At 41.3% G+C, this 67,125-nt stretch overlaps 5 protein-coding genes across 6 annotated transcripts in view; 2 read left to right on the top strand and 3 right to left on the bottom strand.

The window, feature by feature from the left end:
* cfap157 (cilia and flagella associated protein 157) overlaps nucleotides 1–3,106 on the bottom strand; it is a gene marked incomplete at its 3' end in the record, with an annotated part of 9,870 nt that extends 6,764 nt beyond the window's left edge. Inside the window, exons 1-3 of the mRNA XM_080738520.1 lie at nucleotides 2,977–3,106; nucleotides 1,851–2,113; nucleotides 644–797 (exon numbers count right to left, since the gene is read on the bottom strand). Coding sequence (XP_080594646.1) covers nucleotides 644–797; nucleotides 1,851–2,113; nucleotides 2,977–3,068 — 509 coding nt within the window. The 5' untranslated portion in view covers nucleotides 3,069–3,106. The remainder of the gene's footprint in view (nucleotides 1–643; nucleotides 798–1,850; nucleotides 2,114–2,976) is intronic.
* Nucleotides 3,107–10,768: 7,662 nt separating this feature from the next.
* Nucleotides 10,769–42,187, top strand: sh2d3cb (SH2 domain containing 3Cb). 2 transcript variants are annotated; one of them, XM_080738067.1, is made up of 11 exons: nucleotides 10,769–10,862; nucleotides 16,473–16,512; nucleotides 18,061–18,189; nucleotides 20,628–21,040; nucleotides 22,064–22,176; nucleotides 35,365–35,831; nucleotides 36,344–36,459; nucleotides 37,238–37,409; nucleotides 37,777–37,888; nucleotides 40,341–40,547; nucleotides 41,948–42,187. In XM_080738067.1, the coding sequence occupies exons 1-11, from the start codon at nucleotides 10,795–10,797 to the stop codon at nucleotides 42,124–42,126; spliced, it is 2,016 nt and encodes a 671-aa protein (XP_080594193.1). In that variant the 5' UTR covers nucleotides 10,769–10,794; the 3' UTR covers nucleotides 42,127–42,187. The 2 variants fall into 2 exon arrangements, with proteins under 2 accessions (XP_080594193.1, XP_080594194.1); XM_080738068.1 differs by lacking the exon at nucleotides 10,769–10,862 and adding an exon at nucleotides 11,743–11,868.
* On the bottom strand, nucleotides 22,460–26,514 carry LOC308295102 (UDP-glucuronosyltransferase 2C1-like). Its single transcript, XM_080738069.1, has 2 exons — nucleotides 26,464–26,514; nucleotides 22,460–24,080 (listed from the first exon to the last, which is right to left on the bottom strand). The coding sequence occupies exon 2, from the start codon at nucleotides 24,076–24,078 to the stop codon at nucleotides 22,498–22,500; it is 1,581 nt and encodes a 526-aa protein (XP_080594195.1). The 5' UTR covers nucleotides 24,079–24,080; nucleotides 26,464–26,514; the 3' UTR covers nucleotides 22,460–22,497.
* Nucleotides 30,048–31,613, bottom strand: LOC308294937 (UDP-glucuronosyltransferase 2C1-like; the record flags this gene model as incomplete). The annotated part of the gene is made up of 1 exon (XM_080737876.1): nucleotides 30,048–31,613. The coding sequence occupies one exon, from the start codon at nucleotides 31,611–31,613 to the stop codon at nucleotides 30,048–30,050; it is 1,566 nt and encodes a 521-aa protein (XP_080594002.1).
* Nucleotides 42,188–47,577: 5,390 nt separating the features above from the next.
* On the top strand, nucleotides 47,578–56,988 carry tor2a (torsin family 2, member A). Its single transcript, XM_080738359.1, has 5 exons — nucleotides 47,578–47,711; nucleotides 48,305–48,570; nucleotides 49,128–49,303; nucleotides 50,485–50,612; nucleotides 55,151–56,988. The coding sequence occupies exons 1-5, from the start codon at nucleotides 47,591–47,593 to the stop codon at nucleotides 55,390–55,392; spliced, it is 933 nt and encodes a 310-aa protein (XP_080594485.1). The 5' UTR covers nucleotides 47,578–47,590; the 3' UTR covers nucleotides 55,393–56,988.
* Nucleotides 56,989–67,125: the final 10,137 nt, after the last annotated feature.

The following is a 67,125-nucleotide window of genomic DNA, read 5'->3' as shown; positions in this document are numbered from 1 at the left end:
GCACTGTCAATGAATGGTCTATTTTCTAACTGTTTTCATATATAAGGCGCACCGGACTATAAGGCGCACATAATAGACGCTACCGTTGCGTTATGCATCCAACAGATAGAGCTGTGCTAAAGGGAATGTCAATGTCAATGAATGATCCATATATAAGGTGCACTGGACTATAAGGCGCACTGAAGTTTTTTGAGAAAATTAAAGGCTTTTAAGTGCACCTTATCGTCCGGAAAGTACGGTATGTCTATATTGCAGTATTGTGACTTTTACTTAAGTAAAATATGTGAATACTTTTTCCACCACTGCTCTTGACATTGGCTTTGAAATGTTCTTACTGACTGAGCGGGTTTGTATGTGCCGTGTACATTTGGTCTGCATTTCAACATTCTAGTGTCTCCCTAATGAAGCGCACTTTGTGATTCGGGACTGAGTCAGCAGTAAAGTGAAGCAGGTGTTGCTAATTATTTTACTACTCCAGCCTTAGTTTAAGCCAAAGGTGTGTATGTTCAGGGAACTCAATGCATTTTTGCTGGCCAAACAAAACGCTGGCAATTTTAGCATACTGAGCAGCATTATTATGTCCGCAGAGGTTTTCCAGTGTGTTCTAAAACTACGATATCATGGGTAACAGTAGCCTACCAACCTGTCCTTATACAGCAGCGCTTTTCTCTCTAGATTATAGATGGCAGTGTTGTCCTCCTCCTTCTGAATGGCCAGCTGCTTCTTAAGTGAATCATTCTCAGCCATCAGCCTCTCCTTCTGCCCACAGAACTCCTCCAGGGATGCCAACTTCCCTGCTGGGGTTGGAGGAGAGGAGGGGAGGGGAGGAGAGGAGAGGAGAGGAGAGGAGAGGAGAGGAGAGGAGAGGAGAAACAGAGTCAGACCATTGTGGTTTGTGGAAGGTCAGACACAGACTGTCACTGACTTACAATAAAAATGACATAAACTTGATTGAGCAAGCACAATTTACCACAGGGATTTGCACAAGAATCTTAAGACTGTGATGTGTTCATCTCTCTTTGTTTTTCAAATGAGTTGCTGAAAACCGCTTGACATGCATTTCACAATGAACGTCATTTGTCCCTAAACCAACTTTTACTTCAAATACAAGAACATTATTGTGGCTGCCTGACATTTGTATGAGTCATGAAACTATTTGTGTCCAGGCTTTTCCCATTAATCAATGTGAATTCAACCCCTATAGGATAATACTTGATCCCCAAACAAAACATATCACTATTATGTCTTTTTAATCACTAATTATAGCAGTTTTCTCAACAAATGTACATAAGAATGTGACCCAGCTATCAACACCTTGTCCTATGAGAAGAGGGCAGAATAGAATAGAAAAGTTAAAGGTTTTACACCCAGGGTCTTCAACAGGGGTCCATAGGGGGTCCTCAGAGTTACAACAGGGGGTCCTCCAAATCTTTGTATGAACGTTTTTCTCCTTTTTTACATTAACCACTTGAATCCTAGCGTCCATATCCTGAGAACTTTAGCAAAAATAGCAGATCTACAAGCTCACAACGCCTTGCGCTGCGAGGCGTTGTGAGCTTGTAGATCGGCTATTTTCAAAGGTTTGGTGAGGGCAAAAATAGCAGACTAAGTACAGAGTGAAAGGTCAATATTGACGGTTCAAGTGGTTAAACATGTATCTGAGAACATGAATCCAAAATACAATGATGATTGTGCTGTCAAACAATGAAACTATGGAATCTCTGAAAAGGTTGTGGGGGTCCCTGCTTCATCTATTTCACAACTAAGGGGTCCTTTGGCCTGAAAACGTATGAAGACCCCTGTTTTACACGAAACGACAAGAATGTTTTCTGATTGGGAGTTTCTCTCACCAAGCTCTGCGTTCTCTGAAGTGAGTCTATCCTTGCTCTCTTGAAACTCCTGGCGCAGCTGTCTGTCCTGCAACTCCATCTCCAGGTTCTTGGCCTGCTCCAGACTCACCAGGCGCTCTGACAAATCACTCAGTTCATCCTCCTTCTGCGCCAGGGAACGCTTCAGGTACGACACAATGTCTTTCTTCTCTTTCTGCAAAGTATTGTACTGAGCGGTGAGGTCGATCATCTGCAACTCCAGTTCATCACATTTGCGCTGGTACCTGGAGGAAGAATGAGTTGTAATTGTTTCGGGGCTCAAAGAATTGTGACATTTATCACTTCCTAACCCTACACTTTTAAAGGTGGGCTTGGTGCATCCGTAAAAATACACGGATAGGTGTGTTGTAACTTGCACATGGTTAAAGAAGGCTATGCCTGCCTACTGGTTAACAGCTGGAAGAGTGGGCAAATGATAACTCTGGGCGTATTTTTTAAAATATTTAATAATTAATTTTACATTTATCTCCTAAATGGACAGCCAATACAACATTTGCATAACCAGTCATTTTGGGCAAATAGGCTTAACAAAAGTTGAATGTTAAATTTAGGACTGAAATCATGTAGCCTATAGGCCTACTTTACATTATTTCCCAATATTTTCCAAAGCATACATCATTGATTGATTGATTGATTGATTTAAATAAATGACAATTTAACATTGAGGTGGCCACAATGAGTTGCCCTGCCCACTAGATCTGTATGTGCAAGTTAAGTGCACTGGCTACTGTGACTAGCCTGATAATTCAGTCCGCACATTACCACCCCCTGTTGGTGGGTGGTGTGTAACGAAGTGAAACGTAGTGTGTGAAGAGTCTGACGCTTGCAGTCAGGCAAGCTACAGACAGTACGCAACATTGGCTACAGTAGCCTACGCAAAAGCAGCTGGCTTAGTAGTAACATGTGATTTAGTTTTGTGTTGATTTGGAGGGCGACATGTTTTACTTACTAACTGAACTGCAGGGTCTAATCAAGTTGTTCTACACAGGCTAAAATAAGCCTACTGAAAGTTTTTATAACAGCTAAAAGTATAGACTTTGATTAGCCTACTTTCTCTCTTTATTTGAGCAACTGAGAAAAGTCTCACCTTTCCGACCGTTCCTCCAAAAGCCGTATTTGCGCTGTATCTTTTTCTTTATCAAGCAATGTGCCATCTGTTTTATTTGTCACGGTCGTCATGCCATCTTTTTTGTTCAGCTTTGTTTCGCTTTTTTTGTCATTCTTTCTCGGCATTTTCCCAGTCAAACTTTTTTGTCAGAGAGAAACACACACAACAGACCACACGTTGTTGCTATGGGATGACGTCATCATCATCTGTTCATTCATAAGATTGAAAACAAGTTTGCAAAAAAAAGAAAGAAAGAAAAGAAAACAAGTTATTAAAGCCACGCCCACATCCATGATGGCAAGCACTAGCCTACATTAGAAGACACCAGTTATCCAATTATCCAATATAGGCTATAGGCCTATATATTCAGACTTATAATCAAGGTATGCAATGCAGGAACAAATGTTTTATTATGCAATGCAGGGACAAATGTTTTATTTCGTAGGCTACTATTAGACTATTAAATTAATTTAAATTTCTATCAGTTGATGCCTCTATAGGCTATATAGCCTAGGCCTATAGCTAATTTCATTGCATTTTTTTATTTAATGTATGGACATGGAACTGAGCTTGCACTTACTGTCAATAGAGATCCTGAAAGATTATAAATTAATTATGAAGAGGCTTGTGGTATTTTTTAATACATTTTTTGTCTTAAGAATGCGACAAATACAAAAAAAATATTATTGAAGTCAAGTCTCCATGGCATGACTAATCAATAGAAAAAGTATTTTTGGGGGTGAACTACTTCTTTAAAGGAGAGTGGCTTCCAAAACGATTCAATGATGAGATTTATTTTCTTTTTGCTTTACAAACACAGGAGAAAAATAGTCGGAGGCCTTAGGCGCCGTACAGACATCTGCGTCACGCATCATCATCTTATCGTATGAGAATGGCCACTGGGTGCGCCGTTCTAATGCATTCTCAATGCAAGGTTGTTTGGTGTTTTGTCGTTGCCGTGTCTCTTCAAGAGCGTACAGGCTGCGGTTGAGCTAGAGACACGGCAACGACAAAAAACCAAACAACCTTCCATTAACAATGCATTAGTACGGCGCCCCCAGTGGCCATTCTCAGACGATAAGATGATGATGCGTGACGCACATGTGTGAGCGCGGCCTTAGGGTTTTGTTTAGCTCTGGTCCATGGCGTTAGTGGAGTTCTCCCTAACGCTATGTTCCTCTACCTCCGTATTCCTTGGCAAAACCGGAACACCCCGCCGTCTGGTCCAAAAATAACAAAAACTGTTTCGCCCCTCATCAAACCAAAGGTATCAGTGGACAGTTGAAAGCTTACTCTACTTGGACGAGGTCTGAGCCCCCCACCACACGATTAAAATACATTTCTAGGGCAAAATGAAAAATATTCCACCGGATGGAGACGCTCTTCCAGGTTTTTACGAAACAGCGCTTCCAACGTCGCAGAGTTGAATAACACCTAGTGAGACTAATGCTCTGTGTAATTCGGTCCTCTGACCTGCGCGGCAGTAGTGAGTTGGCACCTTGATGGCGACGACAAATAGTGAAAAACGAGAAGAAATGGAGTCTCCATCCGGTAGAATATTTTTCATTTTGCCCTAGAAATGTATTTTAATCGTGTGGTGGGGGGCTCAGACCTCGTCCACTAAGTAGAGTAAGCTTTCAACTGTCCACTGATGCCTTTGGTTTGATGAGGGGCGAACAGTTTTTGTTATTTTCGGACCAGACGGCGGGGTTTTCCGGTTTTGCCAAGGAATACGGAGGTAGAGGAACATAGCGTTAGGGAGAACTCCACTAACGCTATGGACCAGAGCTAGGTTTTGTTGTGCTAATCAGTCAATAAGCGCCAAATTTTGCACAGATGTAGCCCAGGGCATGCTCTAATGATTTAGCTATAGGGCGCCCGAGTCGGCGACCTTTTAGTCTAGTAATTCTAGGAAAAAAATCCACTCCGGTTGGAAAAAATTGTGTTATTTAGTTTCTCAACTGATTCTGACAGGAAATTAGGTCTACTAGCCAGGATAAAAAATCTACCATAATCTGCTCACTGCAAATACCCACAGTGGCCAAATCAAGTTGGGCTCCCATCGACTTTCTATACAGGAGGAAAATACCCAGAAAAAAAATCTGCTTTAAGTAGGATGTGAGAGGTCTAACTAGGGGTTTGTCATGATGCTGAATCCATTGCAAGCATTTGTTTTGCACAAAAAACATGCCTTGGGCTAAAAATGGCCCCAGAAAATGATGGTTTAGTGATGAAAAGTGATGAGTCATCACTTTTCATCAGTTTTGTGGGCGTTTTCTGGGGCCAATGAATGTTTTTTGTGCAAAAAAAATGTTTGCAATGGATTCAGCATCATGACAAACCCCTAGTTAGACCCCTCACATCCTACTTAAAGCAGATTTTTTTCTGGGTATTTTCCTCCTGTATAGAAAGTCGATGGGAGCCCAACTTGATTTGGCCACTGTGGGTATTTGCAGTGAGCAGATTATGGTAGATTTTTTATCCTGGCTAGTAGACCTAATTTCCTGTCAGAATCAGTTGAAAAACTAAATAACACAATTTTTTCCAACCTCAGCTTTATTTTTACTTGACTATTTGGGGTCGCCACAGCTCCAGAAAACACCCACAAAACTCTGAAAAGTGATGACTCATCACTTTTCATCACTAAACCATCGTTTTCTGGGGCCATTTCTAGCCCCATGCAGGAATGTTTTTTTGTGAAAAACAAATGCTTGCAATGTATTCAACATCATGACAAACCCCTAGTTAGACCCCTCACATCCTACTTAAATATCCAGAAAATTTTTCCTCCTGCATAGAAAGTCGATGGGAGCCCAACTTGATTCGGCCGCTGTGGCGACCCCGAAGGTCTCTGACTAAAAGGAAATCTACAAACTCAAAAGGGTTGCCCACCCACACTGCTGCTGCTCCTATTATTATTTATATTATTTACAAATGAAAAAAAAAAAAAAAAAAAAAAAAAAACTGAGCAATAACCAAAAGGTTAGTATTATAGGTATTTCTTGTGATGTGTAGGACCCAGAATTCCAAGTGGCTTCTCTGAGTGCAATTGTAATGAACTTTGTGTCTGTGCTTAGATTTTGTTGTTGTTGTTGTTGTTGTTATAGGTTTTTTGTATTTTGTGTGATTGTTGTAAACTCCCATATGATGTCTTGGCCATGTCATCCTATTGAGATTTTTAGTGTGATTATGTGCGTTTTGGTTATACATCGGTTGGTCTTTACTATGCTTTTGCCAGGAAATCTTAACAGGAAATGTTGCAAGTCGACGATGACACATGATATTCACACCTTCTTGGCGCCCCTGAATACCGATAAGATCTCATCTTCACTGCTTAAATATGTTTTTAGATTTCATATACAATTTAACACAACTATACAGAATGTTAAATGTGTATACACATTTTTAAATATATACAGTATGTACAATATATAAAGTTAACCTCCTAGAATAGACTGTCTGGCTCTGGCACTACCTCCTTGCAATAATGAAGTCCTGTAGTGCCATGTGATTAAAGGCATTATCAGCTCTAAAATATTACATCCTAGCAGGTTGATGTTGATTCTATAAGGTTTGGTATCTTTGCTTGTTTTCTGGGGAACGTTTACAAAACGATGATATGATTGCTGACAACCAAAAGGCCAGGCCCTGTTGTTTAAGAAGAGCTCTTGAGGTTTCGCAAAACCTCAAAAACAGCTCAATCCTGTGAAATGTACCCCATACTTCCTCTTGTTCAGAAGGCAGGAAGTACACTGAATCTTCCGTCATAACACACTGGTTATCACATTACTCCACAGCAGTATCAGGATGTAGAGAAGGTTGATACACTTGCCTCAGTTTATGAATATTAAAAGATTGTTGGAACAATCTCCTCTCTGAAGCCTACCTCTGGACAATGAATAAACGCAAGCTGAGTGAGTTTCTTTTTTTTTTTATTATGCATGCTATAGTCCTAATGTTCTTTCAGCTTGGGTATTGGAAATCGTACTTGTCCGCACTGTACAGATAATGAGTCATGCTTCTCTTTTTTATGTTTGGTTATTTCACTTTCACACAGTAGTTTACAAAAATGAAATATGTGAATATTTACAATATCCACAAGATAAACATTATCCGCAATATGCACATAAATAGCCTAAAGAATAATCCATGCTCTTGTTCATGAGCAGTTGTGCTACTAAGGAGTCTGAGCATTGTCTGTTTCTATTTAAAAGTAGCATGTAAAAACATAAATCCACCAAAAGCCAATCCTCTTGATCAGTACCTGAATTACGTTCTACTGAATCAGCCTCATATTAATGAATAATGATAATGAATTTATTTGTGTAGCGCTTTCCAATCAGAGTTACAAAGTGCTTCACAGAACAAGGTAAAAGAGCAGCATTATAAATCTTAAGAGAAAACTACAGCATAACACCAGTGAATAAAATACCATAGAAAAAAACAGAGAACTATAAAATAAAAACGCTAAAACTGTCAAGAAGAGGTGAGTTTTCAGAAGTGATTTAAAATAAGTGAAATAATAATATATATTTGTATATAGCACCTTTCTAGACATGAGCCACAAAGTGCTGAACAAACACGAGACAGGGTAATAAAAACAAAGAAAGAACAAAGAACAAACAAGTGAAAATAAGATGATCTACCATATTTACAACAAGAAATAACCATACATACAAGCAAAAGAAATAAAATAACCATAAGCAAAAGGCAAGGAAGAACAAAAAAGTTATTTAAAGGAATGCTTTCTGGAACATATAATATATTTTTTATGACTTTCTTTTATGACGCTTTTAATAGTGATTTAAACAGTGTAAACTGTAAGGGAATGACTGAGGCGAGTTTTCTCGGGTAGGGCATTCCAGAGCTTTAATAGGGACTCGGACAGCTAAGGCCCGATCACCCTTAGTAACATAGGTCACAGCACAGACAGACTTATGACGAGTCAGAGCTAGAAGTGCATATGAGTGCTTCTTCGTGTGTGTGTGTGTGTGTGTGTGTGTGTGTGTGTGTGTGTGTGTGTGTGTGTGTGTGTGTGTGCGCGCACCATGCATTCGTGCATGCATGGTGTGAGTGTGCGTGAGTGAGTGTGTGTGAGTGAGTGTGTGTGAGTGCTCAAGCTCATACTGTACATGTATATGTGTGTTTGTGTGCGTGCCGCTGTGCGTGCACAAGCAGCCTTCTGTGAATGTGATGACTCTGTCCACTGTTCTACTTATAAATAGGTTTTTGGTCTATTGTAGATAAAGCATAAATGGCTCATTGTTTGGTATCAATAGAAGCAGCCCAGCTGAGCTCAGACCAAAACACAATGTTGAAGAAAGAACAGCAAATGTAGAAGGAGAACAGATTACTATTTGTCTATTCTTCTATTAAACTATCTTCTAAAGTGACATTCCACCCATAAGAGGGACTCGTTCTTGCCCTGCACTGTTTTGTATTCACAAACAAAAATATATTTGCATCTTCTTGAACCTTTACCTGGGACAGAGACGTAAAAGAAATGCTGGATTTCCTCATAATTTCTTTCTTTTTACCTTACCGTTGAGACACCCAAATGCTAATTTGGATTCGTAATAATGTCTTTGGTTCATTAGTGCACAATTGATCCTTACGTGAGATGAACTTACATGCTGTGTTTTACACTTCTCATAATCAAAAAGAATCATGTGCATTCACACATTTCCAAAGCTGGAGTTATAACAGCACAGCAGCAGTATTCACTGGCGGTTACATAATACATTTAAATAAGATGTCTTCCCTTTCCTTTGGTTTTAGTTTGGGGCTCTTCCAAATTCCAAAGTGCCATCATAAAAATATGAATAATTGACCAGGAATAAGAAAGTACTTGCATCTACTGTTGCAATCTGTTGCTATACCATCTGCCCCTGCATTCAAAACCATTAGCTTATATTTAGCGGAGGAAATAAATAACTGTCACAATTTCAACCTCTAATAGCTCCCCAGGGCAGAAACATAATCAAACAACTCGGAAAGCTCAGCTCACAGCTCTGAATACAAACTGTGGAGTTCCACCATGCTTGGGTGCAATAACATTCCATGCATGACATGAAAATACACTTGAAAATACACTTTTTTCACAAGACTAAGTCAAATACAAACTTTGTTCCTTTTCCTGTGAATTCAGAGTAATCACATTAGATACCATAAGACACTGTTCTGACTAATATAAAAGGCTGTGGAATTTAGTTTGTTCCCGTGGTTCAAATCCAATGATTGTCAATATAACCTGCATGATAGGATGGATAGGACACTTGTGAAAATCTTAACCGTAGATGAAAAAAGAAAAGAAAAAAATAATCTACACATTTTGAGTGCAAAAAAAAACATACATTCTAAAACAGCTAGTTCGATTCCTTGATTCTGATTGGCTGGTTTCCATTTTCGCTGTGGTATATGAGACTATAATCCACACCTTGAATCAGTTTATATCAAACCCAGGTGTGTTATGTCTTTCCACAGTGTTCCACAGTGCACCAATTATCTGCACCTGTGTTGTTAGCAAAAAATCTGGAAACTACTTTCTTGTAGCTGGGAACTACTTTCTTGCTGACCTTGTAGTGAATTATTAGTGAAATAGAACAGTTTTAATTGGTACATGTCTATGATTTTTCATGTTGCCATATTGTAACAGTTTTAGAAAAGCAATAAGCCACACGAGGCATGTGGTTACCTGTATTTTATAACGGCTGAGATGGTTGGAGACACTCGGCTTCGCCTCGTGTCTCACCACCAGTGGTGCAATGGTGATTCAATGTTTGGGGGGTCGCGAACGTTGCTCAACACCTACTATACAGGTCTATTGATATGCATATAGGCTTGTTTCTTTGTTAAAACAGTTGTCGAGGTGTGAACTTGGGGGAGTGAAAGACCCCGGCTCAGAAAAGATTTGGGTCGCCGGGGGCGCGTGACCCAAGACTACGGTAACACTGCTCACCACGCCTCTCAGTCGTTATAAAATACCAGGTCACCACATGCCTTTTGTGGCTTATTGCTTCAATATACCCCTCCAATGTATAGTAGTGAATATGTCATTGTGTGTATGCCACATAATATAACACTAACAACCTCCCATCAGGTTTCAAATGGCTTGGGAGCCTTTCCAACTCCAAAACACGGCACTCATCAGACAAGACAGACTCAAGCCATAATGGGAAGCGTAATAGTGTCACACCAGTGGGCAGCCAGTCAGCGGATGACATGGAGTCCCGTCTGCACAGCCCTGGCTATGTTCGCTCCACTGACATGTACTCCCATGTGGGCACGACGCCCCGCAGAGAGAGCACTAGAAAGAAGAAGGGTGCCAGCAAAGCCGAGATAGGGCAGAGCCAATGCCTGGCGGGCGACTACGTTCGAGAGTCTCCTCTTCTGACTGCCCTGTCTGCCACCAGCCTGCCCTGTCTGGACAGGCTTCAGCCCACTCCTGTCCAAGCGAGGCCACTGCCACTGCCCCCGACGCCCACCCACTCTCCATTTAAAGACTCCAAATTCTCCAATAGAAGCGCTACGGAAGACGCTAGAACCGCTTCAGTGGACACCCTGGAGAGTCAAGAGGCCACATTGAGACATGCGGATCCCGGCAGTGCCGTAGATATCAAGCCCTCAGAGATGGCTGCAGTTAATGCTGTGCTCCCCCGTACATCTTCCCTGGCCCCTCAGTCAGCACTGGTGTCGGCCAGCAGCCGCACACAGGATTTGTATATGGTGATGGATCCTATAGCGACTCAAGTAGCCCGGGGCTCTGCGGAAGACCAAACAGAGAAGCATCAACAGTCGATGAGGACACAGGAAACCAGCAAGCCCCTTGAGGATTCACAGGAAGTGGAGCTGGAGACACTTGATGGGTGAGAATAATTTGTGTGTTAAAAAAAAAGTGTTATAAAAATATATATATATCTAAAATGATGGACAATTGCTAATCCACAACTTAAAGTAGCTCTACTCGCAGGTACATTTTTATGGGTCCCTTAATTTTATTTTTAATTATTATTATTTCAAAAATAATTTCAAAAGTAATTTAATGAATAAATAAAAGAAATTCCATAAATTAGAAGAATAAAAATAAAAAGTAGGCTAGTTAAATGATCTACAAGTTCAACTTGTAGATCTGCTATTTTCATTAGTTTGGGTCCCTGGCAAATGTCTAATTTCTCTTTTGGGTCACAGGCTAAAAAGTTTGGGAACCACTGGTCTACAGTGTTGGTGAGATTGATTGATTGATTGATTGATTGATTGATTGATTGATTGATTGAAGACTTTATTTAACGTTTGCATAGAAAAAGGTACAGTTTCATGACGGTACAGTTCACTGGTACAAGGTCTACTAAAAGGAGATCCTAGAAAAGACTAAGCTTATTTCCACAGGAAACAAAGACAAAATCAAAGACAAAATGCAACATAGGTAGCACACGGGAAATGTAGGCTAAAAAGTCTTTAAAGTGAAATAATATCTCGTTTATCTTAATTTATTGGAATTGACTCGTTTCAACAATAATTTTGAAAGCAGCAGTGCTACTTTCTTCATCATTAATTAGGCCTACATCGCCAAAGTTTACCATGATTAATGATTATCGATTACTGACCATAACTGTCTGTCAACAAGCATGCGCACTGGGTCCCTCTCGTCCCGCACGTCCAGTGCCTGACAGCCTGCTGTGCTGTGTCTGTAGACCAGACCAGAACGCAGCTCAAGGCTAACGTTACGCCCCCGCATGCATGTTCAAGCTCAACAGCTGGGCTGGTTCCGTAGCGGTACAGTAGAACTGTGTGAGATTCGGGAGTCGGGACCTATGCTGCCAATCAGTAGGCCTACAGTCTGGGTCCTGGGATGATGAAGACAATGAGCAAAAGGTGAGAATGCAATTATTTTAATTGGTTTAACCTGGTTGTGATAGAGTATTGGGATTTATCTTGAAGTGTGCGCTGATGGTGAAGTTGCAGAATATATGAGACGGTTGCCTAATTCCTCAGATAAACTTTATTATCCCTCACGGGGACATTAATTTAGCCCATCAATATTCCAGACAAAATAACATGAAATCTAAAATAAGACTAGGCCTACAGCTTGGTCTCTCAAGTCTTAAATCACATAGCCTAGACTGAGTGTAACAAAAAAAGAAAAAGCTATATGTGATCAATAACAAATAATGGGGGGAAATTCTGATTTAAACCTGAATGTTATACAGGCTGATATAGTTTAATCAAGGAATAGACCTACAATGTTTGTCTAGGCTATGATTGATTGATTGATTAATTGAATACTTTAGAAGTTCGCATAGAAAGCACAGCACAGGACAGAACAGTTCAGATAAGGTCTATGATTTAAACCCAAGAAATCACAACAGCTTGTTTACATTGGGGTCATTTTGTTCTCAATTCATTACTGAGAATACAGACATTAAATGACAGACAAATGATGTACACCTGTCATCATGTAAAAGTAAAAATACAAAATAACCTACTTGTTTGACTTTAATATGCAAACAATCAAATATAAAAAAGCCATACAGTGAAGCTGCACTCACAGATGCCATCATTTTAAAATAATTTTGAGAGCAATCAAATTGTATTTTGAAAAGTTTACAAACCATTAAAAAAAGTCTATGCCCACAGTAAGTTATATGACAAGTAGGCCTAGTTTTAGATTGTGTGTCAGAATGCAGCCTTAGTAAACCATTGACAGAAATAGCCTACTTTTAAATCAGTTGGCTATCATTCTGGAATGCCCAGAATGCTTCTCATCTCCCAGTTCAGCACCGTCTCAGTGTGTTTGTTATATGGGGGAGTAGGGGTTCATGACTGCTATTACATAAGGGCAGAAATTTGGTCCTGACTCTCTTTTCAGCCAAAAGCATGATAAGACTGCTTGCTATGAATAAGTGGGGCTCATGAGCCAATTATGTTCACCCCACTGACCCAGTTCAAACTTGACCCTGGTATTAGTACTGTCCTACATATCTTTGTTTGGACTCTGATGGTCTTTGATCAGAGATGAGGAAATTATGATTATTCAGTCTACTGATGCTTGTACATCTCAAAATCCAACAGTCAAGCATACATACAACGTTTTTGGTCTTTTGGAGAAGGCAATCTCAATATTCTACATCTGTCGGCATTTGGTTTGGTTGGTGATAGTCTTCACACACATTATGTTTCTTAGTACTCAAGAGGAAGCATGCGTGTATACTGTGCAGAAATTCCTGTAATTATAGATATATAGCCTATACCATATGGCCCTTCAACAGGGGGTCCAGGTTCAACGCCTCACAGTGCGAGGCGTTGTGAGCTTGTAGATCGGCTATTTTCTGCAAAGAGGTTTGGTGTAGAGGGGAAAAATAACTGAACTGAAGTACAGAGCGAAAGGTCAAGTTTATTCAGTATTGACGGTTCAAGTGGTTAAATATCTGAAAACACAAATTGACATGAATCCAAAATACATTGGTAATTGTGCTGTCAAACATTGAAACTATATGGAATCTATGAAAAGGTTAAGGGGGTCCCTGCTTCATCTCTCTCTCAACTAAGGGGTCCTTGGCCTGAAAATGTTGAAGACCCCTGGCCTATACAGTATGTACTGTAGGCTATATAATTCTTTGGTGTGTGGAGCATGTTTACACAAAAGTGTTTGAATGTTTATGTATGCATTGTGTGTCATACAGACATGTAGCCCCAGGTAACTGTGTGTACCTGTACCTGTGTGTGCAGTGTACAGTGTACAGTGTACAGTTTACTTTGCAGACGCTCTTAATCCAGAGCGATTTACAATAAGCAGGGTAGTACATCAATATAATAAGCAATGTAATACATCAATACATCAACGTCATCAATACATCAATTGCATAGAAATCTCAATCTAGAAAAACGTAGGTGATGTCGTAGGTAGACCAAGCACCACCTATCAGTAAATAACTTTATATAAAACCTAAGAATGCTATCTAGCTTTCATGTGCGGTCATTGAGGGTAGGCGAGTGCTATGGTAAGTGCTATGGGCTTAGGTGGAGTCTGAAGAGGTGAGTCTTCAGGTCATGGCGGAAGCTAGGGAGTAGGGAGTGAGCCTGTTGTTCTAAGTGCGACAGGGAGTTTATTCCACAGTTACTTTGGGGGCCAGGAGGGCGAATTGTCTAGGACAAGTGGATTTTTGTCCTGGAGTTTTTAGCGAGGGTTCTGTCAGCATCCCTGTGTTAGCTGATCTGAGAACGTGTGGGGTTGTAGGGGTTGATCAGGCTTTGGAGGTACGTTTCTGGTCTTACATGTGTGTGTTAAAGGAGTAGTTCACCCCCAAAATGACTTTTTTACTATGTATTACTCACGCCATGGAGACTTGAGTTCAATATTTCTTTGTATTTGTCGCATTTCTAAGACAAAAATGTGATTATAGTAAATTTACCCCCATTGATTCCAGATGGGGACCCAGATGCATTTGGGTCTCCATCCGGAATCAATGGGGGAACATTTATTGTAATCAAATTATTGTTTTAGGAATGCGACAAAAATCTAAAAATATTATTGAACTCAAGTCTCCCTGGCGTGAGTAATCAATAGAAAAAGTCATTTTGGGGGTGAACTACTCCTTTAAGTGTGTGTGAGTGTGTTTGATATAACTTACAGCTGTGAAAGAGAGCGCTGCTGGCTAACTCAACAGGAAGTGTTGTAAAATAATTGACATCCATCCTGGGAACCCCAGCCAGCCAAGGACAGGGAGGTTCCCCTGGATTACGCTTAAAACTGGGCACAGCGGAGCTTTATGTATTATAGGACAGCTATGTTACAAAACCACACAGCGTTTGTATTAGACAAGCTAGCTTTTGTTATGGTTTGCCACTTTTCCTAATCTTCCTGATCAGAATCACTGTATCTAAAATAAATGCAATGTACTGTACAGGGATTTGTTTGCGGTGGCAGTGGGGGTATGATTCATTAGTGTCAGTAGTACAGTATGTACGAAACAGTACATACTGTACTACTGACACTCATGGTACTAGGACAACAGGACCTACATGCATGTATAATTGGGTACGCTGTGTTTATTTGTCTGTTCTTTGCTGGGAGAGAGAATCAGTGATTGACTGAGAAGAAAGGCATGCTGGGGAGGCTGGGGGCAGCTAAAGTTGGACATTGTGTGTGTCTGCGTGCGCGTGTGTGCGCGTGTGCGTGTGTGTGTGTGTGTGTGTGTGTGTGTGTGTGTGTGTGTGTGTTTGTGTGTGCACGCGCTGCGTGCGTGTGTGCGTGCGTGCGCGCGCTTGTGTGTAGATCCATGTTCCCATGCGTGCATAAACTTAGAGTTTCAGTGTTGGGAACACAAGGTCAAGTCCCCTGACATTACTCAAGGAAATATGCAGCATGTTGAAGAAGAGCAGAGGTCCCCCCCCAAAAAGAAAATCAGACTGCCAACACATACTTTCACTCACGCTACACACAGGGGTGTCGCACCAAATTCTGGGCCCTGGTCACTGCGGGCCCCCGATGAATGTTCCTCATAGGGGGAGGGGGTTAAACCCATTTAGACTGGGAACGCATTATTACGCGTTATTTTGTGCTTTAACTATTGAAAAATAGCAGATAGCTTGTAGATCTGCTATTTTTGAAAAATCTTTACATTTTTGGAAAACCTACTGTATGTTTCTATGTCAGGTGAAGGACCCCCAAAATGATATGTATTTGGCCACGGACCCCCATCTCAAAATATTTAGTTCCAGGGATCCCCCAGAAGCAAAATTTGAATTACAAATGTTCGCTTAAAAAAATATGTATATAGACCCATTCAAAGATTTGCACACGTTTTCACGACTTTTCAAAAATAGCAGATCTACAAGCTTGCAGCACGGCAATTCCAGGCCTCTCCACCTTGGGCCCTAGTAACTCAGTCCCACTTTTCCCCTCTTGTGACGCCCCTGCTTTCACTCACGCTACACATACGAAATTGACCATTTGTACTCTCTCAGAGTTCAATCAACACTGGTGATTTTACTGCGCATGCCTTCCATTGTCCCTTAAGGGGGTTGCTATTTTGCAAGCAGTTGCTGGGTGTTGTCATATTAACACACTGTTTGTATTAAAACGTTATGCAAGAGCATGCGATTGACTGCCGCAGTCACACAGAGAACATGAGCATGTTTTGTCTTCTTCTTTGCCGCTGCTGTGTATTTACGAATGACTTGCAAAGCAAGAGCCAAGAAATAATGACGCTGTGAATATCCCATAATTTAAATGATCAAAATGTTAAATAAAGCTAGAAAGGATGTTACTTATAAGTTTATAATCTACACGCTTGGTAACTTAGGTCACCTACGTACATATCTGCCACAGTTTGAAACTGAAACAAAAATATTGACAGCACACACAGACCTTTGTGCATACTGTGCATTCCTGTGTTTGAACAATCCACTGGAAATTTTGATCTCATGATGACAGGATTACTAAATATATACTCTGATGTTTTTCATCTGCCCTTTAGTCAGCACAATGCCATGGATAGCAGTGGAGAATATGTCAAGGTAAGTTATTCAGTTTGAGGATTTTGACTCTATTCTTAGATGTGTGATTTTGAGTGTTTGTGCTTGTATGCTTTTCCATCTTATCTGCAACTTCTTTCCATTAAACTGTAGTCATGATTCTGCTACTCTGACTACAGTATGTGTCTCTTACGGATTCAAGTTTTTGTTCATCTCAATGGCACGACTGCTGCTACTGGTTAAATAAAGGTTAAATAAAAATTCCAGCCTCTCTATTTGTGGGAGACTAGGGGGAGAACCAATGGGGAGACAGTGCTGTGTTCACAGCAGTCAAGCTCTAATTGAATTAGGACTTTTGACATAAAAGACTCTGGAAATACAGCCTATTTAAGGGGAATAGTTTCAAGGTCCCTGGGTTACCAGTAGCAACCAAGCCCCGACTCGATATGACCAGTTATGCCTGGAAAAGGTGTTAAGAGAGGGAAGGAGGATAATTTCCAATTCATTGGCTTATAATTGGATGCTTGCGTACTTGACAAACACACTTGCCTCAATGGGACAAGCTGGCAATGAATGATAATGCTAATGGAATTAAAGCTATTCATTAGTGGGTTCTAGGTCTTTAGACTATACCCCCTGTTTTGTTTTGAAGTGGCGTTGGCCCAGTGCCAACCCCTTAATCACGGTCCCAGGGGATAAGCTATTTGACGGAAGAAGGGGGACTGGAGCCTGAGAGGAAAAACAACATGTCACCTAGGCGAGGGAATAGGGCCAATGGTAATGGGGAGGAGAGTGGGGGGGGTCAACAGGTCTGCCCCACAAAAGAATTCCCAGAATATTGATGTAAATGGCCGTCTGGAGAGGTACTTGATATACAGTAGCTGGTCGCATTCGTACAAAGACGTGACAAAACACTGCTGAATGATGACCTGTTGCACAATAACGTTACCGCGACAACGCGGGTGAGACTCCGCTGTCCGATGCCAGCGTGGGAATAGCAGACTTGTCCCCTCTTTGCCCCATCTACCCTCCCGGCCTCACGCCGTACTCTCTGTCTGCCTCTCAGCCATTTACTGACAAGCACCAGTGCTAGTCTCAGCATCCACATTGAAGATGATGACTATCTTTATAAGACTCATCGGAGGAAATTGGAAACGTTTGGAAATTCCCTCCCCTTTGCATTTTTGTGCTTGAGTAGCGCCGTAGACTGAAGTAGATATCGTCGTTGTCGGGTGGAAACCTCGTATCTCCAAGTTTCAAATTTGTACGTTCTTTCGCAAAGCAAAGCCCTGCGTCATCATACAAGGCTGTCGCACAGAGCAGATCTACAAGCACACAACGCCTCGCGGTGCAAGGCGTTGTGTGCTTGTAGATCGTCTGTTTTCACTAGTATAGTTCATTTTTTAAATGATAAATACAAAACAAACGGTTTTGGACATACAAGGATTTCACCCGACAACGATGAGATGGTTCTGGAGGTAATCTGATCACAGGCCATTCCAGCCTATGGATATACCTGGGCTTCTTCTGTGGTGGACTTGTTGCATGTTTTGGACCTGATCCTCATCCATGCCTGTGATGCCCTTTAAGTTTTCCAAGGAGAAGTTCTGGCTGGAGAGCCCGTCAGAGAACCTGCGCAAGGAGCTGGAGGAGGAGCTGAAACTCAACAGCTGCAAGCTGAGGAGCCACGGCTGGTATTATGGTCGCATCCCCTGGGAGGTCAGTGACACACGCATGCACGTTGCATGCAAGTAGCTAAGTACATTTACTTAAGCCATTTAGGCCTAAAGTTAGGCCTAAATCAGAAATTAGCCTAAAAAAAACAAATATGTTGCTACATACTGTACCTGTACTGTAAGCCCCTCCCATACACTAAAATGTGTTCCCGGCCTGAATGGGTACAGTTTTGAGGTATTAAATTTGTACTTTACTTGAGTATTTCCAGTTTTCAGTACTTTTACTTTTACTCCACTACATCTCAGAGGCAAATATTGTACTTTTACTCCACTACACTTATTTTATAACTTTAGTAACTAGTTACTTTGCAGATATAAATTATTATATTATAAAACTTACATTAATCCACTTTAGCCCTATTTTATACCCAGGCTATTTGAAAATAGACGATCTACAAGCTCACAACGCTATTTTCAAACATTTTGTTCTTTTACTTTTGGTACTTTAATTATATTTTGATGCCAATACTTTCGTACTTTTACTCAAGTACATTTTGAATTCCAGACTTTTACTTGTAAGGGTGCCCTCACACCAAAGTACCTATGAGAGTGGAATCCGCGTTCTGCCAATGCATTTCAATGAGAGTGAAGCGGTTTCATGCCAGCAGAGGATTTCTGCAAAAAACGCTCCCTTCTCATTGAAATGCATTGGTGGAACGCGGATTCCACTCTCATAGGTATTTTGGTGTGAGGGCACAGAGTATTTCTATATTGCAGTATTGATACTTTTAGTTAACATCAAGTAAAACATCTGAGTACTTTTTCCACACACATGCAAAGCAACCTGTCTTGTGTTAGCCTATGCCTTTGGTAAGTTTTACTTTCATCACAGCTATCGTTTTTTGAGGCATGGCATCACATTTATAGAATTTCATATTGTCTCACATTGTATCAGTTATTAGGTGGTACAAGTGTTTATTTCGGGGGGTGCCGCTCCATTTATGATCTTATCATTCATTTGTATTGCCAGTGGGGATATGTTTCTGGTCAGACTAATTGCATTTACTTTTGAGATATGTAGATATGAGTTTTGATATTTATGTTTGATAATGTCATACTTTAACAATTTAATAGATAATGTATGTTAAACTCATTAATGAACACTGGCATCCCTGCAGTATTTTGAGTAGAATTTCAAAATGGATCATTTTATTCCAAAATAGCAGTTCTGCAAGCTCCCAATGTATCGCAATATGATGCAGTGTGAGCTTATAGATCGGTTATTTCCCTTATTTGTCATACAAAGAATGTTCCCCTCTGGGTTTTTCACAAATGGAATGGCATTTTTACAAAATGCTGATAACCTTGACTCAGCTCTTTGACTTCCTTTCAGTGGATCAGATATCGTCACTGTCGGGCAGAAACCTCGTATCTCCCAAGTTTCAAATTTGTATGTTTTTTTGCGAAGTAAAGCCCTGCTTCATCAGATAAGGCTGTCGCACAAAAGTCGTGAAAACAGCTGATCTGCAAACACACAACGCCTCGCACCGCAAGGCGTTGTGTGCTTGTAGATCGGCTGTTTTCACTAGTTTAGTTCATTTTTTAAAATGATGGACATACAAGGTTTCCACCCGACAACGACGATATGTTGGCCAGAGTTCCACAACCGATGATGTGATCTTTAACATTGGCTGAATCTGATATGCTGTTCATTGCGTGAAACATACTTTCACTGAAAGCAAATTGTAATTCACTGAAACCAAAAGGAACTGTTACCCAACACCATGTGGAAACGATTTCGCAATTATATCTACAACCTCATTACACAAGAGAAGAGAAGAGAATGTATGCACTATTTATCTTACTGTCGTGTCCATACACTTTGATTCATTAAAGCTAACCAGCTATGATTTTACTCAATTAAAGCAGTACTATGTAACTTTCCGCTTCTACCCCTGATTTGAACCTGGTTTCCTGCGTGCTGACATTTTTTACCATTGAGCTAATAGAGACAACCTTGGGGGATGAACTGAATCTTGACCATCAGCCCGGGTCAAAATTCGTGTCAGATCTCATGTCTAAACGTCTCAACAGAAGAGCAGGGAGCCAAAGCAAGTTACACGTATATTGTATTAACATACTCTGCCATACAGATTGAACTAAATTACACACAAAATGTTACATAGTGAGGCTTTTAAAAAGTGTCGCACGACAGTTGCGACATGCTGTGAGCTTGTAGGTCTGCTATTGTTGCTGTATTGTTGCCAGGTTGAAAGTGATTAAGCCTGGTACGTGGTGGGCTTTATAAATATTTGAAAAGTGTAAACAATGAGGCTGAAAAGTAAATGTTTTCGTAACGTACAAGGTGTAACACTGCAGTGACTTCAGTCTAGTTAGCACTTTATGTCTCGTTACATGCCTGGATACTGTCTAGCATAGGCTACTTTCATTTTAATTGTGGAAATATAATGTGATTGGCAGGTGTCGGAGAGCCTGGTCGTGAATCACGGTGACTTCATCATCCGGGACTCTCTGTCCAGTCAGGGAGACTATGTCCTCACCAGCCACTGGAATCACCACACCCTCCACTTCCTCATCGGCAGGAGCATGGTCCAATCCAGCGAGACATACACCAGGGTCCAGTACAAGCTGGAGGGGGAGGCCTTTGACTCACTGCCGTCCCTGGTCAACTTCTATGTTGGGAGCAAGGCAGCGCTGACACAAAAGAGCCAGGCCCAGATCCACAGTCCTGTGAACAGGACGCTGCCACTCAGATACCTGGAGACGGCGTTCTCCCTGGCTGCTTCTAAAGGCTGCGTCATAAGCTCACCCTCCTGCCAGAGAGGGCTGAAGCTCCGCAGTGGGAACGGGGCACCGATCGTCTGCCCGTGGAGGTGAGGCATTCTCGTTATTTGAGCCTTTAGAGCTGGGGTCAAGGACCCATTAGTTGAGAGAGAGATGAAGCAGGGACCACCACAAATTTTTCATAGATTCCATATAGTTTCATCGTTTGACAGCACGATCATCAGTGTTTCGTGTTTTCAGATATTTAACCACTTGAACCGCCAATACTTAATAAACTTGACCTTTCACTCCGTACTTAGTAGGCCCTTTTTTCCCTTCTACAGCAAACCTCTTTGCTGAAAATAGCTGCCTGATCTACAAGTTCACAACGCCTCGCGCTGCGAGGTGTTGTGAGCTTGTATATCTGTTATTTTTTGCTTAAGTTCTCAGAAAATGGACACTATAGGGTTCAAGTAGTTAACATAAAAAGGAGAAAACAAGTTTCTATCACACAAAGATTTCGAGGACCCCCTGTAGTAACTCTGAGGACCCCCTAGGGGTCCCAGACCCCCTGTTGAAGACCCCTGCTTTAGAACCCAGTAGTATTAGAACGACCATGTCAACGAAAAAGAAATACATCATTACCAACAGCAGTGTTTCCCAACCACTGTGCTGCAGACCTTTGGTGTGCCCTTTGAGATGCGTTGGTGTTCCCTTTGAGATTTCGAACGAAAGCAAACCACCCCCAGCCCCACAGCCCCCACCCCCCGACAACAATGTAGATAGAAGTACATCACTCACACTGTATATCTAGGTGTGCCCTGGGATATTTTGGCCATGAAAAGTGTGCCCTGGCAGAAAAAAGGTTTGGAAACACTGACCTACAGTACTCCCGGTCCCAATGTAGATGCATATTTGTTTCAGAATAAAAAAATGTTTAATAAATATTGAATTAAAACAAGAACAAAAGAGAGGTTTGATATGATTTATTTGAAAACATTATAATACGGTAAACATTTGTCTAATTACTTATAAGAAAAATTATCAATGTATAAAAATATGGAATTCATAAAGCAATTTTTGTTTTACAAATGGCCCCTCTCATTCTGTCTCTCTGTGCACATGACATGCAGCCCTTCAACATTTCACCACAAGGAGGCAGCAAATAACAGCAGTCTCAACTTGGAACAAAGTCAGCTGCAGTCACCAAGTGGGGAAGTCCCTCTTGCTACACAGCACAACATCAGTGAGTTTGATCTCACACACACACACACACACACACACACACACACACACACACACACACACACACACACACACACACACACACACACACACACACACACACACACACACACACACACACACACACACACACACACACACACACACACACACACACACACACACACACACACACACACACACACACACACACACACACACACACACACACACACACACACACACACACACACACACACACACACACACACACACACACACACACACACAGTATCTCAATTAATTACAGTTATAATGCCTGTACAGATGTTACAACACTACATCATTCTCTTTTCTCTTTCCTCCTGCAAAACACTTTACGCCACAAAAACTTCATCCCTGAAATACAGACAATTAATACCAGTGAAACAACTGCCAGCAGAAAGGCTATAACATCAATTGAATGGTACTGAATCTTTGACATCTTGTACGACTCAGTCCTCAAGTGCGGCGCCCCCTTGTGTCTCATGACGAACTCAATCCAGAACATGGCCTTGTCTAGAGGTTTCATGGGCTGATCCCTGTGTAGCATTGACAGCCTCTGCATACTCTCCTTATAGGAGGGCTCATGAAGGACCTCCTTCAATGCTTCCAGGAAGTTGTCTTTGTTTAATGTGGCAATATCAACTACTTTGGCTCCGCCCCTATCTTTCATCCTGTTCAGGTTGTCTTGCTGATCAAACAGGAGAGGCAGACCAACAATAGGAATGCCATGGTAGATGGCCTCCTGAACTCCATTGGTTCCTCCATGGGCCACAAACACTCTGGTCTTGGGGTGGCCCAACAGGTCATTCTGGGGCAGCCAGTCAATGAGCAGAGTGTTGTTTCCCAGTGTTGATGGTTTCTTCCCAGTGTTCCTCCAGATCACCTTCTGTGGCAGTTGGGCGAAAGCCGCTGCAATGGCCTCGTCAATGTCCTCAGGAAGCTTTCCAATCAAGGTGCCCAGAGTCATCACAATGACCCCATGTTCTCCGGAACTCTGCACAAAGTCCTCCAGATGTTGAGGAAGAGGCTTGGAGGGCTTGCACTGGAAACCCTGGATGTAAACAACGTTAGGCATAGTGGGGCGAGGGTATTCAAAGGTGAAGTCGTTTCTCATCAGCCAGATATCCGCTGCCTGGAACAGTTCCATGTAATGGACATCAGGGCCGAAGTAACGGTGAACAAACGGTGTGTAGTTCGGGTCTGCAACGTATGCAATTTGCATACGTGAAAAAAGGGAGAAAAGTATGTTTTTGATTCGTTGGGAAAATGTCATCTTGTCCGTCAGCTCCGCCCCGGGGATTGGGACGTAGGACAAGGGACAGGGAGCTATGGCATGATGCCCCTCCCCTTGTACAGTCCACCTGACATTGAAGACCAGAGGAAGACCTAGACGATGAGCCAACAGCACCCCTCCCCCCCACGCAGGATCCGTCAAAACCACATCATACTTAGCATCTTGAAAACCTTTCATCATTTCACTGTCCTCAAAAATAATCTCCATTGTCTCAATTAAGGCTTTGTGCAAGTCATAGAACTTTGTCACTAATTCCCATTCCAGTCCCATACGAGCCCAAAAGGAGGAACCATCCCGACGAAAGTTCAACATCCTCGTCACAAATAACCCAAAGAAATCCTCGCTTATGCCACGAGTGTCATTGATTGTGATGGTTTTGTAGTAAGAGGAGTCTGGCTTGATGTACCAGTTTGTCTCTGGCCTTATCACCGTGATTTCATGGCCTCTGGAATGAAGCTCTTCAATGAGGACTTTCATGTTGATCCAATGGCTTCCATCCAAAGGGTACACCAGGACTTTCCCTCCATCCACGAGTGGTGTGGAACACAGAAGTGTAGCAAACACCACAAGAGTTAACTGGCCCATCTCTGAGGAGAGATCAGAATGACAGGTGATTGCATATCAAGGTACATCCAGGGTTCCCACACATCAATTAATTTCCAAAACCTTTCCAAAACCTTTCCAGAATATTTAACGCGATTTCCAGGACTATATAACAATAATTCAGCTCAATAACGAGTCGCTTACTCCTATGTGCATTGTGCAATGCCCAAAGACAGGTAGTGTATGCCAGTGGTTCTCAACCTTTTCAGGCTGTGACCCCCGAAATAATCATATTCTAACTGGGGACCCCGGCACCCTGACTAAGAGAAGAGGAATTTTGTATAACACGGTTTTATTGTGAAAATAGCCGATCTACATGCTCACAACGCCTCGCAGCAGAGCATGTAGATCGGCTATTTTCACAATTTCTGCCTCTAATATTTGACAATTTGGCCAATGTTGATTTTTTTCCAGGACCTTCCAGGACCCTTGATCAATTCCAAAACTTTCCCAGTACTTTTTTCAATATTTTTCTAATTTCAAAATATTTCCAGGAATGTCATGACCGTGGGAACCCTGTACATCATTCTACTACTGCACTTTAGCTCCGCACCTGGGAGATGTGTTTGTCATGGTCAGGAAACAAGTCATTTGAGATTTCAATTACAAATGTTTTACCATATGACATTTGAAGATGTGTATGCAGTCCTAATACAGTATAAATTGAGGGCGAATTTATGAAAATGAACTTTTACAATCACTATACTATTATACACAATTATTGTTATTGATTAATAGATGGCTTCATTTTATTTGTCCATTTCATTCGAAAATATAAAGCTTTTTTTCTATTGATTACTCAACCCATGGAGACTTGAGTTAAATAATATTTTTTTGTATTTGTCGCATTCCTAAGACAAAAAGGTGATTATTGTATATTTACCCCCATTGATTCCGGATGGGGACCCGAATACATTTGGTTCCCCATCCAGGAATCAATGGGGGTACATTTATTGTAATCAAATTATTGCCTTAGAAATGCGACAAATACAACAAAATATTATTGAACTCAAGTCTCCATGGCGTTATTAATCAATAGAAAAAAAGTCATTTTGGGGGTGAACTACTCCTTTAAGTGCCGTAAATTCAACATAAAAAGGTTAACACAATAAAAAGCTGTGAGTTTTATTTCAATTTTGATCCCCTGGAGGCCTGCACAGGCACTCTGCAAGCAAATAAAACAATATCTACAACATAGTCACAATAAATATTTTGGCCGTACTAACTAAACTAATTCCATGCTGTACATCCATGTACTGTATGTGCAAATGTACAGTGAGTGACAAATACAAATGCTCTTACACTTAATCCCAATCAGATTTGATAGTTGAGAAATGTACTTGATATTTGCCAAATCCAGTGGCAAAGTATGACTAACAATAAATACATATACAGCTTGTCCAAGACTTTTTAACTATGCTTTTAGCTAAGGCATCATTGCGCAATAGCTTGCTTCTGGTACATCTGGATAAGGCTTCCTGGTTATGCAAGAGGATTGTTTTACAGGAATTCCACAGGAATTCCTACGGGCAAATCCCATTAGTTACACAAGAAAAGTTAATGTTCTCAGATTATGCCCTTTTGTTTTCATGCATGAACCGTACAGCGGATGATTGCTACAGCTGTGAACCCAGTGATTGTAATCTACAGAAATGGTTGCAGTGTGCATGAGCTGTTGTAAAATGTATGTTATCATATCTTCTGGCCATACAGATACGGAGAAAAGTACATATGCAAATATATTATTGACTGTATATGATTACACAACTTCTTAATAATAATAATAATAATAATAATAAGAGCCTATATTTACAATTTAAGATAAAACATAATGGAATGGGTCATGCCTCATACTGTTATAATGTTACAACAGTTTATCTACAGTTATACGAGTTGCAGAGAAAAGTGTTTATGCAAAAAATTAAATCTATATGGTTCACAGTTTAAGAGTGATTGCATATTATTGCAATGAAATGATGTACAGATACTGGGATGGATCAAGCCTCTTCCATATTACAACACTCACTTCACACTAGATAAGAGTATGAGCGATATAAAGCAGATTGGAATGGATCACAACACCCCCAACACATTCCCACACATTGCGCAAAAGGTTCCCTCTTCAAGTTTTAACAGCTTTAAACTTGCATGTTAATTTGAAAGCTATGTCACTCACAACTGAAGTCCTTTTTTTCATTTTGCATGAATACTATTTTATTTTGATTATGGATGTGACTTCACATCAACTAAAATGTCCTCCAAAATACATATCCCTGCCTGCTAAGTCAGTAATGTTGTAAAGTCAAGCTTGAGCAAAAGAAATTAAGCTACAGTAAATGCTCAAAATGTAAATGCAAACTCACTTACCAATAGTAATCCAGAGCCCATAAATAGCGTGCTTGACATTCGACAACCTACACTCACTGTGGATTCCTGACTCCCATCCCTCTCTACTTTTGTAGTAGTAGGTGTGACTAAAACTAAAGGCTGTTGACCCAGTAAGTGGAATAAAGTTCATAGTCCTGAACATGTTCAGCCAAGTTGTGAATCCACCAGGTAAGCACTTGCAGTATCTGAATCACTCTTATATTTAAAATCAATACTACTTTACAAAGAAGAAGAAAAGAAGAACACCAAAACCAACAACAAAATATTTACCTTTTTTCCCCCCGTTGATTACTCATGCCATGGATATTGAGGCAGGCACTTTTGTTTGTCCTGTGGACTCACAGCTGACCACAGCAGGTGTGCTTAAATCAAGCTGATTGAGCAAGTAGATTGGCAGGTAGAGCCTGGTGAAGAAATCATATGACTGCATATGTATAATCTTCAGTGTCGGGGAAGTACACTTGTACAATTACAAGTAACTCAAGATACAGTTATACCCCTGGAGAAATGTAACTTGTAAGGTTTCAAGTTACATAGAAATAGTAACTGAGTTACTTCAAGTTTCTTTCTTTTCCAGCGTTAAATTGAGAATGTACATTTGGTGTACATGAAACAAAATATTATATCCTTACATCTGTGTTCCTAAAATAAACTAAAAAAATATAAAATGATGATCTGTTGAGGACACTGTTACATGAGTCATTATGCCATTTGATTGTCAATCTTATCACATCACATCTCTGCATATTAACTGAACTGTTACATGACATTTCATCGTAACAGTAAAACTATACTTAACTTTACTGTAAAAATAAATTGGGCCTATGCCTCTCAACTGAGTTTTATACTTTTATTTAAAAAGTTGACATTTTCTTTTATAAACATCTGTGTTCCTAAAATAAAATTCCACAAAAAAGAGGATCTGTTAAGTATACTGTCTGTACATTAGTCACTCATGACATTTGATTGTCAATTTTATCACATCTCAATTGTAAAACTGTAACTAACTATAAAAAAAAGAGAAAAAGACTGGTGCCTTGTATAGTGATAGCTACACTTTTGCTATACTAACCAGTAAGGGCTCTATTATGATCCAGGTCTTATGCCTTATGCCTTAACTTCTTTGCCTTTTTTACTATTTTGAAAAACATTTTCAAATACTTCAAATGCTGATTGTGATTGTGCACGTTGTGAGCTTGCAGATCAGCTATTTGAAATATAAAAAAAAGATGTCTATATAGTAAAACTAGACCAGGTCACCTGGTTGTGCCAGACCCGCAATGAAAACTAGTATGGCACTGAACTAACACATGAACACACAGGATTTTATAGTCTCAGCAACAAAGCGTAGTGAGCTTGTAGATCGGCTGTTTTGACTAGTATGGCACTGAACTAACACATGAACACACAGGATTTTATAGGCTGAGCAGCTGGAAATGTTTGTGAGCTTGTAGATGGGCTGTTTTCACTAGTATGGCTGTGGGGCAAATGTTTTGCAGCACTGAACTAACACATGAACACACAGGAATTTATAGTCTCAGCAGCTCGTCAGCCAACTCAACTCAGCTGGTCCCGTACAGGTGACGGCACTCAAGGCAATCAGCCGAGCAAGGGAAGGGAGGGGCAGATGAGCAGTCAGAGGCAAACACAGACACACTGAGGAAAAGAGGGACACTGAGGAAAAGAGGGACCGACCGACCGACCGACAGACCGACAAAGCCTTATGTAGGCCGACCCCCTGGGTCTGGCAAAAAGGCAAAGAAGTTAAGGCATAAGGCATAAGACCTGGATCATAATAGAGCCCTAGGGCCCTATTATGATCCAGGTCTTATGCCTTATGCCTTAACTTCTTTTCCTTTTTTTACTATTTTGTTTTTGTTTTTTAAATATTTCAAATAGCTGATCTGCAAGTTCACAACGTGCAGATGTAGATCAGCATTTGAAGTATTTAAAAATGTTTTTCAGAATAGTGAAAAAAAGGTAAAGAAGTTAAGGCATAAGGCATAAGACCTGGATCATAATAGGGCCCATAGACTCCTAAGAGCAAAACCTCGCCCTTTGGGACGAGGTCGCTTCATGTCTTGGCCATCTGGCCAAAGGGATTTGGTTCCCCTGTCATCACAGGGATCTCCATATATGGCAATAAAAGGGATTTGGTTCCCCTGACATCACAGTGATTATATATTGGCATAATACTGATGACATCAGGGATCTCCATATATGGGTATAAAAGGGATTTGGTTCCCCTGGCATCACAGGGATCTCCATATCTCCATATATGTGCATAAAAGGGATTTGGTTCCCTTGGCATCACAGGGATCTCCATATATGGCAATAAAGGGGAGGGGGGTGTATGTGTATGTCTGAGAAAAACCATGTGTTTATGTACGAGTAGGTCTGTTTAGAGCATACATGGGCAACTGGCGGCCCGGGGTCCACACGCGTCGCAGTGTGACGCGTTTTGTGCTTGTAGATCGGCTATTTTTGCTATGTATATGCATTGTGGCCCTCTCTATCATCAAAGTTGCCCACCCCTATGGTGTAGAGGCTTCCGAATAGTAACCCGGGTCGAGATGTCTTTTTGCCGGTGTCAATGCGATATAGCACAGCAGTGCTGTGGAGACGTCCTTGAACAGGCTTCAGCCCGAGAGTCAAAACAACGTGTCCGTGAGGGAGTAGGCACCAACAGTGGCGTCAGTTCAGAAAAAGCTAAGGTATGGCAACATGACTGGTGTCTTGCACGTGCAAGACACCAGTCATGTTGCCATAGCTTAGCAACAGGCATGATTTACATTTATTTTAAGAAGTACATTTTTTTTCCCCCCGTTTCTACGGTTTCTAGGGCTGGATATGGCAGCCTGGAACGGTTGTTCAAGTATAGCTAAACATGATATGTTAGTAAACGTGCCACAATTAACAATAATGCATTGCACCTGTGCAGCTGACCTGCGGAACCTGGTAATATACCATTTTGTCAAGGGTTCGGAGAATATAATTATAATACCTTGTTAAAGTGACCATTTTGTTAAATTTTGCATTTGTAGTTACCGGTATTTTAGTGTAATTTAACAACATGACCAGCACAGATAGATAAAGAGACATTCATGGATTTATATTTAAAAGTAACTTTTATTCTCCCCCCTGGACCCAGGGTATGGCAGCTGCATACCCCTGCCATACCCAATTGACGCCCCTGGGCGACAAGCTGAAATATATTTTGTATGTAGACTAGAGAAAATCTGGTCACTATGCTCACTGCAAAACCACTTTTGCTGTACATTAACTTGTATGTTAGCGCTAATACTCCTTTTATGGAAGAAAAATAATTAACTTAAACTCTCTGTTTACAGACTTTACCACTACATTATGGCTTGTCACTTTTGGGCTTGACCACAAAGAAAAACACTAGTCAGTTATATACATCCTGTCAAACGATTTCTTAGGACATCTTAGGAACCTTTATTTTTTCCACAAGTCAACATACACACTCTTTGGTGATTATCGTATCTCAATTATTTGAAGTTATAATGCCCCTGTACACATGTTTCAACTGAACACTTGCATCATTCTCTTTTCACTTTACTCCTACCAAACACTTTACGCCACAAAAACTTCATCCCTGAAATACAGACAATTAATACCAGTAAAACAACTGCCAGCAGAAAGGCTATAACATCAATTGAATGGTACTGAATCGTTGACATCTTGTATGACTCAGTTCTCAAGTGCGATGCTCCCTTGTGTCTCATGACGAACTCAATCCAGAACATGGCCTTGTCTAGAGGTTTCATGGGCTGATCCCTGTGTAGCATTGACAGCTTCTGCATACTCTCCTTATAGGAGGGCTCATGAAGGACCTCCTTCAATGCTTCCAGGAAGTTGTCTTTGTTTAATGTGGCAATATCAACTACTTTGGCTCCGCCCCTATCTTTCATCCTGTTCAGGTTGTCTTGCTGATCAAACAGGAGAGGCAGACCAACAATAGGAATGCCATGGTAGATGGCCTCCTGAAGTCCATTGGTGCCTCCATGGGCCACAAACACTCTGGTCTTGGGGTGGCCCAACAGGTCATTCTGGGGCAGCCAGTCAATGAGCAAAGTGTTGTTTCCCAGGGTTGATGGTCTCTTCCCAGTGTTCCTCCAGATCACCTTCTGTGGCAGTTGGGCGAAAGCCGCTGCAATGGCCTCGTCAATGTCCTCAGGAAGCTTTCCAATCAAGGTGCCCAGAGTCATCACAATGACCCCATGTTCTCCGGAACTCTGCACAAAGTCCTCCAGATGTTGAGGAAGAGGCTTGGAGGGCTTGCACTGGAAACCCTGGATGTAAACAACGTTAGGCATAGTGGGGCGAGGGTATTCAAAGGTGAAGTCGTTTCTCATCAGCCAGATATCCGCTGCCTGGAACAGTTCCATGTAATGGACATCAGGGCCGAAGTAACGGTGAACAAACGGTGCGTAGTTCGGGTCTGCAACGTATGCAATATTAATGCGTGAAAAAAAGTAGAAAAGCATGTTTTTGACTCGTTGGGAAAATGTCATCTTGTCCGTCAGCTCCGCCCCGGGTATTGGGACGTAGGACAAGGGACAGGGGGCTATGGCATTATGCCCCTCCCCTCCCACAATCCACCTGACATTGAAGACCAGAGGAAGACCTAGACGGTGAGCCAACAGCACCCCTCCCCCCCACGCAGGATCCGTCAAAACCACATCATACTTAGCATCTTGAAAACCTTTCATCGTTTCACTGTCCTCAAAAATAATCTCCATTGTCTCAATTAAGGCTTTGTGCAAGTCATATTCCAGTCCCATACGAGCCCATTCCAGTCCGATACGAGACCAAACTGAGGAACCATCCAGCCGAGAGTTCAACATCCTTGTCAAGAACTCCTCACTTATGCCACGAGAGGCGACTGTGATGGTTTTGTAGTGAGAGGAGTCTGGCTTGATGTACCAGTTGGTTTCTGGCCTTATCACCGTGATTTCATGGCCTCTGGAATGAAGCTCTTCAATGAGGACTTTCATGTTGATCCAATGGCTTCCATCCAAAGGGAACACCAGCACTTTCCCTCCATCCACGAGTGGTGTGGAACACAGAAGTGTTGCAAACACCACGAGTTTTAGTTGGCCCATCTCTGAGGAGAGATCAGAATGACAAGTGATTAGATATCAAGATACATCTTTACTTGCGGCAGCAGAGCGCGCAAGTACTGCGATCGGCTGGGTACGTACTGTAGGTCCTTCTTTGTTTAAGCCCATAGCCCAATAAGGGACCAGCATTTTTGGCAACGTCATCATTAACATCATGTCCGTCCGTTTTTCTGTCTGTCTGTCACACGGTACACCTCATGCTCCACTGATGGCCAAGACACTTGCAAATTGACGTCAGACATCTCTGATGACGACATGAAACTGAAACAATATGTTCATATATGGGCAATTGGGCATTCCCCATAGACCACATGAGAATATGTCCATACTGTATATGGGCATTCCCAGATGATGCCCGGTTAGGGCAACCACACTAATACTAATCCCTTTTATACCCATATATGGAGATCCCTGATGTCATCAACATTAAGCCTCATGTGGTGTATGACGTCAGACATCTATGATGTTAGATGCCCATATATGGACATATTGTGTCAGTCTCATGTCTGACATGTTGTGTCAGCCTCATGATAACCAGTGTGGTTGCCACGATGCGAGTCACATTTGCAAATTAATTCCATCCTTGTCCCTTTTATGCCCATATATAAACATCCCTGATGTCATCAATATTAAGCCCATATCTGGGAATACCGATATATGGACATATTGTGTCAATCTCATCAGGTCTATGAAGTCAGACATCTATGATGTCAGACGTTATTCATCTCCATATTTGGGAAAATATTGCCACATTTTGGCCACATCTCATGTGGTCTATGGGGAATGCCCATATATGGACATATTGCGTCAGTCTCATATGGTTTATGTATGACGTCAGACATCTATGATGTCAGATGCCCATATATGGACTTATTGTGTCAGTCTCATGTGGTCTATGATGACATCAATTTGCAAGTGTCTTGGCCATATAAGTTTTAATCACTCTTAAACTGAGAACCATATACTGTAGATGTGTTTGGTTAGGTTTGGGAACGCCTCGGTATACTCCCTGAGGGAGTGGAGGAAGTTGCTCGGGATAAGGAAATCTGGAAGTCTCAGTTGGAACTGTTACCCCCGCGACCCGATTCCGGATAAGCGGTTGAAGATGGATGGATGGATGGAATGTTCCCACAAAACTCACAACACATTCCCACCCATTGCGTAAAAGGTTCCCTCTTCAAAATCCCATGCTATAATAACAGCTTCAAACTTGTATGTTAACGTGAATGCTATGTCACAACTGAAGTTCTTTAATGTATTTTACATAAACACTAATATTTATTTTGATTATAGATGTCACTCCACATCAACTAAAATGTCCTCCCTATGTATCCCTGCCTGCTTAGTCAGTAATGTTGTAAATCACGCTGGAGCAAAGAAATTAAGCTAGAGTAAATGCCAAAAATGTAAACGCAAACTCACCATTAATAATTGATGGAATTAATTACCATGGAATGTAATTAATTGCAAGAATAAACAGTTTCCCCAAGAATGCAAAAAGGACTCAAACAAGAAAAGACACAGAACACACAGTGTAAGCGTGATTCTGACAATTTGGACTGGACAGCTTTGTGGATGGTCAAAGGTCTTGACCATTCTTATCTTAAGTGTCTGTACATTAACTTGCCTGGTTAATAAACCAGACTGAACACAACAACACCCCCTGGCGGTGTGATAGAGGCTGGCACCGCCAGGCAATACATTAACTTGACCATAAGTTTGACGACCTACACTCTGGATTCCTGACTCCCATCCCTCTCTACTTGTGTAGTAGTTAGGTGTGACTAAAAGGATGCTGACCCAGTAAGTGTAATAAAGTTCATGGTCATGGACATGTTCAGCCATGTTGTGAATCCACCAGGGAAGCTGTAACTCCCTCTGATGTATATGGATGGACAGCAACACGTTCTTTATGATTTACTGATGAGATTTTATTCACACCGTGAGAACTGAAAAAGGTTCAAACAGATACAAACATACTAAGATAAGATACTTGGTCATAATACTTAACAAAACATAAAATACTATTTTTTCTTATTGTCTTTTCATTAATACTGTAGTGCAAATAAGTTAACTTAACCACATGCAAATAGACATTTACATACCGGTCAAACTACAAAAACTACAACATCAATGCCATCTACAGTAATGATGTACTTTAACTGGTAGACTCTTACAACAACACTGTGTGTAGAACTGCCGGTAGATTTTTACTGCTCAAAATGCGGCCGGGTGGAAACGCCGCTTTTCCGCTAATTAGTTCCGCCCATTCTTTTAGCAGGAGCCAGGAGGAAGGAGTCCTATTGTAAATAGAACTAAAAACTAAAGTACTGACTGACACAGAGGCAGTTATATAAGCACTTGCAGTATCTGAATCACAACTTACTGTAGATGTCTGAATCACAACTTAAAATCAATACTATATACAAAGAAGAAGAAGAAAAGAACACCAAAACCAACAAGAAAAAATATGAAAGTAAAAAGTAGACATTAGATTTCTAGTATACAGGTACATATTTAAAGAAATAAAAGCAGATGGACGTCCATCAGTTTTTTTGGAGTTCAGTAGTATGGCCTACCTTCCTAACAGTGGAGGGTCAACGTCATGCACTGAAGGAAGCATGAGCTCAGTTCGGTGCACTCCCCAGGTTGGCAGAGGGAGAGCAGAGCCCAGGATTATAGCTTAGGGCCTTAAGCCCTTTGCACACAGGACAGTTGCGTTTTTTTCGTTTGCGGCATGAATAAACCGCATTGGATTTGGTGTGCAAGGCTGTGCGGAATCGGCGCTGCGGATCCAAAAAGGAGTCATAAAAGGAGTGATGAGTTTTTTACCGCATGCGACAAGACGCACGAATCGAACTGGGTTCGATCGCGAAAAAAACGCACGGCGGCAGCCACTCGTCGCACGGCTAATTCGGATCCGGTGTGCATGAGGTCATAGAGAATCATTGTTTTCTTTTCAAAAAATTATATTGTCCGTTTTATCCGTGCGGTTAAACGCGCCTGTGTGCAAAGGGCTTTAGTCAATTGGCACTGGGTGAAAAATGGGTTACAAAAGTCGTGGGTTAAAAAATTTAGGAAAAAGAAAATCAACACACACACACACACACACACACACACACACACACACACACACACACACACACACACACACACACACACACACACACACACACACACACTGAATAATGAGATAGATTTTGTCCTGTGGATTTCTGCTGACCACAGCAGGTGTGCTTAAATCAATCTGATCGAGCAGGTAGATTGGCAGGTAGCGCCCCTCAATGATGTGTCTCAGACTGGGGCGTGGTCTTCTGGGCCACTCTCTGCCCCTGTCCCACTGTCTCTCCTTGCTGCGGTGCTTACCTGAGAGGCGGTTGCCTAGCGACACTCCATACTATGTAAACATTGTGTATGTAGACTAGAGCAAATCTGGTCATAGTCACTGCAAAAAGTCCAAATAGTGTGGGAGTTATATAGTTTTATGATTGCACTTTTTCTGTAGCCTACATTAACTTGAATGGATATGAATATAATATGTAAACACTAATAAACGTTTTACAATTTAGAGATCAGACTCCCAGTGATCAAGATGTTTTGGGTACTTGTTCAGGGACAGGCTCCCTAATCGCTCTCATCCCTACCACCATTTATCATGAATTAAATAATTCTGCTAAATAAAATCTCTATTTTCTTACTGAATTCAGCTAAATAGTGTAATTTTTCTCACCAGGTCACCAGTCCAAAGGTCCATGCAACAGCTATACAGACGGTCTCGTGGCTCCCTCCACCCTGTCCAGATGCCCCAGTGGTGCCCAACCACGCTCCTCACCTGACACCGCCCTTCATAGCCAGTGTAACGACAAACTCCACAATTCCCTCAACCAGGAACTGCTCCCTGCGGATGTAGACGGAAACAGCTACTCGGAGCTATATCACAGTCCTCTTTCTTCTCAGAGTTATGTGGACAGGCTGTGTGCAGAGGAGGGCTCAGACCGACTGAGGGTGGAGAATGGGAATGTGTCCTTTTCCCCGGTGGTGGAGACGGTCTCTGCCTTCAGGCCAAGCAGATACCAGTCCCAGCTGATGCCCAAGGAGAACAAGCCACTGGAGGTGGGCATTCTGAGGAGGAGGAAGGAACTGCTCCTCGAGATAGACCCAAGGACGGCAGCCAGACACATCACCAAGGCTGACTGCATGGTACCGTATGCCATTTAGCATCTGCAATGCATACAGTTTAGTTTACAGTAGGCAGCTTAACTTACTTTTACTAGTATGGCACAAATAGACACACATACACTGCACGCACACACCTGCACGCGCGCGCACACGCACACACACACACACACACACACACACACACACACACACACACACACACACACACACACACACACACACACACACACACACACAGACACAGACACACACATATTCAGATAAGCACAGTTACTAATCAGTGCTCATATTTAATTATTCAAATATCTCAAACAGTACTCATGCACTGACGCGCACATACAAATACAACCCCAAGCAAATACATGCCCAGCTTCAATATAGACATGACCGGTAGTTTAGGTCATTTCCCAATCCCCAGGGCAGCCGTTACAAACAGAATGTTCACAACGTTGTGGGATGTCCAAGGCTGCAGTGTTAGTTGTTTTGCAGAACTAAAATATCTTTGGAATGACCGGCATGTCTGTGTTCTGCAGGTGGCCAGGATCTTGGATGTGAGTGCAGATGTGCAGAGGAGCATGGGCGTGAGCTCTGGGATGGAGCTTCTCACCCTGCCTCATGGGCACCAGCTCCGTCTAGACCTTCTTGAGAGGTGGGGGTTATTCTCACAGGTTTCGCGTTACAGTAATACTATCCAAGAAGGTGTTTCTTTCCGCGTTCATGGGAATTGCGGTAGCACAATACATTTGACGTACAGATTACCACTCCCATCACCAAAGTACACATTAATCCCAATAGGAACGTCCTCAAGGGAATTGAAGATTTTATACAATGAATGCAAGGAAGGTGCTGTTTTCTGGAACAAATGCATAGCTGAGCCTGTTACAGGACCTGTTATATCAGCATTTTATTATTAAAATAAACCAATATGTTATTAACTCTTTTACCGCTTTGAACGTTCCCGTTCGCCCCATTTTTCCCGGCGGCGCGTTGCCAATAGTACGTTCTTTGGCTCGTTCTTTTGTACCTTGTTTTGATGTCTGTAAACTGATGAGGGGTCGCTACCGTTAACACATCTCCCGTAAAAGTACTCTCAAAAACCCACTGGACGTTAGCATCAATGGAGTAACAACACTCTTCCTTGTTATTTTCTCTGGTGACAGAGCTCTGTAGCGATTTAGTGGTATTGACGGACGGCAGCCGGCCGCGGCCATTTCACATTAATTCTTGCAGGAGGCTGCCCTCTACTGCTAGTATGACCAAAGTGCACTATGTAATGAATAGATCTTTGTCTATAACCTCGCAAAGGTAAGCTGCTTTTGCTGGCACAAGACCCAATAAATAAATGATAACATCTGGCAGTAAAACTGTTAACTGATCGAAACAACTCTGTTTCCACCATTATTCTATCTGTATCGCTTTGATAACAGGTTTTACACCATGTCCATCATGTTAGCTGTGGATGTCCTGGGATGTACAGGAACAACTGAGGAGAGAGCATCCCTGCTGCATAAAACCATCCAGATTGCTGCTGAGCTCAAGAGCACCCTGGGCAACATGTTTGGCTTTGCAGCCATCATGAGAGCCTTAGAGCTGCCACAGGTAAATACAGTATAATTATACAAATCAAAGATGATGTACTGAGTGCTTTAGAGATAAAACATACATTGGCCCAACTCATATCCATATGTACAGTATGCACCAGCACCATCATCAGAATAGTTTGTTAGCTTTTTCTGTTTTTTTTTTGTACTTGCCAGTTTCTGGCATGGTGTTCTAATTAAGGTAACCGAACACCAAACTATTCTATTCTCATTCAAGAGTGCTACAGTATACTAAACACAACAGCAGTGTAGCAGGAGAGGAAGTGACTATGAGCATTGCTGTTTTATGAGGGTTGTGTTCACTCATGGGCCATATGTGGCTATGATCCCCATATTGTTCTGAGTGTTTGATCTCTGGCCTTCAGGTGTCTCGCCTAGAGCAGACCTGGACAGTGTTACGGCAGCGACACACGGAGGGTGCCATCCTCTACGAGAAAACTCTGAAGCCCTTCATGAAGAGTCTGAATGATGGGAAAGGTATCAATCTCTGTTACATACAGTATGAGCAATCGGAAGCTTTCCATCCGGCACTTTGAATCAGGCACGTGCACACATAGACAATTAGACATCAAAGGGGGCTTGAGCACCTGCCCTTTTACCCGTCTGTAAAAAGTGCCCTCGATCTCCAGACCATGAATGCAGTTTTCACTATGGTGAAAGAAATGCAAATGCCCTCTTTCCATGCCATAACTGAAGGCATCAAGAGAATCACCGTGTCCAAACTCTCCTGAACTTGAATGCAGCATCTTATGTTGAAAGAATTGCCCTCTCTGTGTAGAAATCCATGCTGTACGCCACATCTCCAGTATTGACTTGATTATGCTTAGCTTAGTGTGGTATCAAGCACTGAAAATAGTCGACCTCCAAGCTCTGCCATGCGTTGTGAGCTTGGAGGTCTGCTATTTTCAATATTTTCACAAAAGGGCCCTTTTAGAAATTTCAGCCCCTGCCTCTATAACATTCTCTGCACGTCACTGCTTTGAATGGAATGAAGAATGCTTGTTCCATCACTGTTGCCCAATGTGTTTTGGAGATAATCCAAGATAGTTTCAAAGCGTTTTTCTGTAAATACATTCCTACCCCTTATATGTACAAATCAGTCAGGTTCTTACAAGAGAATGTTGAGTCATCCCTGTTTTCCTTCTATTTATACTTATATTTTTTATTTTCCTTGTCCAAAACACTAAGCCAGAGGTATTCAGCTGGTGGTCTGTGGAGTGTGGACCACTGGTGGTCCGTGTATTGCATGTGGTCCCTGACCATGCATTTAGTAATGTAATTATTATAATACATTTTTTCCTCCGCCACTAATTGAGAAACAGTGTACTAAATGCCCTGGTGACATATAAATGACGTGTCAATGTTGTCAGTTACTGGGAAATCCAAGATCGAAGACATTTCAACAGAAAAAGGGAGTTGGATAGAATCTCAAGAAGGAAAGGTTTACCGGATTACCTGGTTGAGTAATCAGTATTAGGAAATGTGCCCATGTAATCGCATGTGCCTGCTCAGTGCTCATGCTTAAGATACAATCAGTATAGGCTACTTGAGTTTAATATTAAAGGCTAAGAGAACGGAATATGGTTTAACGTGGGATAGGAATAGATCAGTGGTTCTCAGCCTTTTTTGAGCTCTGGAACACTAGCATATTTCAGTTATATAATGACTATTAAAGGCTTTATTTAATTAGTTCTGCATAGTATCATGCAACAAACCAAATCAAGCCCTTAACAGCCATTATTTCATATCAAGTGTTTCACCCCACACCACCAGCCATATATCCAACAGTGGTGCCCAGGTTGGTTCTTAGTCAGGGTGGTGGTCCCTGGTTTACAATCAGTTGAAACCCCCTTCATTAAGCAATTGGCTATTTTTGCCAAATATTTGTCTAGTTTCACAGACTGTTGGCCTATTTTTGCAGAATATCATCCCATTATACTAGGGCAGGGGTTCCCAAACTTTTTTGTCTCAGGGCACCCCATAAATATTTTTTTCATCCGAGGCACCCCTACATTATATCGTCGTTGTCGGGTGGAAACCTTGTATGTCCAAAACCTTCTCTTTTTGTATTATTTTAAAAACGATTTAAAATTAAAACATTGAGATAATAGCCATTTCGGTTAGAACTGACTGAAAATAACTTTGTACTTCAAGTTTAAAATGATACTAAATATTTTTTCAAGTGTACAAATACATTTCCAAATATTATCAGATGATCTCGCGGCACCCCTGGACTGCCATCGCGGCAGCCCAGGGTGCCCCGTCACCCACTTTGAAAACCCCTGTACTAGGGACACAAGGGTTCATATTGTTAAAGGGATATTCCACTTTCAAAAAAAGTCACTTTATCATCTAATCAGGCTTTTATGAACACCCTGAACAGTTTTTAATTTACTTCATTCAATATTTGAATATTTGATGAAAATGTTATCTGTCCCCCCAGGCTCAGGGCCTCTCCACATACACACCCATTGTAACTTCAAACTCCATTTTAACCATGATAGATTCATTAAAAACACCCATTATTTTTTCTGGTTACTCATACTACCATCCTAATACGTGAGCAGGCCGTGTTTTTTCCATTACCCTTTTCATTTATTTTTAATAATTCTTTGGAAAAATGAGAAAAATTCAATACTAAACAAAATTATTAAAAATAAATGAAAAAGGTTATTGAAAAAACACGGCCTGCTCACGTATTAGGAGGGTAGTATGAGTAATAATGTGTGTTTTTAATGAATCTATCACAGTTAAAATGAAGTTTGAAGTTACAATGGGTGTGTATGTGGAGAGGCCCTGAGCCTGGGGAGGCAGACTCATGCAAGGCAGAGTTTTTTTGAAAGTGGAATATCCCTTTAAACTACTATCTCTCTCTCTCCCTCTCTCTCTGCCCCCTTTTCTGTCTGTCTGTCTATCTGCTGCTTTTCAGAGAGCTGTCCTCTGTCCAACACGTCGTTCCCCCATGTGGTCCCCCTGCTGACCCTCTTGGAGAAGAGTGTGGCGGTGGGGGAAGGGGCGGAGCCATGGGAGACCGTGGAGGCAAGTGTAGATGTTGTCATGTGCCACCTGGGGGCAGCACGGACCATTGCACAGTTGGGCGGAATCTATCACTCCAACGCTCAAACCAAATTACATGGTAAGGGTGAAGGAGAAGCACATCACAGCTGTTTTAACTACCTCACCTTGGCTCCCTGTTTCTTTTAGAATTGATTTTAGGCTGTATTTGCACAAAGTTCTTAATGCTATAGTGCAGGGGTGGGCAACTTTGATGATGGCGAGGGCCACTATATTTCCACCGTCTCTCCAGAGGGCCACATATAGCATATTGCTACGTTCTACTTTGTCATTCTAGTATCTCATACAAAAGAAGCAAAAAATAGCAGATCTACAAGCTCAAAACGTTTTGAGCTTGTATATCTCTATTTTTTTTACTTCTTTTGAATTGGAATCCTGAAATGTAACAATTTGATTTAATTTCAAACACATTTAATTATATACTCATCTTGAATACAAATACATTTAATACTACTATAGGCTACTATAGTCATTAAGCTACTAATATAGACTGAAGGAATTAAAGCAGGTCATGTTTGGAATTGTAACAGCTGAAATCAATAATATATCAGTATTCCGGTATTAACCTGCGGGCCGCATTAAATGAAGGTGGGGGCCGCATGTGTCCCCGGGCCGCCAGTTGCCATGTATGCTATAGTGTCTTCTTGTGTTTCTAGTTCCCTAAAATGTCATCACCCACCAAGAGCCCTCATGTCCTCTCATGTTGGTCTTTTGCATTTACACATTGTATCCCACAAAGAACCCAACAATACCCCAAAATTGTGGAGCACTGACCAAAGGACATTTGGTCTCTGTTAGCATTTTTTAAAGACAAACCGAAAACCTATACTTTACCCTGTACAGTAGATCTAAAACCTTAACCACTGAGGAAAAAACAGTAGTCTACATTAATTTTGTATATCACAATTTATGTGTGACCAGGTAGTGCCAGCAGTGCAACCCATTTGTAATTTTCAACCTATAAGGCCAGTGCAACACTTTACAGGTTAGTTAGAGGGTTTAAACCGGTTCTACAAATGACTTCTATACCAGTGTAGTTCTTTCAAGATTTTTAATAAAAAAAAAAAAAATCACACCCAATGTGAAGTGAGTGGTGGTCGTGCTTGCATAACATCTTCAGACTAGGATTTAAGTCTGGTGGTCGTGCTTGCATAACATCTTCAGACTAGGATTTAAGTCTAGGATGTACAGGCTATGCTACACACAAACATTTTGCTATGGCAAAACGCTGAGGAAAAAGGCTACAGACATACGACATTTGACATCCCTAGACAAACATGATGCTACGCACACACATTTTACTATGGCAAAACGCTGAGGAAAAAGGCTACGGACACACGCACAGCCACTTATAGGAGCGGTTTGCACCGCTCAAAAAATAATAGCAGATGCACAAGCTCGCGTGAGCTTGTATATCTGCTGTTTTTTTAACGTGTGTGATGTGCTGCTGTGCTCTTGCAGGTTGTGACGAGAGAGCCGAGGTTCTAGAGCTCTTCCTGACAGAGTTCCAAATGAGGCTGCTATGGGGGAGTCGGGGTGCTGAGGAGAACCAGGCTCCACGTTATGCCAAGTTTGACCAGGTGTTGACTGCCTTGTCCAACAGGCTGGAGCCACCCATTCGACCAGCCGGACCCTTCTGACTAACAACCAACTAGGGCATTAACGAAAAAGTCGACAGACTTCATTACACAAGTCGACTCCCTTCATTACACTAGTCGACTCCCTACATGCTCACAACGCCTCGCAACGCGAGGCGTTGTGAGCATGTAGATCGTCTATTTTCACAATTTCTGCCTCTATATATTTGACAATTTGGACAATGTTTAATTTGGCATTTTAGAGGCATTAAAAACTCCTTAAATTGGCACTTTAGAAATGTGAAGATACCCTCTATACACTTAAACTTTATGTTGGTTTGTTTACAGTTGAGTGAGATTAAGTTAATCATCTGGGGACCCCCCAAAATAATTGGGGGGTCGTGTGTGATGTGATGACGTCATCAAACGATAAAGTCGACTTCAACTCAACTTTTTACTGAGTCGAGTCGACTTGCAAAAATCACAAGTCGTTAATGTCCTACAACCAAATAAAATTTGCATTACTTGGGAGATTATATACTGACCCAGAATACTGCAGGGGCACACCGGGACCGAATTTGTCCAAATTCAGATAATATTGTCTGTTTGTTTGTTTTTTTTCATGTGGAAAATCGGACCCTGTATGCAAGGGCATTTACTAAGATCGTTGCATCTGATCTGGTCCTGGCCTGAGTTTAAAGCTTAATTTATTCTTTGTCGTATGACTGTGTAATAGACTGTAATAATAACAAAGACAGAAGTAGGAGCGGTTAGCACCACTCAAAAACGCTGACTTACTTTCAACTGAAAAAGTGTAAATTTGCCTTATGAGGTAATGTACAGCTTTTGATGAGCCAGAGCTCAACTGAAGCCCAAAGCTCATAATGTGCTACAACACAACGGCAATAATAGAGTTTTTTATAGAGTCTACTGAATCCACACCTGAGCAATGAAATGGGGGCATTAAGCCGGGCCAGTTGAAGTCCATCAAGTGCATTTGGGTCTTTTCAGGTTCATGTATGAACGTTAAGCAAACATGATGGGTGATTTATTAATGTGAATGTTCTGTATTACATGGTGCTTGGCTTAAAACGTGTGTTATGCACATTTTTATATAAGTATATGATATATAGTATATGGTATATAAGTGATTCGTGAATTATAACAAAACCGAGTGAGACATTTCCACACCTAACCTACAAGCTGACAGATAAGAGGAGACCAATCCATGTAGAAGAAAACTCTCGCACACAATCTTCAAATGCAAAAAAAGGAGTTGAAACACCAAGTTTCTGTTGAGAGACCTTCTCTTTCCAGAGAGGGAAACAAATGTCTTGTTTTCCATTAAAACTCATTTTATTTTTTATGTTTTGCATTTGAAGACATGTGATTACCTTCTGCATGAATTTTGCATTTTCAAGGGACAATGGGGCAGTTTTCTATCCCATCATTGTACCAAATTCCCATACTATTTCATCAGTCTATTCCAAGTAATTGCTTGTAGGGTTTTTCATTCCAACAGTACGAACAATGTATTGGCAAGTATTCTACTAAGAAATATATATACTGTGTGTGTGTGCGTGTGTGCGTGCGTACGTTCCAGGGACGTGCTGGCCATTGGGAAAAGCGGGACAACTCCCGAACGGCCGCTTCATTCCCGGTCCATTAATAAAAAAATTAAATTAAAATGTCGGCCTTCGTTCCATTTTGGGGGCTGAACGGCCAACAAAGTAAATCGTCACTGTCGTGCAGAAACCTTGTATCTCCAAGTTTCAAATTTGTACGTTTCGCAAAGTATAGCCCTGCTTCATCATACAAGGCCGTCGCACAAAAGTAGTGAAAACAGCCGATCTACAAGCTTGTAGATCGGCTGTTTTCACTAGTTTGAATCATTTTTAAAATGATAAATACAAAACAAACGGTTTTGGACATACAAGGTTTCCACCCGACAACGACGAAATATAACAAAAAAAAACTCTCCAACTCTTTTTACCAGGCTGAATCAGGGGCCCAGCACGTCCCTGGTACGTGCGTGCGTGCGTGCGTGCGTGCGTGCGTGCGTGCGTGCGTGGGGATAAAGCACAGTGCTGTATCACATAGTGAAAAGAAGATAGCAAGGCGTGTCTCCCTGTCATTATTTAATATGGTGAGGCTGGCCTCATGTGATTCAAATATTTCTCCTTTGTTCTGTGTAAATAAATGTCTGTCTGAAGGCTGGGCCTTCCCTGTGACGATGTTCTGTATCAGACAGTTGATTAATCTTACTTGCCTCATTAAATGTAAAATAGTGTAGTAACATGTAGGGCTGGGTAATTAACCAACAATATATTGAAAGTTTAACCTATATTTAGAAGTAGAACCATAACAAACTTATAACTGAATAATCAAGAAGTAGGTGTTTATTTTTTCACACGTGTGTCAATGAATCGACAAAATAATTACTAAAAATTAACAAAAGATTCTAATAGATATTTTTTTAATCTACTACCAATTTAGATTGTCTTCTAATGAACCACTTGAGCCCTGTATTATACTTTGTTGTACAACAGTGGCATACAGAAATAGGCCTAGTGAAAATTTGCCTGGAACCAGACCAATCCGCCTGGGCAAAAAAAGAAATTGCCCTTGGCGAATATGGGTCTGGCCCCGCTCAGTAGTGAATCCATTTCCTCTCCCCCAAAATTTGGGGGAACCCTATCAGGGCCCAGCATTGGTCTGGTCTAACCAATCGTGTCCAGAGCCATTTTTTTAACCCACCCCTTGGAAACGAAAATTCGGCCCACAAGTCCAGACTAATATCTGATACGCAGTGAAGAATTAGTATGAGCAGTGAAAATAGCTGATTTACAATCTCACAATGCGACGTTGATTGCTTGTACATCTTCTATTTTCACTATTCAAAAAGATAATAATCGAGGCAAAAGTTTTAAATAATTACGATTTATTAATTATTGATTTGAAGTCATATTCAGCCATATAATGTTTTTGTTCATTGTTCATGGCACCCCATCTTTAAGATCAGAGTTGTGGTCAAATACATGTAGGAATTTAAGTACAGTAGTTGTGAATGAGGCATTGTAAGCATATTATAAGCTTCATATTTGCACCATAAACTGTTTTTTTTTAAACAGCCAGTATGACCATTTCTGTTATAACCATGGCTGTTATAAGACATTGGCTATTTACCACAACGCTGAATATATTCATTTTTGTCAATAATACATTACAAGCCATCAAAAGCAAACCAAGAAAACATATTTTTTATTGTTGGGAATAGTAGACATTTCTTGTGAATATAAATTATGTTGGGTCATGTGTTAATCAGTCTTTTGTTTCTGTGTTGTGGATGAAAGTAATTTATGCATTAGAAGAAATAACTGATTTGGTTTTGTATTTGTTATCATTCACTGCACATTACTTGAGTCTGAGTTTGTGTCTGAAAAATAAACAAATGTTATTATGACACACTATACAGTAAATGTTTTCATGTAAATATATGTATTTTTCTTCACCCTGTTACATTTTGAAAAATACATGACAGCATCAACAATTCACTACAGTACACAGATATTGGTGAGGGATGAATCTCGATTACGATACTAGCTTGACATAATACAGCTAATATATAATACAGATATGTATTGTGTGAGGTGTTGTGACTGTCATTGAGAGATGGCATATAGCCTAGAACAGTGGTTCTCAACCTTTTTACGCCAAGTAGCCTACCACCTCAGACAATATGTGTCTCTCCAAGTACCACCATAATAACTGATGTTAAAATACACAGGAGGCCAATTTATTCCTTAAATTCATTAAGATTTTTCAGTTTTTGTTTATAAGCCAATAATTTGATGACCACTACATGTGAATTTCCTGTGCAAACTGATGATATATCTATATCTATCTATATCTATTAACGTCTAGATGTGCCCTCGTGCGCATTTTAGCACGGCTGGAGAGCCTATTTCAACCAATTGCTTGGTCAGAATAACTACCTGTAGTAGGCCTATAATATAAATATTTCACTCAACTTAAGTTTTTTTCCCCTTATTTTTGGGAAGCTCCTCTGACTACCACCAGAGGGGGGCCCATGTACCACCAGTGGTACACATACCACAGGTTGAGAACCACTGGCCTAGAATGATTCATTGTCACTTTACTTTAAATTATTTGGTGAGTTTACAAATTAGATATGACACATTTTTACCAGACCTACCAGAACGAGTTGCAGTTGCAAACAAACAGAAACACACAGACAGAAAAACTTTATTGGACCAGGGATAAACTAGATAACATTATCATGGCACATATGATTATTATGTGACTTTGGATTAGTACAGTCTTAGTATCTTCCTCATGTCCTGGACATGAATAGGTACATACTGTAATAAAGCAACATATTTAAACATTTCATGGTGAAATTATGAAGCTTATAGGCTACACATAGTAGGCCTATGCACTAATAATGCAATCATGAAACCATGTGCCCCATCTATTCAAGTCTTGCCAACACCCAACATTGTAGGCTAGATTAAGGGCATGGCTGCATGTTGTCAAATTACATACAATACAATCAGGAAACGTATTTTCTTCTAAATCCAGTTAGAAAGGTTCTCACAGTTTATCAGTTGATACTAAATTGAATCCATAAATGTACAATCAGGCTCTGTCAGTTGTATCTTATCTTGAATAAATCACCCCAACCATAGTAATTGATTGATTGATTGATTGATTGATTGATTGATTGATTGAAGAATTTATTAGAAGTTTGCAATAGGAAAAAGTACAGTTTCACAACAGCACAAATCTCTGGTACAAGGTCAACTAAAAGGAGATTGTAGTAAGCTTTACGGCTTATTTACACAGGGACCACTTCACTTCATGTATCTCATATAACATTGAAAGACAGACGGATAGAAAAGAGTAGTCTACATAGGATAACATCAATTACAAAAGCAGAAGGGGGGGGGGGGTAAATTGATTGATTGATTGATTGAATACATTAGACGTTTGCATAGGAAAAGTATACAGGACAGTTCAGTTCACTGATACAAGGTCAAAGACCAGAAAGAAAGCTGTTAGGCTTGTTTGCATTGGGGTCCCTTTGAACTCAATTCATACAAATACATTTCTATTTTAGAACATGCCTGACAAATTCCTTGGCTTCGCGATTAAAATAATATTTTGTGACACAATAATGTGTGTCACATGAGTAGATAATACGTTGTCTCTTCATGCAATGGTAACAAGCAAGTACTAGCAGGCTATTCAACTGGCTGATTGGTTTTCTGGACTGTGATCTTCCAACGTGTCTACCATGGTTTACTGTCTTTTGCGACCATGGATTGCAACAACGCCACGCCTTGAGTGGTTACCAAGCAGTGTGGGAATTGTAGTTCCTTTGACATTTTGCGTCATCTTGCCAAATGACATACTGCAATAGAAAAACTACAACCCGACCAGACTTCCTCAAGTCGTCAACTAGCTTTTCCTTGGCCAGTGACTGTGGCCAGTACAAACAGTCGAAATGTTGTCCATCCGTACTATGTTGTTTTTATTAATCGTTAACCCGGCTCGTTGTGTTTTAAAGGAAATTTACTGCACATTATCTGACAGTTGTGCCTGCGATTTTAAGCCGGATATAAGAGGTAGGACAAAAGGAATTAATATGACAAATGTATTGAGTTGTATGCATCATCTCCACTGTTAGCTTGCATGCTAATGGCTTACCAAAACAGCTGGACTATTAATAGTGGGGTGAGGTTGGAGTTAACTAACTTGCATTGACGAATATATACTGTATATGTGTGTCGTATCATATCACGTGCAGTTTCGAGTTTGACTTTGTATCAATGGCTGGCCATGTAGTGTTTAGATAGGTAGGAAATATGGTTAGTTTACAGTATGTAAACACCAGGGTCTTATAGGCTTTTTGTGTTGTGCTATTAGCACCATTGTATAATCGTACCACTGTACTGTTTCCAAACTGTAAAGTACTCAACAATCCATTAACAATAGCAATGTTAAAGCTAAACTTTCACATTGATTGATTGAAGACTTTATTAGAAGTTTGCATAGGAAAAGGTACAGTTTCATGACGGTACAGTTCACTGGTACAAGGTCTACTAAAAGGAGATCCTAGAAAAGACTAAGCTCATTCCCTCAGGAAACCATTTAAGTATCTCATCTACACATATACATGACCACCATTATGCCTCTGTCCTCTTTTCCTGTCAAATAGGCTTGGAATGGGACCTCTACAAGAACCTCTATGGACAACACCTAGTCCAGGACATTGTATCTGAGGAGGTGGCTAAGTTCCTCAGAAATAAGAATCCTGAGAGTCCCCTTGTGCTCTCATTCCATGGCTCCTCGGGGACCGGCAAGACCATGGTCAGTGCCATGCTGGGAAGGTACTTATATGGCTCTGGCATGGACAGCCCTTATGTGCACCAGTTTGTGCCCACTCTTCACTTCCCTTTGCTTGGAAAGGTTCAAGAGTACAGGGTAAGCGTCATATATCTTACTCTAATTACTATTTGATAACTAGTTTGTTAGCGAGAGTTTTTGCTTCTATACAAGTGGGGAGAACGAGAAAGTAAATTGGTAAAGTAAACATTTCCCCCTATATTTGTCCTCATTTTGTCCACTAAACCCTTATAGGAGCAGTGGGCAGCTATTGAACAGCGCCTGGGGAGCATTCATTGGTTTATGCGTCTTTTGTTCAAGGACACTTGTAGGAGGACCTGGCTGGGATTGAACCGAGAACCTACGGATTCCCACAGTATTTCATTAAGTTGAGCGTACATTGTACATCATGTACACATTCATATAAAGTGCTTGCAGCCATGACTTGTTTCCCATTACACCAGGCCCAGTAGTGGTGCTGTTGAAGCAGGTGAAAGCCGGTATTAACAGCACAAGTTGGAAATCAGAGTTTTTGACAAGCAACAATGTTCTGCAAAGGAGTATAAATGAAGCAAGACACCAGTAAGCACTTGGTGTGCAATAATTTTATGATTGATAAGCAACTATTGTCTATCTATTTCGTCTCTGTTTTGCAGATAGAGTTGAAAGAGGAGGTGGAGGAGAGTCTGACGGAATGTGCTCGGTCTGTTTTCATCTTTGACGAGATGGAGAAAATGCCACCAGGGCTCATCGACATCCTAGCACCATTCCTGGGGCCAGATCACGTGGTTTTCCAAACCAACTACCGCAAGGCCATCTACATCTTCATCAGGTACCATAGACAGATTACATTCAGATGAACTTTCTGCTTTGAGGATTTTACCAACCAAGTTTTAAAGTAAAGGTGACTCTCCACCTAACAGATTAAAAGAGACTAATGTGCAACAGACTAGAATTTAGTTCTGCACAAATTATTCCGCCGAAGGAACTTTTTGTGCATGCAAGGTAGTCTGCAACACTGGTCTGCAAGCCTGCCAGTGTTGCCAGGTCTGCTTATTATAAGTGACTTTGGTCTTGTTTTCCTCTAAAGTCGCTTTAGAGGAAATATTCATAGGTATTAGTGGCTTTTGTTTGGGCTTGTTTCTGAGGTGTAGTTGCTTATTTGGACTTGCTTTCATGATTCTTTGAAAATAGCTGATGCAATAGAACTCAAGTGGTGAAACTCGTCCCTTCTTGGTAGCGGTGGTAGCTTTGCTTTGGAGTTGATCGATTGGTATAGGAGTTGAGATTGAGAATATGGTATCTAGTTCAAATGTGCAACGGGCAAATGTCTCTGGCTTATTTAGGCTTGCTTCTGCACCAGTAGCAGACTAGAGGTCCACTATACAGTGGAGTATTTACCCCCTCATCACTAGCGCACAGATATCGACGGCTAACCAGGTTGGAAAAACAACCTGGTTAGCCGTTCTTCATCAACGAGTTCCGACCTGTTTGCACTTGGCACAGCGATATCAACAGCAAGCGTCTCTTGCAGCAGCTTGATGCTTCCCAACTTCTTCTACCGCCGACTCGGGCCGATATTGGTGCAGCGGAGAGCTGGCTTAAGACAAACCTGTACAGTTTTTGTAAAACATACCCTACAAAGGCAGAGTGCAGTAACTACGTACAAGAATTTCACCAAAAAATGGGTTTAAAAGTGTTACAGCTGAACAGCCAATTTAGATAAAGGCATATAAGGGATATTACACTGATTGTATATCTGTTCTTGAGCTAATTGTTCATCCCCCAATATCATGAAGGCTAATTTGACTTTTGGGCGACACAAATAAGACGTTGTGTCTGAAAACGTAGTTACTGCACTCTGCCTTTGTAGGGCAGCTGGACTGTTCTTTATTTATTTTTAAGGTTTTGTTTACTTTCATTTTAAACTGATACAACTTAGGATTTTATAAATATAGATTTGTACTTTTTAATTTGTTTGTGCATGTGTGCATGTATCTCTACTATCTCCAGCACCACTGGGGAAAAGGTGATCAACAAATTGGCAATGGAGTACCGCAAGGCTGGTCGGGAGAGAGAGGAGATCAGGCTGGTAGACCTGGAAGAGGCGATCTCAAAGTCGATTTACAACAGCAGTGCGAGTGAGTAACATGACGTTTAATTGTGCTGTGAAATATACATTGAATCTAGTTACGCTTAAGGCTCATTTATGTTTAACACTATCATACAGTATAGGGATACGAGATGAAGACTTCTGTCAGTCTGAACTGTGTTCATTTCATCCGTTTTTGTGCACATTTTATGAATGTTTACGGATAAAGTTGAAACAGAGTTGTCCCACGGAAAACTACACTGCCCTCATCATTAGGGCTGGGTTCGGTAACCACCGTACCGCCGTATCGCGGTATACCGCGGCCTACCGCGGTGTCAGGGTCCTTACCGCGGTCAAAAAAGACAAAAAATAGGCTATTTTTATTGAGAACGAGCGAGTTTTAAAACGGGGGAGAAGCGAGGACCGCATGCGCTTCATGCCGCTCTGCTCTGGGCCGCGCACCACATGTTTGGAACAATTGGAAGCTTGGCCCGTCACAGTCTCCGACAGAGAGTGAGACACAGTAGACACTGGAGCAGTGCAGTAGCCTCAGCAGCGTTAAACTTTCTCCATAATCCACACGACACAACTCACACAAGTATGTTTATACATACCTCGTGGCCGTTTCTTTTTTATTCATACGGGCGGAGCATGAGGACTAAAACCGAAAATGAAACCAGCGCTAGTGAGTAGGCTACTTTTACAGTAGCGCGTGTGCCCGTCGTTGTTCGACTACAACCTTTTCTGTCAAGTCTGGTAACTAAAACCTGTTTACTATGTTTATATCACCACTCAATCAATGCGATTTGAGACGTGAGTTTGCATAATCACAGACCGTACACAATCACTATACCCGTCTCATCTGGTTTGTTCACTAACAGCGTGCAGTGTCTGAAGCCCCAGTAGCCTACCAGTGGCGTCAGTTCAGAAAAAGCTAAGGTATGGCAACATGACAGACACCAGTCATGTTGCCATACCTTAGCAACAGGCACGATGAAAGTACATTTTATTATTTCCCCCTGTAGCCTAGGTATGGCAGGTGCCATAGCTTGCCATACCCAATTGACGCCTCTGTAGCCTACGTTACTATAGTAACCCGACACTGCAAAGATCTACAAGCTCAGAACGCGTTGCGAACGCGACGCGTTGTGAGCTTGTAGATCTGCTACTTTCAAAAGCCAGACCCACTGTGCTGTACGGGGAACTCGAGCAGTCGGGCTTATAGGACCGTGGAGAGACGAATTTTGAGCAGATGATAGGAATATTTTGTCTTATCGCCGAACCTTAATTAATAGATACGGGGGTGCGGTAATTACCGCAATACCGGCGGTAAATGGGAGGACGGTAACCGCGATAACAAAATGTTGATACCGAGCCACCCCTACTCATCATGATTGCTTTGAACCACATGTAGTTAAAGTGAGACACAACAAAGTATCTTACCCTCTTTCTATACATTATATCAGCTTGCCAGCTCGGACTACTTGTCCACTTCATTACATTTGTACACTCTCCCGAGAAAACGCAGTTAAACACAAGTGCAGTTTAAAAAATAACAATTTTAAAACCCAGCAATTAGGCAACACACAGGAGATCTCCGCACACATACAAAACTATTTATAAAACAATAATGGGCAACTGTAACAACCGGGACGCGCGAGCTGAAAACCGTGTCCGTCCATTTGTTGCATCTTTACTATTGAGAAATCTCTGACCAATCAGTACAGGAAGAGCCTGTCCTCCCTGAGCCCGCCTTACGACACCTGCGTTACCGTTTGACAGGTGTACCGCCCCAGTCAAACTCTCCACCTGTCACTGTCCCCGTCAGCACAGCATTACATGTTACTATTTGGTATCGCCTCAGTCCTGCTGTGCTCTGTTGGAACTTTTAAGAGATCGGGCATAAAAGAAAAACTACAATGGAAAGGCAAAACATCTGGGTAGAGAGAGAGGTTTTTATATAATAATACTTAATTAACAGTTTGCAAACATTATAGCAAGTAACTAGAAAGGTGCAATTCTGGGAAATTGCAAGTGTGGTTGCACTGACGCGAGTCGCAAGGAATCCGCTGGAAAATTAATTCCATCTTACCATTTATATTACATATTGTGATGTCAAGTGAAGCACGACCAATCCTGTCTGATTGGACATTATATTATCCAATCAGAAAAGGTTACAGAAAACGTCCATTGAATTCAATGCACTTTTGGGATTGCAGAAAAGTTAAATGAAAACAGGTTTACTTTAGGTGACAGAAAAAGGTTAACAGAAATATGAGTTCTCGGACCTAGAACAATAGTCTGGTTGCTATAGGCAACCACACTAATTACACAAGCAAAGCTAAAAGGATAACTTAGTGGCTTGTGTTTCCGTTGTGGTTGTATATTGTGAGTGACTAAGTGGTGTGCCAAGCCAGGACTATGCAGTGGAACATTTACATTTATATTTAACATTGTGGCATTTTAATTTATCTGGATATTTCTTCAATACAGCTGCATAATGCTAACTGCAATAGGATGGATTGCTGCTACATGTATTATGTCCTGGATGAGTTCTGAAAGAAAGAAATCTGGTCTTGTTTATTCTTTGAGATGACGATTCACTTTTTACTTTGACAAATAGTCTATAGTGTTGTGGTGTTTTGTCCAACTTCTTTGATTTAAGAATTGCAGAAATAATATATGAATAATTACAGAAGGACCTAGAAAGATAGTTAGTTTCGTGAAAGAATAACACAATTAGGTTATTTGACACCATAAGAAATTATTGCAACATTAACTACATAAATGAATATAAAGTGTACAACATATTGTCCACATGTTGCAATATATTTATGGCCTCACAGACCAAGAAATATTTTGACTCTGAACTGCCCTCTAGTGGATCATCTATGTCCACATAAAAGATGCATGCTACACTTTTTGAAACAGAAATGTATTTGTGTATATAAAGGGAGCAAAAATGTTCCTTTTGTTTTCAGTGGGAGGTTTGTGTGGTCAAAGTCTGTAGCATTGGCCCCTGCAAAGGCCTGCATAGTAGCTACTAACAATACGTTTCATTAGTTTGTTCCACTTCCCACACATTTCTTATATCGTATCCCGTTTAAAGATTCCAGCACAGCTTTCACTTTCATCACTTTCTAGATGATATTAATTCAATAAATTGCAAAAATGTGTCCCTCGACTCCTCTCTCTCCCCCTCTTTCCAAGTCTTCACTTGAAGTATCAATAAAGGAAGAAAAGACCCCCCAAAAAATATTTATTCATTCTTTTGATAAGCAATAGCAAAGAATCATTGATATCATGACACAAGAATCATGAGTGGCATATAATATTACATTTCCATATTATAAATACAATAACCAACAACCTGGTATGAAGGTTCCTTGCTTTACAAGGTTCAAGGTTCAAGGTTGTACTTTATTGTTACGTCTTTTGTACAGGTACATAAGAGTAAAATTTGTTTTTGTATGGCATCCTTCAGTCAATGCAGTCGTATATCAAAGAAAAAAACAAAAAACAAAAAAACAATATAATAACATCAAACCACATCTAAAAATAATAATAATAATAATCTAAAAAGGAGTGCAAAAGGCAAAAAGAGCAACAGGAAAAGAAAAGAGCATCCTCAGATGTACTTGCAAAAAGTTTGGCATATTCTATACGCCAACAGCATATTTTTCCAGTAGTTGCTACTGTACTGTACTTAACTTTTGTAAACATCTTCACAGAGTGTTCTATGTGCAACAGATTAATATATTCAACTTCACAGTATGCATTTATGTACAGTAGGTGCTACCTTACACTATAATAATGCCTTACACTATATATAAGTGCTACCTTACACTATAATAATGGCACCTAAATAATGGCACCTTACATTATTTATTTATTTTACATATTCTTCATACTTGATGGCAAAAATAAAACTGAAACAAAAGCAAATAAAATCCTACTAAGCCCTACTAAATACTGTATCTCCTCAATAAGCAATAAAAACAAACATGCCTAATTTCCCATCTACCAGGGGCAGCGGGTGAAACCTGCAGTGATAGTTTGTACTTCGTTTGTAATTCTGGCATGGTCTGACATCTTTCACGACATTACAGAGAGTACTACACTTTGCAGTCCCTTTGGACTCGCAATACAACTGTGGCACAATATTAGAATATTGCATATCGCATTGTAACATCATGTTTGCCCTAGTGCTGACAACATGCCACAGCACTTCAATGTGTTCAAAGAATAGTCTCTATAATATAGCCTGTCTGTGTCATGAAAAGTGCTATACAAATAAAGTTTATTATTCTTATTATTACTTTAGCTTTGCTGTGATGATGTAATGAGTCCTTTATTATATTCAGGGTTCCCACAGTCATGAAATTATTGAAATTAGAAAAATATTTTTCCAGTACTTTTCCAGTACATTTTGCTGTCATTTCCAGATGACAGCAAAATGTTGTCATCATCACATGCCCCAGATAGACAGAAAGATGTAGAGGCAGGGAATGCTTCTTAGTGGAGATTTGCGCTTTACTTTTCTAGTTGCTGTTATTGGGCAATACTGAACTAAAATTCTCCCCCCAGGTGGCTTCTACCACTCCAACATCATCCAGGAGAAGCTAATCGATCGCTACGTTCCATTCCTGCCCCTCAGCCGGCGACATGTGGAGCGCTGCGTCCACAGAGAGCTGTGTCAAAGGGGCTGGTGTGGGCGCAGTGACGTGGTAGAGGCTGTAGGGGGAGACATGCTCTACACACCTGAAGGACAGTACTTCTCCAGCACTGGATGCAAGGCCATCCCAGCCAAAATCAACCTTTTCCTATAGGAGAATTGTGGTTGTAGCACAATACGCAAATCAAAAAAGGAAAGTGTTTTTTTTCCGAAAACCAAGTTGAGGAGAACCAGTTGTTGATATGTAACTGATCCCATTCGCTGCATCCATTCCCTCCTCCTGCTCCTCATCCACTGGGAGATGGGAGCATAGGGTCAACAACAGTGCATGGCAGTGCCATGCCTCCGGAGGTGATGGGGAATATGTGTCTTATTCAGGGTGGACACTTGGGGGAACTTGGTGCCCTTCTGGAAACAACATGGTTTTTCTCTAACCACAATGCCAGCCTGCCAATCACCCAAATGGACCTAAAGGTGCCAGGGCTATACCAGATACTTTGTGGCAATTTCAAAGTTATTCAATATTTATTTCTTTCCTCTTAAGCAATTTGGAGTGCTATCCCAGTCTTTCTTTTTCATCACTTACTGTTTTAACTTTTTTAAGGATCCATTACCTGTTTTTCTGGCATAATCGTGAGTTGAGTGGTGCGATCTAGCCAACACCAGAACAGGACTCCGGAAATGCCGCCCTCCACACCCTCCTGTTCGTAGGTGGTGCGCTTCTTGCCATGAAAGGCTTCTTGCCTTTCCTGGCCATCTTATCAGATACCCACATTTTACAATAATACAAATTAATTCTATGCTTGGATAGAGGACAGGCGGACAGCTGGATAGAGTCCAGCATGACGGCAACGGGAAAGGATCTTCCCTGATGCTATAGTCCACTAGTCCTGCTCTTGCTCTACCTCATATTCAGCTAGATATTTTTTTTATAAACTTGTGAGGGTTCTCTGGGAGGCGGCATAGAGGCTGTGGTTCCATAGTTATCATCAGGGGATGACCTCACATTTTAGCTGGCTAAGGAGACCAGTCTGGAGACCAGTTCATTGAGTCAGAAGTAACTGACCTTTGGCTAAAGGATGGTGAAACGGAACCATGGTTTAAGGCGTCCTGTATTCATGCCACTTCCAGGGAAAAGTAAAAAAGTTAAAGTTGAACACTGCTACATGGTGCTGTAACACAGTCCAGAAAGTCTAATTTTAAGACTTAAAGTAAAGATGTTTTGTTGTAAACAACAAAGTTGGAATTTTACTTGTTAATATTGAGTTCATTGAAAATGACTCTCCTACCATTAGGTGGCAGTAAAGACTATTTTAGTCCATACAGTGAAAGAGTTATGGTAAGGAGACTCATTATGAACTTGTTCCGTTTTAAATTAATTTAATAAATGTTGTATTTGTTATTTTCATGTGTATATTTTTGCTTTATACTTTATGCTCAGATTAGTTGTGTAAATATAAGAGAAGGCAAATTAATATTGTGCACTTTACTGCTTAGATTTACACTCCTGCCTTTGTATAGGTGAACTATTCAAATGCTACTAGGTCTTCTTCTTCATCATAATCACAAAATAGTATGATTTCTAGAAGTCTGAGCAATGCAAGTAAACAACATTACACACCATACTGTATGTGCCTAAAGAAAGATGTACAAAGTATATAGAGGATTTCAGTTTTCATTGTTTAAAATATTTTTTTTTAAATTGCTATGATTTTTTTTTCTTTATTTTACCTTTATTTTACTTGGAAGTCCCATTGGAATCTCTTACAAGAGAGACTTGCGGCCAAGCTGCCATATAAAAACAACACATTAAAATGCAACATAACACTAATGATTGCATTTGAAATGGTGTACAGCACGGCAGAAACGAAGAAAGCTATAATAAGCCTTAAGTTTCCCAAGCATGAATGATTTTCTTCCAGAACTCATGACTTCACTCATTACACTAAAAAAGTGACTTCAGTTGTCTTTACATATGACAATCTGAGAGCACCACTGCCTTAAACATGTACAGCATTGTTGGAAATGTAGGAATAAACAAACAAAAAACAAAACAAAAAAAACGTGAGAAAGTGGACTAAGATGGGGGTAACCCCGCGTCACCAGGCTTTCTTGGGGGAAATCCTTGGGGTTCATTGATCCGTTCTAGGCAGAAACCACAAGCAGAATAAGCTGCGTCGCTTTGTTTTGTTTCCCCCCATTTGTTTCCCCAATCCCTATTATAAATGCTCAAGTAGCCTAGTGTAGTCTTGCCAGTCGCTACGAGTTGGACTAAAAGATGCATATACCAAACACATTTTCCAAAAGCAAAACTATGCCGCATCAAGGTGTTTATTAGGTAGACCCTAAAAGTATGTCCTTGAGTGCAGGGGGATATTTTGGGTTAAAACTGAATCCGGTTTGATAGTTCCGGCCAAAGTGTAGGACTACAACATGACGTAAAGTGGTTTCCACTCCCTACCGGATCAAACCCCGAAAAGTGAACCCTAGGCTAAGACAGGGGAGGAGCCAAACTGAGTTCCTGTTTCTGCACTAAAAAGGAGGTGGTGCCCTAGAGGCAAAAAAAAAGGGGTGACGTGATCCTTTTTTAGTTTTAGTCTGTTTAGTTGCGGTGAGGTTTAGCACTAATAAGTTTAAGAATGTTTACATGATCAATTAAAAGTCAATTTAGCAAACATTCCTGTGATTGGCAACTTACCTGGGAAGTGGGAACAATCAAAATCTGCCTGATGAACTCGGCCACTCCCGCTTGGTACTTAAATATTTTAACTACTTGAACCAACTTAGCTTTTATACTGATACATGCTTTTCTTTTTTACATGGAATTTTATTCTTTGGGTGATTCAGATGTGAAGATGCCATTATTACGTCCATTCCTATTTCAATATAAGTCACAACTTGGAGCCATTGGCCATTTTCAATTCATTCTTGAATATCGTGATATTTCAGAATAAATCATTATTCTTGAACTTGCTAGGTTTTTGTTTGCCATTGGTACTGAATTAAACATCCATTGTGAAGTACAAGATTTTGTAGTTTTGTTTCTCGTGGTCAAACAAATAAGGTTATTATAACCGTACTGCTTTCAGGCAGACCACCATCCTGATAATAGGAAGTTATAGGAAGCAGGGTTGAAACTACCTCAAAATTGCTGGGAAGTATTATTGTGGCCGGGGTATGTTTGACAATTATTATTTTTACTCGGAATACCGATAGTCCCATTGAGAAAATGAGAAAAAGAACCTCCATTGCAAGGTAGTCCTGGCCAAAACAGAAGCACACAAAGTTTCCCATGGGAGGCTCCTGTAGGAATCAAAGACCTAACCTAGATGGGTTTTAGTACATAGTACTATACTAGTACAACTCTCATTGTTAAAGTTAGATTAAGAGGTTTACTTGTTAAAACAAAACATTTATTGTGAAAAGGTCAAAGCTCTAGATTCTGATGGCAATCATTGCTATATAGTCTGTTCGGGCCTCCCTGTCTCTCTCTAATAAACAGAAAATACATTTTCAGGTGGGTTGCCAATTTCAGCCAATCAGGAGAGAGTACCCATTTATCCCAATTGTATAGGTTTCCAGACTTAGTCTTCCAATTTCACTTATTAATCCTGTATGAGTTCTCTCTCTTGATGGGATAAAATCTGGATTTTATTGTGTGCCATGCTCGTAACTGTTTAGCCACTTTCAGTAGCCAGGCCAAGTTGGCAAAAAGTGTCTAATTACTCAATCCTGGGATCTATCAGCTACTGTGGTTGGAAAACATATTTACCTACCCTGGCTGCAGGGTTTAGCTTGAAATGCACCTGTGGCTGCATTTACATTTTATTTGTCAGTAAGACTGAACATGAAAACACCTCAATATAACCGTTGTAGGGATGGGAAGATATGAACAATTCATATCACGAATATTGTGACAAAAGAAATCGTGATTCACGATATTATCCCGATAATCAAAATCCATTATCCTGGGGAGGAACATATCTACATCTATCATATCATATATCCTATGATCCAGGTCTTATGCCTTAACTTCTTTGCCTTTTTTTACTATTTTGTTTTTGTTTTTTAAATATTTCAAATAGCTGATCTGCAAGTTCACAATGTGCAGATGTAGATCAGCATTTGAAGTATTTAAAAATGTTTTTCAAAATAGTGAAAAAAAGGTAAAGAAGTTGAGGCATAAGGCATAAGACCTGTCGGGCTAGGAGCGACCGGGAGAGCCGGGGCCGGTACCTATTCGTCCGCCTCGGCGGCGCGGAGACCCCACCCCTCATTTCTCACATGGCCCTCTTCTAGCGCCACCATGTGGCGGATTCTTGCAAAACACATTTTTGGACACTGCTCCTACAATTTTTGCCCTAAAATCACGCAAATCGCTACACAGTATGTCTACACTCATCTCATCAACATGGATCTGTCCCATATAGCGCCACCTTCAGGCCGATTTTTTCAAACACATTTTTGGACACTGCTCCTACAGATTTTGCCCTAAAATCACCCAAATCGGTACACACTATGTCTACACTCAGCGCCACCATCAGGCCGATTTTTTTCAACCACATTTTTGGACACTGCTCCTACACATTTTGCCCTAAAATCACGCTGCGACCTGACGGTCGCTTATCTCCCGATTAGGGAGTCTTACTGGTAATAGGGCCCTGAGTGTGTACAAAATGGAACCTACAAATGGAACCAAATGGGGTCCTTGAAAATAAAATGTTTGAGAACCATTGTGGTTCCTAATAGTGCCATTGTGTCGTACATATTCTGAAGAAAACCTGGAGACTGACATTCAGTAATTATAATGTAGTAGAATCTAAAATTTGACAAGGACAAGTCTTGCCACGAACGCATTTGTCCGTGTATGGACATATTGATGAACCCTGAGTGATATACATCTAAAATAACGTACAGTAGGCCACAAGTCAAGTTACGATAATCAGTAATCAATATGTTGATTGATATGCGTGCTGGCCTCCATGCCTTGTGTCTTAGCAATAGATAACGTTTGGGATGGGTAATGTACATACCGGTATATCAAATATAATTTTAGTTTGTGACAAGAGGAATTATTATTTGTTTAACAGTTGAAGCCTGCAAGGTTACATGGACATGGGTATATGGATGGACACATTAAAGGGGAAGAACTATGCCATTAATATACCTTAGAGGAGTTGTGTGGAAATAGAGAAAAGGTTCCCCCTTCTGTGTTGACTAGAACTGGAGGATTGATTTTGGGGTTTGTATTGTAAAGTACAACTTGATGACATCACACCGTTGTACTTTACAATACAAACCCCCAAATCAATCTTCCAGTTCTAGGCAACACAGAAGGGGGGGAACTTTTTTTCTATTTCCACACCACTCAAGTTATATTAATGACATAGTTCAATATTGAAAATGGGTGGTCTGCCCCTTTAAGAATATTACCAGACTTTATTCTGGTCATAATCAATGCAAGAGCATTACATTTTTATAATCTTGTCCATGTAAAAGTAGTCAATGACATTAAACAAAATGTTCTTTGTGTCAATCTTGTTATTTATGACACGTTGAGACCCAAATGTATTGTTGTTTGGTACAGATAATACATATATCTCATATCTTCTTATGTTTTGATTGTTTAATCTTTGTAGACTGTTTCTATTGATTCACTTGATGATTGTTGTTGCGTGTTTCTGTTTCATATTATCCATAATTATCCAGCTTTGCTAATCCATGGCAAATGTGGCTTTTCAAATGGTTTCAATCATTTCAATGTTATACTTTGTGGACTAAAGACAGTTCATTATGCAAAAATTTAGTATATTATGCCCATGCCGTCCCTATAAGAATCTATATTCCTATTGGATCTGTTTTTTCAATACATCAAAAGTCAAATTTAATTCAAAATTCTGTGCCTTGAGGCATTGTTTTTCGATATCCAGCGCTAATGGATAATATAATCTACAGCTGTTATCAGTTGAGCAATGTTGGGCCCCTGCATGAGAAGAGAAGAAGACATGATTTGGCCATGACAGACGTGGTTCTGCTATCTCCTTTGACCAACAACAGGAAATTACAAGTCTCTCCATCGGATATGAACAGGTGTCAAAGGTCTTTTGTGTGCGTGTGTGTGCGTGTGTGGGTGCATGTGTGCGTGTGCACGACACGTTCATATTTAGTTAGTACTGTATTGTATGTAATTGCATGTAAGGGCAGGTGTGTTTCAGATATCAAAATATATTATTGAGACTGATGCTATAGATTTTGTCTACGTGCTACCCTAGTTACTTTTGAGGACGCGTTTGTTTTCTTGACGCTCTTGTTGGTTGCTCATTGCGACTGTCAGGTCGCAAGTGGTCGCAAGTTACTATGAAAAGCTCCACCGGCTGTCCGTCTGTCTGTCTGTCCGTCACGCCACACTTTGCCCTCTTATCTCCGGCACCGGTGCCCCTATCCATGCCAAACTTTGCACACACACACTCCTTGGATGGCAACTCACACCCTTTCTCACATGGCCCTCTTCTAGCGCCACCACCAGGCCGATTTTTGCAAAACACATTTTGGGACACTGCTCCTACAGATTTTGGCCCAAAATCACCCAAAGCGGAACACAGTATCTCTAAAGTCATGTCATAAATATGGATCTGTCCCATTTCCCATATTCCCTCCTGATTGGCTAGTGGCTACGATTGCCTTCTAAAGTTTGTGTATGCGACCTGACGGTCGCTTATCTCCCGATTAGGGAGTCTTACTGGTGTTGTTTACTCCTAGCTTGACCTCTCTGGATAAAAGCATCTGCCCATTTATGCCTAAATTGTAAAATAGTTCACATGTGCAAATTCATTGCCTGTCCAAAAATACGATGACCACGGTCTCCAACACAGGCATGTCATATTTTGCCACATGTCACACCAGGACCATCACTTCAGCTCTTGACTGATGACCAGGGCACTTATCAAAAGTATTTATTCCACCAACCAAACTGACTAATACATCCTACAAAATAAAAATAAAAAACACTACAGTATATGAGAATTGGACCTCTAAATGATGGTCCAAAAAATGATGATTGCTTACTCGCCAAAGTAGCTGGTAAACAATGCCAGCCACAGTTCACATTTACCTGTGTGTAGTGTTAAATCTCCCACCCTGTTGACCACGTTTGGTGGACATCACCTCATCTGACAGCTTTTGGAAAACCGACACCCATCCTCACATATATATGCCACATCTCTCTCTGGTCCTACGGTGATGACTTCATTAGCTCACCCCCACCCGTGTGGCAGTGAGGAAGAGGAGGGGTTTGGAGGTCAGTGCTCTAAGAGGCCTCTTCACCCCAGCTGCCGTTGTTAAAGGAAGGGCTTTTCTGTTTCGCCATCCTTCTGGACAATGAAACACCCATATAATGCCAGGATGACCACTGGGGCCCCCTTTCTCTCTCTCTCTCTCTTCCCCATCTCTCTGTGGCCTGACCTCTGGGTCTGTGTTCACACGCTCCCTGCGGAACAGCTGGACCAGACTAGCCATTCTCTCTCTCTCTCACTCTCACTCTCACACTCGCTCGCGCTCTCTCACTCTCTCCCTCTCCCTCGCTACATCCACATTGGACCACCTCCCTCCCTACCTCACTCGCATCCTTGCTCTCTCTCTCTGTGTGTGTCACTAATTCACCATGTCCCTGTATCTCTCATTCAAATAGTTCATCTCTCTTTAGCGTCCCTCGCTTTCAAAAATCTGTTATTTCCATCAAGTGACACAATCATGACACAACCGTACGGCGATCAGGCTTCAACATCACTCTCAATCCCTTTGCTTTCACTTTCTCTCCTCTTCTCTCTTTCTCTCTCCCTCTTTCTACTTCCCATCACCTCACCATCACAAACTGGTGTAAAAACTGCTCCTAGCCCCCCCTCCAGTGTCCTCCAACTAGCAACAATGGGACACTGCCCCCGTCTCCCCCTCCACATCTGTGAGTGCCCCTCTGTCTCCTTATTCTTCTCCCTAACCGCTCCATTATTGGGCCTCTTTCACTTGTAAATGTGGCCAGTGATACTTCTGATGGGTCTTTTATGCACACGGCCGGGGTCAGGGGAAAGGTAGGGGCAGGGGAGGGAGGGGTTGGATACAATGGCGGAGGGGTGGAAGGGAGTCTTGTGCATTTTCTTTTTCGCGGGGCCAGAGTGTGAGGGGACAATTGTGACAAAGAGTTAAATCCTTTTTTGTGTGTGCAGTCATTTGGGACGGTTGGGCCGAGCCCAACACTTGCCTCTTGCCTGCATTCCTGCAGCCCTCCCTTTAGCAGAGCCAGAGAGCCGGACAGGCAGAGGCCCTCTAATAGCTAACGGACATCAGTTGAAACCCCGCTCTCAAAATAGGATGTATCACTTTCACCGCACCTGTGTCACTTTGGTATACGTACGTTTCAGTGGCAATAACATGTTTCTACAATATGAATTGGTAGGCTATTGGCCTCTGCTGTATACACATAACCCAAAATTGATATTACAGATTTCTTGACAATGACACATTAGTTTCAAGAGTACTTCATGAAACACATACTGTATGAAACGGGTACACCTAGATCTCATGCAGTGCGGTGTCTCAACTGTATATTGTATCAATTCATGCAATATACATGTATATACTGTATATTATTTCAATATTTAATCGTCACATATTCAGTTAGAGAATGAACTTCACAGAACATGCAGAATTCGATTTTTTTGTCAGAAAGAGGTTGTTATTGCCATGTTTCTGTGTTAGCCTGGCTGGCCGGTAGTTAATTTGGCTACTTATGGAGAGCCATGTGTTGTTCTTGATGTTCCTTGCTTCATTATGTGGCAGTGGCTCAGGAGGTAGAGCGGCCGCCAGTTCAATCCCGGGCTCCTCCAGAGTTGGTGTTGAAGTGTCCTTGAGCAACACTGAACCTCAAATTGCTCCAGATGAGCAGGTTGGTGCCTTGCATGGTTTCCTCTGCCATCGGTTTATGAATGTGTGAGTGAATGTAATGCACAATCATTGTAAAGCACATTGGATAAAGGTGCTATATAAATGCACCATTTAAGTATAAAGTTCTATCCTTATTCCACTCATCTCATTCCAATTCTCATCTTTGCTAAGGTATAGGCTGGAACTGTGGCAAGGCTTGTGAGTGTAATGGCACTGGTACTGTCACTGCCAATGTCATTTCCTGAGTGAGGGGTTCATACTGTATTGTTCATACTGTACCCCATTGGTTCTCAACCCTTGGGGGTCCCAAAATGATTTGGGGGGGTCCCCAGATGATTAGCTTATTCATGTGCAACATTGTTTTCTCACTCAACAGTAAACAAACCAAACATACAGTATAATTGTATATAGGGTGTCTTCACATTTCTAAACTGACAATTTAAGGACTTTTAAGACCTGTTAACACCTATAAAATGATGAAAAAAAGAGACCATTACTGCTTCAAAAGTAATCAACAAACTAATATCTGCGGAATTGAGTCCAGCTAAATGTAATGTCTCAACTCCTATAATTCCAATTGCTTGTCAGGGTGGGGGTCCCCAGTTCAAATATGATTATTTTAGGGGAAAATTGTCGCCTGAAAAGTTAGAGAGACACTGCTGTAGCACACCTGGGCTAAAAATGCGTGCTGTTATGATATGGCATAGTTGGAAAGAATCGAGACATTGGACACACACACCTACTTCACCGACAAACTATAGCTAGGGCTGTCACGATATGACATTTTTACATGACGATTAATTGTCACTCAAATAATTGGCGATTAACGATTTAATTGTGTTTTTGTCATTGACAATTACATTTCTGTTTGGCTTTTAGGCTTTGAAGTTGCACATGGCAGATATGACACAAAACCTAAATACATGAAGAAATTACTGACATATTTGACAACTTACTACTTAAAAAATAACATTGATAGTGGAAATAGCCGATCTACAAGCTCACAACGCGTCGCGATGCGACGCGTTGTGAGCTTGTAGATCTGCTATTTCCACTATTTCTGACATTTTTCAACATTCACGATTATAACGATTATGACAAAATAATTGCGATAATGTCAAATAATCACGATTAGACGATTATGTAATAATTGTGACAGCCCAAACTATAGCTATACAAACTATAAAACTATAACAGACAATGCAAATAATTCATATTGTGATTGTGACCTTACATCATTTTACACTATGTTAGAATGTGAGTTAGGGTCAGCACTGCCTGCAGGCGAGCTTATAGAGAAGCGAGGCAACCGCAGAGGAATGGCCTCCACAGTGTCATGGCTTGACCGGCGTTCCATGGGATTATATGTTATTTTAGTCTACTGGTCGGACACCCCCGTGCCCCCCCACCCCCACCCCCACCCCCACCCCCACCCCCACCAGAGGGGTGGTCTCTGTGGTGATCGAGTCTCCAGGACAACAGGTGAACAAAGGGGACGCGGCGGGGGGAATGCGAGGGTGGTGAGAGAGAGAGAGAGAGAGTGGGGACGAAGGGTGACGAGAGGGGGGAGCTGGGGGTGTGGGGGCGGGGGGGTGGTCCGGGGGGGTCAGATTTTGACCTTGGCCTCCGTGGCAGTGGTCAGGTGGTGGTGGTGCGAGGGCCACAGGCCGCGAAGGAGGAAGAGGAGGGAGGACGAGGAGGAGCATGATGGGATAATGCCTGCGTCTTCAAACTTGGAGTGATTAATGACAGCACACACAGGCGTACATACACCCCCATTCTAAATCCTACTACAAACACACACACACGCACGCACGCACGCACACACGCACACACACGCGCACACACACACACACCACCCCATCTGACCCCTGAGAGCCTGCTGCTCAAACAGTGGGCCCCGGCACTTTGACATGGTCACTTTCCCAACCCCTCCTGATTGATGACTGATTCCATTCCCACCCGCAAATTATGCTAATGCCGAAGCATGTGAAGGAACGAAGGAACGCGGCCGCTGCTTCCCAGGTCGCCTCTTTTGCCGCCAATGCACCAGCAACCCCGTTGTGTGTCCCCTCTTAAGATTGTAAAATATAGTTTTATGGCTTAGCTTAGTATTTCATAGGACAGCATACAGCCGGAGAGTGACAGGAAATATGTGTGGGAGAGAGAAGGGATGGGATGACATGTGACAAAGGTTGTGTGCATGAGTCTTAACTCGATGATTCGAGTCACCAGGACACCCCACGCTTCTCACATTTTCATACACTCTGTATTCATATCGGCTCCGGGAGATGTTGTTATTCCTAAGATGTTCACTGTTTACTAAGGGTTTATTTACGCATCTCTGAACATCGCAACATGTAGCCTCTGAAAGAACCGTGTCTGTATATCCCTGCTCAGAGTTACAAAACGAATTATTTTGCAAATGTTATGAAGTACTTTTGCCTTCGGTTACAAAAACTATTTGACGACACGGCCATAATGGCCCTACAGTTGTAGTCCAACTTAAATCAAGTCTTACTGCGGCTGAGCAATAAGTGTTGCTTAAAATAAACAAACAATCCCATTGGCTCTGCGGGGCGATGATGTCACAGCGTCCCTGTAACCACAGCTGTAGCACTGTGGCACAGTATGTCTGCGACTGTCAGATCTTGGTGAGGTTGAACAATGGTGCAGTGTGGAGAGATGGAGGACGGCGGGGTAGCGTCGCTCTCGTTTCGGGAACACAAGGGGACATGGTTCCTCTCTGGTACCGATGGGGATGGAGGGATGGGTGGATGGATGGAGGCAGTGGGTGCTCAGTCCGAGATGGGCGCAGAGACATCCCCGGGGCGTCTCTCAGTCATGTGTCCACAGTCGGTGAGAGCTGGGGAGAGAGGGCTAGCCAAGCAAACTGCGTCACACAACAAACACTGCAGCCAAAGAGCACAGCATGCACACAAGCTATACA

Source organism: Nannobrachium achirus (assembly GCF_963921795.1).
Source record: "Nannobrachium achirus genome assembly, chromosome: 12".
In the NCBI taxonomy this organism is placed as follows: Eukaryota; Metazoa; Chordata; class Actinopteri; order Myctophiformes; family Myctophidae; genus Nannobrachium; species Nannobrachium achirus.
This window is presented reverse-complemented; position numbering and strand designations above follow the sequence as displayed.

What these genes read in the sequence shown, in the direction of transcription:
- sh2d3cb (XM_080738067.1), top strand. Translation starts at nt 10,795, where the DNA reads ATGAGGACACAGGAAACCAGCAAGCCCCTTGAGGATTCACAGGAAGTG. An exon ending in TGCTACACAGCACAACATCA is followed by an intron (nt 22,177 to 35,364) that starts GTGAGTTTGATC and finishes TTTTCTCACCAG; the next exon opens with GTCACCAGTCCAAAGGTCCA. An exon ending in TCACCAAGGCTGACTGCATG is followed by an intron (nt 35,832 to 36,343) that starts GTACCGTATGCC and finishes TGTGTTCTGCAG; the next exon opens with GTGGCCAGGATCTTGGATGT.
- LOC308295102 (XM_080738069.1), bottom strand. Translation starts at nt 24,078, where the DNA reads ATGGGCCAGTTAACTCTTGTGGTGTTTGCTACACTTCTGTGTTCCACA.
- tor2a (XM_080738359.1), top strand. Translation starts at nt 47,591, where the DNA reads ATGTTGTCCATCCGTACTATGTTGTTTTTATTAATCGTTAACCCGGCT. An exon ending in TTTTAAGCCGGATATAAGAG is followed by an intron (nt 47,712 to 48,304) that starts GTAGGACAAAAG and finishes CCTGTCAAATAG; the next exon opens with GCTTGGAATGGGACCTCTAC. An exon ending in GCCATCTACATCTTCATCAG is followed by an intron (nt 49,304 to 50,484) that starts GTACCATAGACA and finishes TACTATCTCCAG; the next exon opens with CACCACTGGGGAAAAGGTGA.